A 72,089-nucleotide genomic window follows, 5' to 3' on the forward strand; every position below is an offset into this window, starting at 1 on the left:
AGAATAAAACTACCTATTGACTCAGTTAACTTAGGGACCAAAAGGTAAATACAGTTTACAATAGTAAGGACTTTATTCATGGAGCATCTACTATTGGCCCTAAATAGTGCATCAGATATCGCTAAAATTCATCAAAATTCCTGAATGGCAGCTTTTATTATTCATATTTTACAGATGACAAATCTGAGAATTAGAGACATTGTGCAAGCCAGGAGCCAAGACTTCAACTGAGATCTCTGTGGCCCCAGATCATACACCTTTTCCACAGAGCTAGCTTGCTAGGCTAACCAAACAGCAGTTTATTGACTGTTAACCACTCTCCAGTTCTTGAGTTCAGCTGAGGCCAGTTTCACTTACTCTGTTTTAATTGGTACCACACTTCTGAAGAGAGAGTGCCAGATTCCATATTTCAGGCAGAGATACGTGTTCCTTATTAGCAAATCCTTGGAGAATTTGGCAACCCACTTCAGTATTCTTGCCTGAAGAATCCCATGGACAGAAGAGCATGGTGGGCTACAGTCCATGGGGGTCACAAAGAGTCAGAGACGACTGAGTGACTAACACTTTCACTTTATTAGCAAATTCAAACTTTTCCAGGACGACATTTCAATAGAAAAACTTGCAGAAATACACTATTTACTAGGGTTCAATTGAGGTTTCATTGCATTGTAGTGAGAATCTTGCCTTTTCTGGCAGGTAGTTGTGGCAAAACAAATGTATGTATATCGGTTGAATTTACCAGCCCAGCCTACAGTCTGTGTTCACCTGAGAATTACCGACTCCCATTGGCTCTCAAAGAGAAATAATAATCACTACTGTTTATTAGGCTCCTAGAGGTGCTCAGTATTGTCTTGAATGCGTAAAGTATGTTATTGCTAATAACACCCAGTGAAGTTTATGGAGAAGCACAAAGAGGTTATTTAACTTGCTCAAAGCCAGACAGCTTATAAGTGGAAGAGTTAGTCTTCAAACTTGATCTTACTCTAAAGCCTAAAGTCTTAATCATTTTACTCTGCACAAACCACAAAAGTACTAGTGATTTTGTCAAGACCACTTGAATAGTAGTGTCAAGACCTATGTTTTCTTTTTTTATTAACCATTGTTTAAATTGAAGTATAGTTAATTTAAAATGTTATGTTAGTTTCAGATGTACAGCAAATATATATATATATAATTTTTCAGATTCTTTTCCATTATAGGTTATTACAAGATATTGAGTATAATTCCCTATGCTATGCAGAAGTCTTGTCCCACTCTTCCGACCCCATGGACTGTAGCCTGCCAGTCTCCTCTGTCCTTGGGATTCTCCAGGCAAGAATACTGGAGTAGGTTGCCATTTCCTTCTCCACTATGCTATGCAGTAGGTCCTTATTTATCTGTTTTCTATACACTAGTATGTATATGTTAATCCCAAACTCATAATTTATCCCTCCTCTATACCCCTTTTCCCATTGGTAACCGTAAGTTTGTTTTCTATGTCTTTAAGTCTCTATTTTAGAAATGAGTCCATTTGTATCTTTTTCTTTTTTTGATTTCACATATACATGATATCATATGATATTTGTCTTTCTCTGACTGACTGACTTCACTTAGTATGATAATCTCTATGTCCATTCAAATGACATTATTTCATTCTTTTTTATGGCTGAGTTTTCATTGTGTATATATACCACATCTTTTTTATCCATTCATCTGTTGATGGACATTTAGTTGCTTCCATGTCTTGGCTATTGTAAAGAGTGAACATTGGGGTGCATGTATCTTTTCAAATTATGGTTTTCTCCAGATATATGCCCAGGAGTGGGATTGCAGGATCATATGGTAGTTCTATTTTTAGTTTTTTTAAGGAACCTCCATACTGTTCTCCATAGTGCTGTACCAATTTACATTCCTACCAACAGTGTAGGAGGGTTCCCTTTTCTCCACACCCTCTCCAGCATTTATTGTTTGTAGACTTTTTGATGATGGCCATTCTGACTGGCATGAGATGATACCTCATTGTGGTTTTGATTTGCATTTCTCTAATAATGAGTGATGTTGAGCATCTTTTCATGTGTTTATTAGCCATCTGTATGTCTTCTTTGGAGAAATACAATCTATATTTTCTACATAAGTGTGTCAAGTTCCAAATCTCATGTTCTTTACACTATAAAGTGAACAGATTATACAAAACTTAATAGAACAGCTCAAAATGAAAAATCTGTGGGCTTTTTACTCTGAAATAGAGTAATTGTGGCCTTGTCAATAACACTTAGCTAGAAATTTTTAAACAAGCTTAATTATGTTGACTTTATCCTCCCTATCCCCTAATTCATATTCATCCACAACCTAACAAACCTGTCCATTCTTAGCTTTGGTTTTCTTAGTTCCATGTTTGACTAATTGTCATCACCCACTCCTGGATTTACTCCCCCTTCATATCTCTGAAATTGCTCTTCAACATCTCAACTCCACTGTCAGACTTACTCCAAACCCTTCCTGCCAGTGTCCCTGACTTGCTCTGTCCCTCTGATCACGTCATAAGACAAAATATTCCCCAAAGATTATGTACATTGAGTACTTGATTATCTATAATGCTCTGTTTTGTATAACATGTATGAGTGTTCTGACTTTAAAATTTCAAATTAACCAGAAAATTTTATTTAAAATTTTAAAATAATTTGATTTGCTTCACTTCTTATTTAAAATTCTTTTAGAGTGTCTAGGATGACTTTTTCGTCTTAGTAAAAATAATACAGTGGGTAAAATGGACTATTTTTTTGATGACTGGGGGGTCTTTTTACTGATTTGGTATTGATTGCCAGAGTCTCTGTTTTCTCATCTATAATATTTGAGTCATAAAAATTCCTATTTCAGGGGATTTCCCTGGCAGTCCAGTGGTTAAGATTCTGCACTTCCAAAGCAGGGGGCACAGGTTCAATCCCTGATAAGGGAATTAAGATCCCACATGCGGCATGGCTTGGCAAAAAAACAAAAACAAACCTATTTTGATGGCTGATGTAAGGATTAAATGAGATAATATATATGAATAATAGTTTGCCAATGGGCTTCCCTGGTGGCTCAGATGGCAAAGAATCTGCCTGCAGTGCAGGAGACCCAGGTTTGATCCCTGGATCAGGAAGATCCTCTGGAGAAGGGAATGGCTACCCACTCCAGTATTCTTGCCTGGAGAATCCCATGGACAGAGGAGCCTGGCCGGCTACAGTCCATGGGGGTCACAAAGAGTCAGACACGACTAAGTGACTAACACTTTCACTTTTCACTGTATAGTGATCTGCAAAAATACTTTATTGTTCTCAATAACTTATGAGGGACTGTTAATGAAATGAGAGAAGTAAGTCTTTTGATAATTGGACATACCTAATAGATATTATTGAAATTTTATGTGTTGGCTTCTTTGGTCACTGCCTTTTGCTTAAATTTATTTTTATAAATTTTTATTGGAGTATAGTTGATTTATAATGTTGCATTAGTTTCTTCTATACAGCAAAGTGAATCAGTTATACATATACATATATCTACTCTTTTTTAGATTCTTTTCCCATATAGGCCATTACAGACATTGAGAAGAGTTCCCTGTGCTATACAGTAGGTCTTTATTAGTTATCTATTTTATATATAGTAGTGTGTATATGTCAATCTCAACCTCCCAATTCATCTGCCCCCCCCCCCCCCCCCCCCCCCTTTCTCCTCTGGTAACCATAATTTTGTTTTCTACATCTGTGACTCTTTCTGTTTTGTAAATAAATTCATTTATATCATTTTTTTTTAGATTCCACATGTAAGTGATATCATATGATATTTGTTTTTTACTTACTTCAGCCTTTTGCTTAAATTTAGAATGTGGAACAAGATCTGAATAGTAAGAAATTTGATTAGTTAATTGAGGTTTTATTGTATATAGCTCTGTCCAGCTGCTGCTGATTATAAATGTATCCACTTTTTGTTATTTGTGGTTTGAGTAGTTTTCTAAGTATTTTTTCCTATCTTTGAATCCCTGCTGTATATAACAACCTTGAGGAGTGGGGCTTCCTCTCTGATTTCTTGTTATCTTCCCTTACCATCAGTTGCAATCTCTGCAAAGAGCAGGGGCCCACCCAGCTCCCCACCCCTTGAATCCCCTAGTCCCCCAGTCACATAAACTCTGCATTCATACATACACAGTTAATCAGCATGAAGGAAATGTCCTGACACTGATAAAACTGATCTTTATAGTCCAATTTAACACACTGTGATATTGTGATTTATAATAAGAAATATGTATTTGGTCTTTACCAGCTTTCTAGAACAGAACTTCTAAAACCTTCAGTCTTCTAAGTGTTGAAAGAGATCAAGATGTCTTTTGTTATGTTAATTAGGTAGCTTTTAGAAAGCACCCAAGGACAGGGATTGGTTGTCAGGAGAGCCAACTTTGTGATTAGAGGGTTGTAATTTTCAGTTCCACCCCCAGACCTCTGGGACAACGAGGGCAACAGATCACCAATGGCCAATGATTTAATCAATCATGGTGCTGGTGCCTAGTCACTCAGTCGTGTCCGACTCTTTGTGACCCCATGGACTGTGGCCCACCAGCTCCTCTGTCCATGGGGATTCTCCAGGCAAGAAAACTGGAGTGGGTTGCCATTTCCTTCTCCAGAATGCAATGGTAGTGTAGACCATATAGATTATTACAGATGTCTAAAATACAGCATATTTGGGGGCCAGGTATTTACTCATTTTTAGTTTGGATAAGGGGGGAAAAATCTATGCCCAGGTCATAATCTTCCAGAATCACATGGAAGACAAGTTGTGCCTAACACTGTCTCTAAGAAATTGCTTCACAGACCCAAATCCAGTGACTTCTGGGCATCCCTAAGAATCCTGCAAGGAAAGGATTCCACTACATGTACAAAAAGGTTCTAAAACAGCCCAGAATGAGTGTTTCAGTGAATGGTTTTGGTTCGTCGTGACAGGGAACAGTCCCCACTAACGTCGCCTAAACACCTGATCGCCCCTACCTCCTCCCGCAGCGCGTACTGCTCAATGAGCTTCTTCAGCTTCTCGCCCAGCTCGATGTTCTCCTGGCGTAGCTTGGCGTTGTGTATGTCATGTTGCTCCAGCTGTGCCTGGATTTCATTCAAAGTAATTTGGAAGTGTGTAGTGGCTTCTTTCCATCTTTCTTCCCCCTCTTGGGCCTGCTGCATATTTTCTTCCTTTAAACGTCTTATTTGTGACGCTGAAGTTCCCTGCAGAGACTCAGCTTGCTTCTTGCCAAGATAGCCTTGCTGTGTTCACTCTGCAAATGAACTTTCTCTTTCACGATCTGGGCTTGCTTCTTCTGCAGAATCTTCATTTGCTTCTGAATGTTCCTGCTCTCCTCCAGAGGATCGGCATATTTCTTACAGAGCTGCCAGCTTCTCTTCTGGAGTTGAAAGAGTGTTTAGGGCTTAATCAATCATACCTATGTAATTAAGTCCCTATAAATATCCCAAAAAGATGAGGACTACAGAGCTTTTGGGCTGGTGAACACATGGGTATTTGGGGAGAGTAGTATAGGAGAGGGCATGGATGCTCCATGTCCTCTCCCACATGTCTTGCTCTGTGCCTCTCTTCCATCTGGGATATCACTTATCATATCCTTTAATAAACTGGTAAACATAATTAAAAGATGCTTGTGCCTCAGAAAGAAAGGTATGATAAACCTAGATAGCGTACTGAAAAGCAGTAGCCTCACTTTGCCAACAAAGGTCCGTATAGTCAAAGCTATGGTTTTTTCAGTAGTCATGTACAGATGTGAGAGTTGGATCATAAAAAGAAGACTGAGCACCAAAGAACTGATGCTTTCAAACTGTGGTGCTGGAAAAGACTCTTGAGAGTCCCTTGGACTGCAAGGAGATCCAACCAGTCCATCCTAAAGGAAATCAATCCTGAATATTCATTGGAAGGACTGATGCTGAAGCTGAAACTCCAATACTTTGGCCACCTGATGCAAAGAGCTGACTCATTAGAAAAGACCCTGATGCTGGGAAAGATTGAAGGCGGGAGGAGAAGGGGACGACAGAGGACGAGATGGTTGGATGGCATCACCGACTCAATGGACATGAGTTTGAGCAAGCTCCGGGAGATGGTGAAGGACAGAGAAGCCTGGCGTGCTGCAGTCCATGGGGTCATAAAGAGTCTGACACGACTCAGCAACTAAACAATGACAATAAAACCATAAGTAAGCAATTCACTGAGTTCTGTGAGCCAAGAATCCAAGGAGGGGGTCACTGGATTCTCTGATCTATAGCCAGTTGATCAGAAATACAGGTGACAGCCTGGACTTGAGATTGGCGTCTGAAGTGTGTGTGGGGGCGGGGGTGGTCTTGTAGGACTGAACCCTTAACCTGATGGTATTTTCTAGTAGATCGTGTCAGAACTGAGTTGAATTGTAACATACCCAGTTGGTGTCTGCAACATTGCTTGTTGGTTTGGGAGAACCCTTACCCACCCACCCCATCCCACACACACACACCCTCAAATCAGAATTGGGTGTAGGATTTAAGGACATATCTTCATGTGCTTTAGTTTTCTTTTTCACACCTGAACCCTAAGCTACTTGGGAACTAGAGTAATGCCATTCCCTTTCCTGTAGAATTTCGTACAGTTCCAGGAATACATCAGTTGCTTAATGAATACTGGTCAAGTATTAAATTGGCTTCAAGTTTTATTGTGGTGTAGTAGTTGTTTTTCTCAACTGCAACCTCATTTTCTCCACCTTCCTGTTTGAAATATCTCAGAGGGAGAGTTTAAAACGTGTGTGCTTTAGGGACTTCCCTGGCAGTCCAGTGGTTAAGACTCTGCACTTCCAATGCAGGGGGCACGGGTTCAATCCCTGGTTGGGGAACTAAGATCTCACATGCTGCATGGTGCAGCCAAAAAAAAAAAAATTGCAACAAAACTTGTGTGCTTTATATATAGGCCCATATTTTCATACTTCAGGGACAATAGTCAGAAACTGGCCCAATTCATACCTTTGGGGCCAAATATCTGCAAATCATTCCTGAAAGACACATAGTTCCTCTTTGGTTTATGGACCAATTGTAGCACATGAGCAATCTTGGAGACTGCCACGTGCCAAGTGAGGAAGGGGCAGACTGGTACAGATGAAGAGAGGGGAGTAGAGGATAGGCTGTTTAAGGATAGATTTGACCAGTAACTAACATTCATGAAGACCTGTTGGTGTGTTCATTCCCCCGGCACACAGAAGCCACTAAGCAGGTACTTAAGCTTCATTCTGAGCACTGCACTGGAGTATAAGCTAAGAAAACCAAAAAAGACCACAGATGGCTGGGCTTGTATGTATACCTGCGGCTCATAGGTAAAATGACTTGAAGGTCTGTGTGGTAGTAAGTAACCCTACCGAGGGGCCAAAGCTGAGGCCCAGGAGTCTGCCTGAGGTGTGATGCCAAAGATGCACCAGGCTGTTAGGTTTCCTGCATCTGGCCTTCCATTATTTCTTGCATTTAGAAAACTCTAGCCCAGGGTTTCTTCTTCATGTCTTGCATCAGATTCATCTGGGTGAGAGGGTGAAGTTTTAATTAAAATGCAGATTCTCAGCCCTAGCCCAAATTTCTTGAATCAGAATTATTGCAGTGGGGACCAGCAATCTGGGTTTTGGCAGAGGTTCCAGATTGCTCAAGTTTGAGAACGATCATTAGCCATCTAGAAGACTCTCCAGTGGCTACATTAGTTATTATTCTTTGTTGCTTTCATGCATTTGTGTATTTCCTTGTCTCTGTTTAGAAATTCCTTCTCCTTTTCCATCATTTTTGAAAGACTGGTGGAAATGTCACTGGGCTTTTAGGAGGCAGCACTTTTGGATAACTATGAACAAGAGTGAGATGAAAAATATGCACTGAAATTAGATTTTGTTGTAAAGAATTGCAAATATGTAATGATAATTCATCCCCTTCTAGCACCAAGAAAAATGCTAGAGCTGCTTTACTTCATTGCTGATAATTTTTTTTGTACACGTGCTCTCTCGTTAGAATAGGGGCTCCTTTAGGATAATCCCTAGAACAGTACTAGTTCCATAAAGTACTTAATGTGCTTGTGAAATGAGTGATTTGTTGATAAGCAGCATTAGATAAGAAACGGGCACTTGGACTCTCCAACACAGTATGGTGTGTGAACCTGACTGGGGAAGACAAAACAGCAGAATGGATAAGGGGTTTAGAGTCTGACTGCAGTTAAGTCCAAACTTTATTGCTTATGATCAGTATAACCTTTGACAATTGCTTAATCTGTTTATTTCCTCACCTAAAACATTGAGATAATAATAATACCAATCCCATAAGATTGCTATCAGGATAAAGTGAAATGGTATGCATAAAGCCCATGGTGTAGTACCTATCTACATAATATATGGTCCTTCTCTAGGAGGTGTTATTATGTCTATAATTACTGCTTGGACTTGTAATGTCTCTGACAACCCCAGGGTTCATTAAGCTTGCATGCATGAGTGCTCACTCAGTTGTGTCTGACTCTGTGACCCCATGGGCTGCAGCCTATCAGGTTCCTCTGTCCATGGAATTTTCCAGGCAAGAATACTGGAATGTATTGTCATTCCCTACTCCAGGGGATCTTCCTGACCCAGGGTATCAAACTTCAGTCTCTTGTGTTTTCTGCATTGGCAGGTGGATTCTTTACCACTGCACCACCTGGGAAGCCTCTCCCTCCCCCATTAAGCTTATAAAGCTATCTGACCCTCAGCAAACGGCTCTAGGCTGTGTTTGCATATTGTTCTTTTGTTCAGTAGCTCAGTTGTGTGCAACCCTTTGCGACCCCATGGACTACAGCACACCAGGCTTCCCTGTCCTTCACCATCTCCTGAAGCTTGCTCAAACTCATGTCCATTGAATCGGTGATGCCATCCAACTATCTCATCCCCTGTCGTCCCCTTCTCCTGCTGCCTTCAATCTTTCCAGCATCAAGGTCTTTTCCAGTGAGTCATCTCTTCACATCAGGTGGCCAAAGTATTGGAGCTTCAGCTTCAGCATCAGTCCTTCCAATGAATATTCAGGATTGATTTCCTTTAGGATTGACTGGTTGGATCTCCTTGCAGTCCAAGGGACTCTCAAGAGTCTTCTCCAACACCACAGTTCGAAAGCATCAGTTCTTCGGTGCTCAGCCTTCTTTATGGTCCAACTCTCACATCTGTACATGACTACTAGAAAAACCATAGCTTTGACTATACAGACCTTTGTTGGCAAAGTAATGTCTCTGCTTTTTAATATGCTGTCTAGGTTTGTCACAGCTTTTCTTCCAAGGAGCAAGCGTCTTTTAATTTCATGGCTGTAGTCACCATCTGCAGTGATTTTGGAGCCCAAGAAAATAAAGTCTGTCACTGTTCCCATTGTTTCCCCATCTATTTGCCATGAAGTGATGGAACCAGATGCCATGATCTTAGTTTTTTCAATATTGAGTTTTAAGTGTGCTTAAATAATTTTGCTACCAGTTATTTCTTTTTTATACAAACTATCAGTCTCTGACAACTTTTTCAATCTGTCCCCTTTTAATTTGCTTCTTATAATCTGTTGTGAAATGGAACACTAGATAACCAGTCTTTGAGTTTATGCATTCACTCATTCAGTAAAGATATTTATTCAAGTATTCTGGATAGCACAGAACTGAACAATAGATAGATAAATGCTTAATTTTTTCCTATCCCACATTTTATTTATTACTGTTTTTTAATTGAATGTATCTCCCATTTTAAAAATTGATTTATAAATTTGCTGCAAGATTGTAGCCAGAGGTTTATTGTTTATGCCATTTCCTCCTTCCATATTATTGTATCTTTTTTTTAATAAAATTTTTTCCTCAGGTTTAAATACTACATTCATAGATTTGTTTTTCTCTTGTGAGAGCAATTCTTTTCATCAAAGTACTTATAATCTTCCATAGGACTTGAAGGGTCAACATAATCTGAAATATTTTCTGAGATGTTCTATATTTCTAAGAGAAAAGAATAGTCGAATTGTGTCTTATATAATTGCAAGTGACAAAAACATCTAATAAATTTCATCTTCCCTAGCAACACAGAAATATGGACTTGGTTGGGAGCACCTATATAAATCAAGCAGAAAAATGATTCTTCATAAAATTTTGATGACTGAACTGCACTTTGGCTATGTTGAAAGGGTACTGTGACCCACTTTTTCTATCAACAAATCCACTGAGGTATCTACTATAGTCTACTTTTCTTTGGCATGGTAAATAGAAGCATATCCTTAATAAGGAGGCAGCCCGATTCAAAGACTGTACCTCATTTTTAATCACAGTAGACATTTTATGACCAGTTGTCTGTCCACTCACGCACAGTGAAGACAAAGTATTCCCCTTTCTTATTTTATCATTTTACAAATGATGACTTTGACACTTTAAGAGTCTAAGTATGTTCTTGCCCAGGATCATACATTTATTTTGGTTGAATTTTTTAATGTTTATTTACTATTTATATTTTCCTTTTAATGACTATCTCTTCATGTGCCTTGCCCTGTTTATATTGAATATTTATATTTATATGTCTCTAAATCATTATTTTAGTACCTTTATTTCCAAAACAATAATATTTTTCAGTTATAAAAATCAAGTTGTGAGATATAATCACCTATTTTTTTTCTGGCTTTATTACATATTTGTTGTTTTACAGTTTAGTTTTTAGTCTACCTATTATATAGTTTAGTGCTATGAAATCAGGTTGGGTTTGAACATATTATTTTTCAAATCAGTTGTATCAGGAAAATTAAAGAATTCATCATTTTACTCTTATTTGAAATAACATATTTGCTTTATTCTATATTATTTTATATGAAAATTTTTTCAGGCTTTCTACTATGTTCTATTGATTAGATATTTTATTTTTACAATAATGTTAGAATTTTCACTTTCTTAGATTCATGATGTATATTTGTCTGATAGGAGAAATCTTTCCTTACTACTCTTTTTTCAAATTTTCCACAGATATTCTCACCCTATTAGTCATCTTGGTATCAATTTATCAATCCAAAACAATTGAATTTACTGAATGTACATATAAAACAGAAATACAAAACAGACTCACAGATATAGAAAACAAACTTGTGGTTACCAAAGAGGGAAGGGAATCTGGGGAGGGAAATATTAGTGGTACGGAGTAAATAGATACAAACTACTACATATAAAATAGATAAAAATAACAGCCTATTTATCGGACAGAGAATTATACCCATTATCTTGTAATAAGCTATAATGCAGTATAATCTGCAAAAATACTAAATCACAATGCTGTACACCTATAATTAACATTGTATTGTAAATGAACTATATGTAATAAAAAATAAATCAATTTGGTATTTGATTGGAATTGATCTACATATATTAATTAGTTTGGCAAGAATTAACAAATTTACAATTTTGAGTACATAAAAACGTATGTCTCAGTGTATTTGTCTGCTGTTCTTTTCTGCTTTACAAGTATGTCTTTTTAAAAACTATATGGCCAACTTAACTCTGTGTTCCACTTGAAATATGCTTTCTTGGATTTTTAAGCATATAATCCTATCATTCACAAATAATGACAGTGTTGCATCTTTTTTCCTATATGTCATATCTATTCATAATCTCAATTTCTTCAGCTATAAAATGGAGATAAAATATTACTTATTTTATTGTGAAGATTATTGTGAAAATTAAAGGGAATAAGTTACATAAAATAACACCACTGTCTTACATATGGTAAATCCTCTATAAATGTTTCTATGGCTCTTTTTGCTATTGTTGATGTTACATTTTTTAGCAACTTGAAGAAAAATGTTGAAAACAAAGAATGAAACATGACTGAGCAACTTTAAAAAAACTCTTTTAGGATGTATTTACAATAGATAAATTGCAACATCTTAAGAAAAGGTGCCTCTATACCTAGTTTATTTGGAAATTTCAAAGTCAGTAATAGGCCTTTAATTTTATCAAATACTTAATTTTTCCATCTTTGATGATATTTATCTGGCTTTTCTCATTCAGCTTTTCCATCCAATGGATTATATTAATAGATGTCCTAATGTTGAAAATCTTGGGGATCTATATTTCCCTGGGATTGTCATGGTTATATTTTGCTTTTAATATACCAATAAATTTGTTTTATCATTATCTTAATTAGGACTCATATACATATTATCAGTGACATTTATCTCTAGCTTTCTTCCTCTGAGCTATCATTGTCAGATTTTATGGGTTATATTTTGTTCAAAGATCATGGGGGAAGCTGTTCATATTTTTCTGTGCTTTGAAATAGTTTGTGTACATGGCAAAATATTTGTCTCTGTGTCATGTAAAAGAATTTCAATATATTTCCAAAGAGCAGTTATACTTTTCTTTTGAAAAATACATCAGATTCTATCTCTTCTCAGCTTAAAATTTACTGCTCTTGGAATAGAACCGCAAACCATTGCTACAGGCTATAAGAGCTGAGATGATGTGGCTGCTCCTGCCAGTCTCATTACGATCAAGTCTCAACCATGCTTTCCTATCTCACTCTGAAAGAAGCTATTGAGGCTGTAGCTTGATGCTTCCAATGCACTATGCTCTTTCCCACCACAGGGCTTGTGCAACGGTTATGACTTTTACCCATAGTACGCTCTGCCCCTCTCCCTACTCATCCTTCAGGTGTTTCAGCTTCAGCGAAACATCCTAGGAAAGTTATTTCATGAAAGTAGGTCACCCAGTTATTCTCCATCACAGTATCCTATTTCTTTCCTTTGTAATATTAATAGCGTTTATAATGACTTCTTTTGTTTATTTATGTGCTCAATCATTTCCTTATTAATTGTCCATCGCCCTCCATTAGGGTTTAAGATCTAGAATGTTGGCATGCCATTATGTTTTATTCATCATAGATCTCTTCTAGCACAACTTTTTTACCATTTGCATTCAAGTTTTAGAATCATATTTATATTCTTTGGGGGGCTCCATGTTTATTTAATGTAGTGACCCATGGCCATTCTCTTAAGGGAGGAATCACCTTTGCTTGACTTATCCTTTGAGTTTCATTGCTAGGTGGGCTGGAATACCATGTGGCCAAGAATTTTGTTTGTTTATTTACTTGTTTTAAGAAACACTTTTGGTTGAGGCATTTTTCAGGCTCTTTCATATCTACTATGAATAAATGACGTCTAACTATAAGTTCTTGATGCAGAATGTTTATTCCTTAGAACTCTATATATTTTGCACAATTTTAAAAATATAGTTAACTTTAAAATTTTATTTATTTATTTTTGTTGTTTGGCTGCAACACACAGCATGTGGGACCTTAGTTTCCCAAACAGGGATCAAACCTGCATTCCTTACATTGGAAGCACAGAGTCTTAAACTCTGGCCTACCAGAGAAGTCTCTATTACACAATTATTAACATATGTTTTTGAGTATATCAAGGAAGATTTGTGAAATCTGAAATGGCTGATATTTATCTCTATGTAGCAAAACATGCCCCTACCCATGTATGCCTCAAAATTTGTAGGATATTTTTAATTATTGTTAATAAATTCAAGTCAAATATTTGTGAGAATATGTGTAGCAGTAAATCTTTATTTATAAAAAAATTTTGGTTTTTTTGCTGGTATTCAGGAAACCCTGAGAATTTTGGACTCTAGTATATATTCACTTCAGAAAAGTTTTCAATTATTGTACTTTTTGTTATTATATCTGTTCCATTTATTCTGCTTTTGCTTTGGAATGCCAATTATCTGTGGTTGGATCTCTTTTTAAAAATTTTTACCATTGTTTTTTTCTGTCTTCTCCTTGCCACTACTGTTTCTCAACTTGCCCTCTATTTAGTGGTGTTTCCTTAGTGTTAGTCCTGTTGTTTTGTGCTTGTAGAGTTTTACTCATGGTTTGCTATTTTAGTCTCCTCTGAATCATTTTCCCACACAGCTCCTTTTCAGCTTATCTAGATGATTTTCCATAACATTGTCTTATCTCTTATTCATTTTTCTCTGTTCTTATTTCACGGAGACCATGTCTTGTCAAATTCTATTAAGAATACTAAGAACTTTATTTTTTCTCTCTTTTTCCTGGGACAAATAATTGTCAAAATCTGCTTCTCTGCTGTCTTCAAAAACATCACCTTTCCTGTGTTTGGCAGTATCCTTTCATAGACCCCATACTCATCATGTATTCTGCTTCTCGTTGAACAAGGAGACATCTAGTCTATCCCAGTGTTGTGAGGTGTGAGAGACATGCCTTTTCCCTTCATCTTCTCCAATTACATATAGACAAAATCTTATTCTTAAGTTCAATTGATATTTCTATTTCTTCACACAATTTACAATACTAGCAAGCACTTACCTAATTCAGGGTTCCTCAGCATTGGCACTATTGACTCTTTGGGCCAGATCATTCTTTTGTGTGCTTGTGGGGGGGGTGGTGATGCTATCTTGTATATTATAGGCTGTTTAGCAGCATCCCTGGCCTCTACACACTAGCTACCAGTGTGATCACCAAGATGATGTCCTCCCCTAGTGAACCCATCAAAACAGTGACTAATATCCTTTGGGGACTGAAATTGCCCCTGGGTTGAGAACCATTTATCTAAGCAGACTTTGTTAGAATAACGAGAAAATGAAAAATTCTAAGTGCCAGCAGCATCCACCGGTACCAGTTATGCTTCCATCTCTTCCTCCAACTGCAGCTTTGACTTCCTTGGACTCTTCAGAGCTGCTGAGTATGGTTGTACAGGTTTGGCTCTACACAGGGTCATCTGGTTTAGTGGGAGTTGTAGTCTAACATGTATTTCATTCTACAAAATGTGTGTGTATAAGCCTGGATCCACTAAGGGGGAGCATCCTTTCCTAATTCAAACAAGGCTTGTGAACTTGGGTTGATTCCTTGCAGAATGCAATGTAACTACCAGTTCCTAGTTCATGTTTTCTGCCACATTGTTTTCTTCAGTTCAGTTCAGTTCAGTTCAATAGCTCAGTCATGTCCGACTCTTTGCAACCCCATGAATCGCAGCATGCCAGGCCTCCCTGTCCATCACCAACTCCCGGAGTTTACTCAAACTCATGTCCATCGAGTTGGTGATGCCATCCAGCCATCTCATCCTCTGTCGTCCCCTTCTCCTCCTGCCCCCCAATCCCTCCCAGCATCAGGGTCTTTTCCAATGAGTCAACTCTTCGCATGAGGTGGCCAAAGTACTGGAGTTTCAGCTTCAGCATCAGTCCTTCCAATGAACACCCAGGACTGATCTCCTTTAGGATGGACTGGTTGGATCTCCTTGCAGTCCAAGGGACTCTTGAGAGTCTTTTCCAACACCACGGTTCAAAAGCATCAATTTTTTCAGTGCTCAGCTTTCTTCACAGAGTTATAGGCACTGAATGAATTAGAAAGGTAAGAGCTAACGAGAGAATTTAATGGTAACCTGGTCACCTAAAAAAAAAAAAAAATTACCTGCCTTGTATTGGTTGGGCTGCCTGTTTTTCTGAATGGTACCTACCCTGGGGGCCAGGCAGTGTGTTGGGGGATGGTGATGCCTCTTCCCAGTGCTATCAGGATAACAGGTGTTTTTCATTTCTACTTGCAAAGCACATGCCAGCTTCCACTTGTGATGGCCAACTTCATTCTGGATGTCCTATAATTTGATGAAAACTGTTCCAGGTTCTGGCAATTACTTGCATGGCAATCATTTCTTTTTTTATCTCTTTTCCTCTCTTCATACGTATTATTATTGTTGGAAAATGGGTGCGTGTAAAATAGACACTGCTAGCCCACCTCATTTTAAACCTGAAGTTCTGAATCAGTTTCATCTTGGAAGACAAACTTTCCATCAAACACATAACTTTTATAGTATCTGCTCTGTGGTGAGAGAGATAAAAAGATGAGGACATGATCCTTGCCCTTGAAGGTTTATCATCTCATAAGGGCAAGCTGACTATATAAGAAAAAGGAAAAAGGCAAGGAAAGATAAATATCATAAAAGAATTACAGGCAGAATACTCTGGGGGATTAAAGGACGAGCTATCTTTCCCATCTCGATCAGGAAATGTCTCCTAGAAACTATGATATTTGACCCAGTTTTTAAAAGATGAGGTGTGGCACCTCAGCAGGAAATTATGCATTGCAGTCAGGGCTAACAGGACAGAAATAAGCAGAACGTGTCAGCCGCTGCTTCTCCCATCGCTGTTTAGCTGTAGGCACTGAATGCTTTCAGCCTCCAAGTTTAGAACCATGCATTTAAAAAAAGAACAAAGAAACGTGACAAGTCAGTCAGGTGTTTATGATCATATTCATTATCCAGGTGTCTAGTATTGGGTATGAATCACTAGGACATCAAGGCGCCAAAGCTGCAGCCTTCTCCCAATACTATCATATTTGTCAAATCTGTAACACTTGATGTCTGTCTTGATTTCCTAATTTGTACACCAAGCTTTCTGGAACTCCTAGACTAATTAAGAGGGTCCTAGAGTCCCTGGAGAATCCCAGGGACAGCAGAACCTGGTGGGCTGCCGTCTATGGGGTCGCACGGAGTCGGACACGACTGAAGCGACTTAGCAGCAGCAGCAGAGTCCCTGATGGGCTTCCCCAGGGGCGGGGAAGAGCTCGATGGTAAAGAATCCACCTGCCAATGCAGGAGACCTAGGTTCAATCCCTCGGTCAAGAAGAGTCCCTGGAGAAGGAAATGGCAGCCAACTCCAGTATTCTTGCCTGGAGAATCCCTTAGGCAGAGGAGCCTGGTGGGCTACAGTAAATGGGATCATGAAGAGTCCCACACGACTGAAGTGACTGAGCATGCACACAGGTGCATGTGTGTTAGTTGCTCAGTTGTGTCTGACTCTTTGTGACCCATGGACTGTAGCCCATTAGGTTCCTCTGTCCATGGGATTCTCCAGGCAAGAATACTGGAGTGGGTTGCCATGTCCTCCTCCAGGGGATCTTCCTGACCCAGGGATCGAACCCACGTCTCTTACATCTCCTGCATTGGCAGGTGGGTTCTTTACCACTAGCACCACCTGGGAAGCCCAACACATTGTCCTTTAAATGAAATTTGGGCTTTTTCTATTTTTATTTTATTATTTCTATTAGTATCAAGACTACCATAAAGATTCCTCCAAGTATCATTTGCTACATATACACATACATGTTAAAAATTTCATACAGTTTCATACCTAGGAGTGAGATTACTGGGTTATAGGATATGTCAACTTTCTACTTTATAACTTTATTTACAAAAATTTTTCTAATGAATTGTTATAAATTTATATATTAGAGTTTTACTCAAGTTCTCCTATCTCCAAATTCTTACTTACATTTGGTGCTGTCAGGTTTTAAAATTTTCTAACAAACTTGTTGGGTTGGTTTCTAATGGTTTGTTACTGGCATTTTACTTTAATTTTCATTTCCCAGTTTAAAAGTAAGATCGAACAGATCATCCTTTTATGTGTATTAGCCTTTTATTTTATATTTCATCATCTCAGAAATGTCTATTCAAGGATTTTGTTCATTGATCTAATAAGATGTTAGCCATCTTTTACTTACTAGTCTAGAGTATTGGAGAAGGAAATGGCAACCCACTCCGGTATTCTGTACCCTTTATTCTTGTAGAAGAGGCTGGATCTTGATGTCCTTCTTACCTGACCCGTGATTGTTCTCCTATTGGATAAAACTGGAAGATGAAGCTTCCAATCTGATTCTAAGCATCATTTCAGTTTATGAAGGCAGCTGCTAGGATAAACAGGTCTTCCCTGTGGTTTGTTAGACCAACCTTTACCAAGCCCAGTTTTACTCACCTTTTTTACACCAGGCTTTATACAACAGACCATTTCAATTACTTTTTTTTTCGCTTGAATCTAGTTCATTAGTACAGTGAGTCCTTATAGCTTCATCATGACCTCTTTTAAACTTGCTGACAGAAATTATCCTGATGGAATATAAGAAGAGGACACTGAAGGATTTTTTTCAACCTTTCCCCTAGGTGTGGACTGAGGAAGAAAAATCAGCTATTGTTTTCCCTAAAGCCTTTGGTATGTAGAATTGATCTGTCTGCCATTCACTCTTATTAATGAGATTTAGCCAGGAGACACTAAAATGGTTACAATGGAAGGTTTGATAAGGAAATACTAAACGCAATTCTTCGGGCTTCCCTTATGGCTCAGCTGGTAAAGAATCCACCTGCAGTGCGGGAGACCTGGGTTCAATCCCTGGGTTGGGAAGATCCCCTGGAGAAGGGAAAGGCTACCCACTCCAGTATTCTGGCCTAGAGAATTCCATGGACTGTATAGTCCATGGGGTTGCAAAGAGTTGGACATGACTGAGTGACTTTCACTTACTTCCTTACTTAAACCCAATTTTACTTAGTTAGTGATAAACTTCAGACTGAAGCTTTGTATTTTATTACTAAAATTTTTCAACCTGTATGGAAATGAATAGTATAACAAAAAAAAAGTAAAAAGTTGGATGAATAGTATAACAAACCCTCATATACCCATCATTTAGCTTCTGTAATTCTCAGTTCATAACTGATTTTGTTCATTTACACCCCAGCCACAGACTTAGGGCTATTTTAAAGCAAATTTTAGACATATTATTTTATTTAAATGTATCTTTAAAGTTAAGGGCCCTTTCAAAATTATTCCTAAAAATAAATGACAGTGATTCTTTAATATCTTCAAATAACCACTCCTCAGTAGTTATCTTTTAATAGTTTGTTTGAATAGGAATCCAAATAAGGTTTATATAACATACATTAATTGTTTGATTGAAACACAAAGAGTAAAGAAAAGATTCTAAAAGATTCCAGAGAAGAAAAAGACAGGTAACCAAAAAAATAAAATTAGTCCAACATCAGATTTTTTTTCATTGACAAAACTAAATGCTGCTGCTGCTAAGTCGCTTCAGTCGTGTCCGACTCTGTGCGACCCCATAGACGGCAGCCCACCAGGCTCTTCTGTCCCTGGGATTCTCCAGGCAAGAATACTGGAGTGGGTTGCCATTTCCTTCTCCCATCAAGGATTCTATTGCCAGCTAAATAATTTGGCAGGTTAAGCATAAAAGTAGAAAAAAGACATTCTGGTTTAAAAGCAAATATAAGGGTCATATATTATGATACACGGCTCTATCTCTTCAATCTTTTTCAATATCTAGGCTCTCAGATAATTGGTTTTACTTTGTAAGTTTGTTTTTTTTTTTGCTGTGCTGCTGGGATAAGATCTTTGTTCCCCAACCAGGGATTGAGTCCCGGGCCCTTAGCAGTGAAAACATAGAGTCCTAAACACTGGATCGCCAGGGAATTCCTCTTTGTAATTTTTTTTTTTTTTTTTGAGAAAATGACTTTTTTGTCTGTGAAAGTTCTCACAGTTTTGTTTTGCTACCTGTGTTCCAATAATAGTGGTGTCATTATCATGTTTCTCTGTCCTTTGTATTTCTTGTAAATTGGTCATTAGATATATAGGCTTGATTAGATATTCATTCAGCTTGGGGGAGGGGCAAGGCTACCTCATGCAGTGTGCTTCCCTCAGAAGTGCCTGATACCTGGTTCTCTTTTTTTGTGATGTTGTCAGTCATTGATGATAATTGCCCAGGATCATCTCTTCAATAGGGATTACCTAATGCTGACATTCTCAATTATATTTTCTTCATTCATTAGCTTACTTACACAAAGAGAAACTTTTCCTAAACTACTCTTCAGTAGCCATGAGGTATAGGTCATATAGGAAAAGTAAGACAAATGATTATTTCTCCTCATTTACCAGTTTTCAAAATAATGGATTTCTTTCCTGGTGTCCTCCAAAAGTGAGCCATGATTCTTGTTAGTATCATTATAAGGTTATGGATATCAGCATATTTAAAGTATGGAAGTGTGTTTAAATTTATTGTAGTTCATATCCTTACTGATGCTCATATGATCCCATCTTAAGCCATTCCAAGTTTATTCAGGTGTGTTCTTGAGTCCTTTTGACATGACTCCGGAAGTTGTTGATGGTTATCTTGCTTTATGGTATTAACACATTCCAGGCTTATTTTGTACATTCCCTGCACCATTGTTGAAATCAGCAATTTACCCAAAGAGCTGTGGTTCCTACTTAAAAGGAAAAATTCATTTTAGTACTATCTACCCTTATTCAACTTAACCTTATTGATTTTACCCCTGTGTTGCCTTTAAAATTTATGGCCGCACAGCATGCAGGATGTTAGTTCCCTGACCAGGGATTGAACCCTCACCCCCTGCAATGGAAGCATGGAGTCCTAACCACTGGACCACCAGGAATATCCCCCCATGTATCTCCTTTTAACCATGCTTCTCAGTGACCTCTCTATGAATGCCCACTTGATTTAGCCTCAGAATAACAATGCCAATATTACTAATATGATATGACTACTGAAAATAATTGTAAGATACTTCTCTTCACTCATTTTATCCATAGGGCACATCCCAGTAAATCAATACCACCAAATTACTCTGATTTAAAAGTTGCTAAGAATTGTTCCTCTTTTTGTGATTATGTCATCAATTGGATACTTGGTTAGGTTCATTTGTTTACTTTTTTTTATTGTTTTATTTTATAATTGCTTTTCTATACCCTCTTAGCCACCAGGGAAGCCCCAGGATTGCTTTTCTAAATGAAATTTTGTTTTATAATTATATAAAATATTTCCATAGGTTTTAAGAAAGTCAAACTACAAATTAAGGTATATTCAAACTCAAGGTATATTCTACTAAGCAAATCAACAAACCAAGAAACCTAGCTTCTATCACTGTTCATTTCTTTCTACTCCTCTTCTCATATTAGTAACCATTATTTTGTGATTTATCCTTTCACTTTTCATTTTAATACAGCAAATACATTTTAGATAAATAGTAGATAAATGCTAGAATATTTGCAACCTTTTTTCTACCTTGCTATTTTTCATTTAAAATATATATCCTGATAATTATTTGGCAATAGGATGTACAGATACTTAACATCTCCATTTGAAACCGGATGCTTCATTTTGTAGATGTACTGTAATCTATTCATCAAGGCTTCTCTTGGTGAAGATTTAGGTGATTTTCCAGTCTTTTACTGTTACAAATAGTGCTGCAGTAAATAGTACTAGGCTCACATCTTTCCATATTTTTTCCAGCATATCACTGAGATCGATTCCTACAAGTGAGATTCCAGGGTCAAAAGCTAAATAAATACGTAATTTTCTCAGATAGTGCCAAATTCCCCTCCATTGAAATTATATTTCCCTGAATTGTCAGCAGTAATGATTTTGATGGCTCTTTCCCCATGGCCTCACCAAAAAAAGGTATATTGTCAGATTTGGAGATTGTTTTCAATTAAGTATATGTCTTAGTGCAGTTTTAATAATTGAGTGTTGAGGCTAATATTTTAAATCCAACTTTATTTTATCTAAAGTGAAACCTTGATGTCTGCCTATTTTGTGCTAGGTGTACATTAAAGATTCAGAGATGAACAAGACTCAGCTCTTGCTCTCAAGAAGTCCACAATCCAAAGGCAAAACATGAGAAATCAATTCTTTGTACAGCATGATGAATAAAATAAATAAAATAAAATAAAAATATGCACAGAGTATTATGGGTATCTAAAAACAGAAAACAAAGAGATAGGGGAAAGCAAGCAAGATGAGTGAGGAGAAGTGTTTAGGAAACTATAAGGTTGAAGAGATGTCCAAACTTACATAGATCTATGAAACAGCAAAAGTTGGAAGCCTAGACAGGAATATTCTAGGAACTCTGAGTTCTGGTGGTGGTGGTATAGTCACTCAGTCATGTCTGACTCTTACGACCCCATGGACTGTAGCCTTCCAGGCTCTTCTGTCCATGGGATTTTCCAGGCAAGAATACTAGAGTGGGTTGCCATTTCCTTCTCCAAATCTGAGTTCTAGTGACCACATTTCTCATGATTATTAATTGTGACTTTTGATAAATAATCTCTTTTTTGTGACATTTAGTTTTCATATATGTAAAATAAGGGTGGTATAGTGAGTGGTGGTTTAGTCTCTAAATTATGTCTGATTCTGTAACCCCATGGACTGGAGCCCATCAGGCTCCTCTGTCCTTGGAATTTTCTAGGCAAGAATACTGGAGTGGGTTGCCATTTCCTTTTTTCCAGGGGGTCTTCCCAACCCAGGGATCGAACTCATGTCTCCTACTTGGCAGGTAGATTCTTTACCACTGAGCCATTCTTTTTTTTAACTGAAATATATTTTGTTTACAATGTTCTGATGACAAGGTGATTTAGTCATGTGTGTATTTTTCAGATTCTTTTCCATTATAGATTATTGCAAGATATTGAATATAGTTCCCTGTGCTATATAGTAGGTCCTTGTTGTTTGTCTATTTTATATGTAATAGTGTCTGTTAATTCCAAACTCCTACTATTTTATATATGATAGTATGTACCTGTTAATCCCAAACTCCTAATTTATCCCTCCTCCTCCCCTTTTCCCTTTGATAACCATAGTTTGTTTTCTATGTCTATGAGTCTATTTGTTTTATAAAATTAGCTCATTTGTGTCATACTTTAATATTTTAGATTCTACATATAAGTGATATCATATGATATTTGTCTTTCTCTTTCTGACTTACTTCACTTAGTATGATAATCTCTAGGTCCATCCATGTTATTGCAAATGGCATTATTTCATTCTTTTAAATGGCTATGTAATATTCCATTTTGTGTGTGCGTGTGCTAAGTTGCTTCAGTCATGTCCCACTCTTTGTGACCCTATGGACTGTAGCCCTCCAGGCTCCTCTGTCTGTGGGATTCTCCAGGCAAAAATACTGGAGTGGGTTGCCATGCCCTTCTCCAGGGGATCTTTCCGACCCAGGGGTTGAACCCACGTCTCTTACATCTCCTGCATTGGAGAGGCAGGTTCTTCACCACTAGCACCACCTGAGATGCCTATTTGTGTGTGTGTGTGTGTGTGTGTGTGTGTGTAGCACATCTTTATCCATTCATCTGTTGATGAACATTTAGGTTGCTTCCATGTCTTGGGTTATTGTAAATAGTGCTGCAATAAACACTGGGCACTAATTCTAATTCTTTGAATTAGAGCTTTCTCTGGATACACGCCAAGGAATGGGGTTGCAGGGTTACATGGTAATTCCACTTTTAGTTTTTTAAGGGACCTCCATACTGTTCTCCATTACATTCCCACCAACGAAGTAGGATGCTTCTCTTTTCTTTACACCCTCTCCAGCAATTATTATTTGTAGACCTTTTTTTAAGAACACTTTTGACATTTCTTTTCTTTTAAATTTTATTATTTTTTGGCTGTGCTAGGTCTTCATTGCTGCATACAGGCTTTCTCTAGTTGCAGCTAGTGGAGACTACTATCTTGTTGTGGTACATGGGCTTCTCGGGCTCTAGGGCATGTAGGCTCAGTAGTTGTGGCACACGGGCTTAGTTGCCCCATGGCATGTGGAATTTTCCCGGACCAGGTATTGAGCCTGTGTCCTCTGCACTGGGAGAACTCTTAATCACTGGACCACCAGTGAAATCCTATTTGCAGATGTTTTATTACCTCTATTCTGACTATAAACAAGGTATTTCTAAAGCCCCTTTCATCCTTTCTGATTTATGAGTACTTCTGCTTCCTTCTCTCTGTGTATTGGCTTCACCCTCCACACCCACCAAGTTGAGGGACAAATTAAAGTAAGCCATTAACACAGTGTAGTTAATCTACATGTAATGATTTCAGTTGTCAGGAAAGGAGTGTCGAGGTGAAACTTGGGTCAAGTGAAAAAAATGTTAGCGATGTAGAGGGAAGGTCGCCAATTTAAAAGTGGCCAAAATGGGTTGGCATATGACAGAGAGTCATAAGGATGTGGTTGGATACAAAGTCAGTAAAAATTTGAGTCAAAATTGAAATTCTTTTTACTTGGGAAATTGAAGAGTTAGCACACATTCCTATGGGTCAGTTATCTAAGTTGCAAAATAAGAGCTTGTTACAGGCAGATCGCTTGCAATGAAAACTTTCAGTAGTGGTAAAATTCTGGAACACAAATGGCACTTGCAAAAGGTTTCTCATAGTTAGGGGGTCATCACACCTTTTTTAAGGAGACATGCTTCTAAGGACAATGAAATCTACTAAATGCCCTTCATCTTCAGAGAAAGACATTTGAACTTATCCCTTAGTGAAACAGCCTTGGTTCATCAAACTGAACTTTATTCCAATAATGAAAGGATGTAATTAGTGAGATGGTATTTTCATTTTCCAGCCGGGATAGCTTTCTATAGTCTGGGTAAATGTAAAGCTTCTTTGAAATGTGTTCCTTGCAAATGAAATTACCCCAAAGCCTTTTAGGGACCCTCATTTATAGAGATACCAAACAATCTATTTAAAATAGATGACCTTTTTTTTTTTCCCAGGCAATGTTCATAAGCAAACACACAATACTTGACTAAAGTTGAGTGGGCAAAGTTTTGTTTGATTCTGCACAGGAGACCAGGGCAGACATTAGCCTAAATATTCACAAAGAAATATCAGCTCGTAGATCAGGTGCACCCTGGGAATTATGTGGAAGTAAAATGAGTATACATCTTTTATGGAGATGGGGAGAGATGCACAGTTCTGCCTAGAAAATTCTCACTAATATTTGTGTCATAACAAGATGCATATGCTTTCTGTAATGGAAAAATAAATGAAGAATGATGGTTATTTTGAGATCTGGTTTTTGTTGTCATGTAACTTGGGAGATGATTGCTGCTCTTTTTTCCTCCCAGTTAAAAGCTGGAATGGAAATTATCATGGAGTATACTCAACAGATAAAGCTTCTTTGTGTTGCACGGGTATCTGATTTGTACATGAAAGTAAATCAACTTGGAATAACCGCTTTTATTTTGGACATTTATTCAAGACAAACAGAACAAGTGTCAGTAAACACAGTCCATTGGGAAAGTGCGTGGGCAATTCTGCTTCATTGCCACGCTTCTGTTTGACCTGCTTTGTGGAGCTGCATCTATTGACAGCCTTTACCTTCCAGGTTCAGGCTTAACACAATGCCTGTGGAGTTGATCAAGGCAGCAAGAAATTTAAAAGCTTCTGCAGTGGGATGGGGTGAGGAGAACTCAGTTTTGAGCAGAGCTTGAAATTATCATGTCTCATGATCTGACATTTAGTGGTTTGAAATAATCACTGTTCTACTTCTGTTTCTTCCACTTCCCTGAGTCTCTGTCATTGCCAGCAAGATCCAGCACTGAAAGTTGCCATCTATAAGACCTTGGGCCAGTCACTTAATGGTTTTTTTTAAAATGTGTAGGTAATAATGATTTTTTTTAAAATGTAACAGCTCTATTAGGATGGAATTCATATGCCACACCATTCACCTATTTCAAGCATACTATTCAATGTCTTTTGGTATATATGCTGAGTTGCAATTACCTAATTTCAACCTCAGTGCCCTCCTCTGCCCATGGGGTTAATACAACCTGAACCTCCTATGTCATAGGCTTCTAGGGAGAAAAGAATGAAATGAGGCAAGTAAAGGAGCACTGGAAGGTTAAAACAGCTCTGGAAATATGGGTTGGCATTGTCATTATTAATGAGATGCTAGATGTGAGTAGAGCCTTGAAGAGGACCTCGAATCGATTGAAGGGAGCTTGGCAGCAATAATAGTCCCTTTCATTTATATAGCAATTTAAGAGTTTCAAGGTGCTTTCATATCCGAGCTCTCATTTGAGACATTATTGGTGATCATCTTGAAGTGTCACATAGCCAGCCCCATTCCCCAGGATGGGAAGAAGGGCTCATTTACCTTAAAGCTCTGTGAGAATCTTTTGTAAGTGAGGAAAAATATCTGACTTACAAGGCTTTTGTAGTCCCCAAATTTGTCTGACATTAAATACTTTAAAAAAAAAATGGACTCACCTCTGTGCAATTCCTGTTATAACCCCTATTCTCTGGGACCTTATAGAGGGCTTTGTAAGTGGTTGTGTTAAAGGACCATGTGAAGGCAGTGTTCTCCCAGCCAGCTGGATAATGTTGCTCAGCACTCAGAATTCTTAATGTTAATCACCATACTCTATGAAATGGATGCTGTTAAAGGTAAATAGGATGCTTATAAAGTATTCTATTGAACATTGCTGACATTAAAGCATATTCTACTTTGGCTTATGAAGGCTTAATGATCATTTTTATCTAAGAGTTAACAAATGTTTAGTAAAGAAAACAATCAAATCTAGCAATATGAGTATTGCCAGAAACTTCTTAATATGACAGCTGGCTTTGTTCTTGTATTAGTTCCCTATTGCTGCTGTAAAGAAAACAATCACCACAAACTTGCTGGCTTAAAAACAACACAAATTTATTCATCTTACAGTTCTATAAGTTAGAAATCTCACCTGGGTCTCACTGGGCTAAATATCAAAATGTCACCATTTGGCCGTGCTCCTTCTGAAGGTTCTAGAAGGCTTTTACAAGCCATCTACATTTTTTGCCTCATGGCCCTCTTCCTCCATTTCAAAAAGCAACAGTGTTGCATCTCTCTGATCTTGCTTCCCTCATATCTCTCTCTCAACACAGTTGGTAAGCATTCTCTGCTGTTATTTTTTTGCTGCCTAGATTTTCATTTTACTTATATTTATTTTACAAAACTTCAATGTGTTTGTGCTGATTTTTTAAATTTATTTTTAATTGGAAGATAATTGCTTTACAATGTTGTATTGGTTTCTGCTGTACAACAATATGAATCAGCCATAAGTATACATATATCCCTTCCTTCTTGAACCCTCCTCCCATTCCCTGGTTCTCTGCTTTTAAGATTTGTGTAGATAGAATTGGCCACCCTCCAGTAATCTAGGATATAACATTAATCACATCTGCACTATCCCTTTTACCATGTGAAGTGATAGTTTATAGTCTCAGGTTTTGGGGATTAGGGCATGGATATCTTTGGGGGCCATTATTCAGTCTATGGGGCTTCTCTGGTGACATGGTGGTAAAGAATCCGCCTGCCAATTCAGGAGACACAGGTTCAATTCCTGGGTTGGGAAGATCTCCTGGAGGAGGGCATGGCAACCACTCCAGTATTCTTGCCTGGAGAATCCCATGGACAGAGGAACCTCGTGGGCTGTAGTCCATGGGGTTGTAAAAGAGTCAAACGTGACTTAGTGACAAAACAACATTCAGCCTACCAGAGCTCTACATAGTATTTGCTTCACACTGATGTTTTATTGAAAAGTAAAATGTATGCAAAGTTTTGACTGGCGATTTGTAGGTTACATATAAGAATACTTTCTGGCATGGTTTTCATGCTTCATTGTCATGAATACCAGCTACTTCTGATTTAATTCACTGGCGGGAGGGGTGGAAAATGTCGGTGCAAGATGGATGTATCCATTCATTTTAGTGAGCATCTACTATGTGCCAAGCATTGTGCTTGACATTGTGCAGATTGAAATGAATGAGTGTCCTCAGTACTCAGAGTCTAGTAGAGGAGATGGACAAAAGGACTATAATACAGTTATATAGTGTATGCAATTACACATAAGAATATAGTCAACTCATAACAAATTTATGATTACCAAAAGGGAAGGGGAGAGTGATAAATTAGGAGTTTGAGATTAACATTAACATGCTGCTAAATATAAAACAGATAAGCAATAAGGTCCTAGTGTATAGCACAGAGAACTATATTCAATATTTTGTAATAACTTATAAAAGAAAAAATATATATCACTGAATCACTTTGTTGTACACTTGATACTAACACAATGTTGTAAATCAACAATGTGTGTGTGTTAGTCACTCAGTTGTGTCCGACTCTTTGTGACCCTATGGACTGTAGCCTGCCAGACTCCTCTGTCCATGGGATTCTCCAGGCAAGAATACTGGAGTGGGTTGCCATTCCCTTTACTTGGATTAAAAAATAAAATTAATGCATACAATGAAAAAAATAGTCAACCAATTCCTTTTAATTTCAATTGTTGATAGTGGCAAACAGGCTTCAGGAAGAAATGTCTTTCAAACAGGACTTAACCTGAAAGATGTCCTTTTCCCTCCCCACAGTCAGTGAAATTTCTCTCACTGCCGCTCCAGAAGCTATTGTGCAGAAGCATTAGCAGAGTCCACTGTGGTTTTGAGGTCATAGCACTTTCTGCATTTCCACACTGACCATGTTGAACAGGAGTAAATAGGAAAGGAAATAGTTAGAACAACAGATACACAGCAGATTTTCTTTAGAGTACAAGGTTTTAAATTTTAAAAGCTGAACGCTAAGCAAAATCAAATCCAGAGATTAGCATTAACTATTATATCATGTGTATTGACTGATAAGAGAAGTGGCAGGTGGGATGTGAACTCATAGGATACGAACATAAAAATACCAGTAAGGTTGGTGGAAGAAGATAATCTAGTTGAGAACTGGAGCAGACACCACCATAGCCACAACAGATCAAGTGTTTCTGCTAATATCCTGTAGAGGAGATTTGGCAGCCAGAAAGGGAGCTAGATTGGCCAACAATGGCCCACATTTGACTTACAGATGTTGGGTGATTTAGAAGTTGGGAAAACTCTAATACAAATCCAGATTACCAACTTCTTTTGGAAACTAAGAAGATCTGGCTCATCCATCTTAGTATTCCCATGTGACAACAACCTGTATTAGATGAGCATCAGTTGCCCTATTTAGAGTAAGCATGTATTCCCTGAATGAAGCAAAAGTTGGAATCAAGATTGCTGGGAGAAATATCAATAACCTCAGATACGCAGATGACACCACCCTTATGGCAGAAAGTGAAGAACTAAAGAGCCTCTTGATGAAAGCAAAAGAGGACAATGAAAAAGTTGGTGTGAAACTCAACATTAAAAAAACTAAGATTATGGCATCTGGTCCCATCATTTCATGGCAAATAGATGGGGAAACAGTGGAAACAGTGAGAGACTTTATTTTTGGGGGCTCCAAAATCACTGCAGATGGTGACTGCAGCCATGAAATTAAAAGATGCTTGCTCCTTGGAAGAAAAGCTATGACAAACCTAGATAGCATATTAAAAAGCAGAGACATTACTTTGCCAACAAAGGTCCGTCTAGTCAAAGCTGTGGTTTTTCCAGTAGTCATGTATGGATGTGAGAGTTGGACTATAAAGAAAGCTGAGCATTGAAGAATTGATGCTTTTGAACTGTGGTGTTGGAGAAGACTCTTAAGAGTCCCTTGGACTGCAAGGAGATCCAACCAGTCAATCCTAAAGGAAATCAGTCCTGAATATTCATTGGAAGGACTGATGCTGAAGCTGAAGCTCCAATATTTTGGCCACCTGATGCAAAGAGCTGACTCATTGGAAAAGACCCTGATGCTGGGAAAGATTGAGGGCAGGAGGAGAAAGGGATGACAGAGGATGAGATGGTTGGATGGCATCACTGACTCAATAGATATGAGTCTGAGTAAACTCCGGGAGTTGGTGATGGACAGGGAGGCCTGGTGTGCTGCAGTCCATGGGGTCGTAAAGAGTCAGACACAACTGAGCGACTGAAGTGAACTGAACTGAACCACTCTGTTGGCTTATAGCTGGCCCATTTACTTGTGTTAAGCTTTTCAGGCGATCTATGCTTTTAAAAGTTCTATCAATATAATACTCAGAATTCACTCTTATGAGAACACAGGCATATGCTTATGAAACTGTTTAACATCCAATATATACTTTATTCCACAAGGTGGGTTCAGTTTTATCTTTATGATGTCTTGAGTTTCAGCCCCCAATATAATATCCTAGATAGGCAAGAAAAAGGATAAGCAGTGCTTTCCAAACATTGTTTTTTATTACAGAATTCTTTTCTTGAGGAGAATTGTTGATAGTATATCCTAGTACTAAATCTGAGAAATGCCCATTCACGTCAAGTTACCTTATTTTTTGTGTTAATTTTCTGTTTGCCCTTTGTTAGCCTTTATTAGTAGGTGATCCTGAGATTCTATTTCATTACAAAATCCAGTAAGGACAGCTTTGCCATTTTTTCAAGAATCAGTAGGATGAAAAGCCCCAATTATTATTCTTTCAAGGAAAACAGATATGATTCAAAATCAGAAGCACTGGATTAATTTAAATTGTTGCATTTCTGAGGGCAAGACTTTTGCCATCAGCTTCTAAATTGATTCTTATCTCCATTTTAAAGTACATAATACTATGTTCATAGATTAAGGACACAAAAGCTATAGAAAGCAGTAACAATTTGGTTTTAGACAACTGATGTAAGATTTTACTAAATCATTTTTTGCAATCCACTTTTTTAAAAAAACACTACATTATATATTCACAAAGTTGTGCAACCATCATCATTAATTTCAGAACTTTTGATTACTCTAAGAAGAAACTCTGTACCCATTAGCAGTCACTCCTTGTTCCCCTCTCCTCTGAACCCTCTAGAATCACTAATCTACTTTCTGACTTTATGGACTTGTCTATTCTAGAAATTGCCAAAAATATGGATTCATACAATATTTGATGTTTTACTGTCTGGCTTATTTCACTTAGTATTTTTTAAGTTTCATCCATGATGTAACATATATCAGTACTTCATTCGTTTATAGGAATGAAAATATCCCATTTTATGGCTGTATCATCATTTGTGTATTAATTTATAGATGGATATTTGGGTTGTCTCCACTTCTTTACTACTATGAAAATTCAGTCTTATAAACATTTCTGTATAAGGTTTATTGTGGACATAGGCTTTCAGTTCTCTTCTGTATATGCATAAGAGTGGAATTTCTTCTAGAAGAGAGTGAAAAAGCTGGCTTGGGAAAAGGAGTATTTCAAGGCTGTATATTGTCACTCTGCTTATTTAACTTCTATGCAGAGTGCATGATGCAAAATGCCAGTCTGGATGAAGCACAGCTGGAATCAAGATTGCCAGGAGAAATATTAATAACCTCAGATATGCAGATGACACCACCCTTATGGCAGAAAGTGAAGAGGAACTAAAGAGCCTCTTGATGAAGGTGAAAGAGAAGAATGAAAAGGCATCCAGTCCCATCACTTCATGGCAAATAGATGGGGAAACAATGGAAACAGTGACAGAGTGCAGGTGGATTCTTTACCACTGGGAAGTCCTTAGTTACCAATAGTGAAAGTAAAAGTGAAGCCGCTCAGTTGTGTCCGAGTCTTTGTGACCCCGTGGACTGTAGCCTACCAAAGGCCCCTCTGTCCATGGGATTCTCCAGGCAAGAGTACTGGAGTGGGTTGCCATTTCCTTCTCCAGGGGATCTTCCTGACCCAGAGATCGAACCCGGGTCTCCCACATTGCAGGCAGACGCTTTAACCTCTGAGCCACCAGGGAAGTCCAGATTTGAAATTTGCTAAGAGGGTAGGTCTTAAGTGTTCTTGACAAAGTAAAAATTATAATTATGTGAACTAACATATATATTTACTTTTAGCTCTCAATTCTATTCTCTTGACCTATATGTCTCTCTAGTACCAAACTATCTTGATTACAGTAGTTTGTAATAAGTTTTGAAATTGGGAAGTAATATTACGATCTGAATGTTTGTGTTGTAAACCTAATGCCCAAGGTGATGGTCTTAGGAGGTGAGGCATTTGGAAGGTGAGAACATTATGAAGGCAGAACCATCATGAATTAGATTAATACCCTTAAAAACGAGGCCCCAGAGACACACTTAGCCCCTTTCGCCATGTGAGGACACAGCAAAAAGTTGGCAGTCTCCAATTTGGAAAAGGGCATTTACCAGATAGCAAATCCCATGCCATGATCTTGAACTTCCTAGCTTTAAGAACTCAGAGAAATAAATGTTTGAGGTTTATAAGCCACAAAATGTCTATGGCATTTCGTTATATCTGCCAGAATGGACTGAAACAGGGAGTGTGAATCCTCCAACTTTGTTCTTTTTCAAAATTGTTTTGGCTTACATTTCCATATGACTTCTAGGATTAGTTTGTCAATATATGCAAAAAGACTGACTCAATTTCTTTACTTGTTACAGGTTATACTTACCATTGTTTTCTTGAGTCAGTTTAGGTAGTTTGTTCTTTCTAGGAACTTGTACATCTCCTCTAGGTTATCTAATGCTTTGGCATATAGTTGGTCATAATATTCCTTTATAATCTTTTTTATTCTATAACATAAGGAATAGGGTCCACTTTTTCATTCATGCTTTTAATAACTTGATTTTTTTTTCTTTTTTTGCTTGAAAACTTAATTACAGTTTTGTCCTTTTTACTGATCATTTTAAAGAATCTTTTGGTTTTGTTAATGTTCTCTATTGCCTAGTTAATTTATTTCCACTCTAATCTTTATTTCCTTCCTTATGCTTACATTGAAATCAATTTGTTCTTGTTTTTCCAGGGTCTGAAGGTGAAAGATTAGGTAATTTCTTTAAGATCTTTGTTCCCTTTTTACAATAGGCATTTACGACTGTAAGTTTCCCTGTAATCATTGCTTTTTACAATAGGCATTTATGACTGTAAGTTTCCCTGTAATCATTGCTTTAGCTGCATCCTATAAAATTTGGTATGCTCAGTTTTCATTTTCATTCATTCCAAAAATTTTATATTTTCACTTATTTCTTCTTTGACTCATTGTTAAATTTCCACATATTTGTTACCCATTCTCTCTTTTGAAAAATGCTCAGAGTAACCAGTACTATAAAATTTGTAGTAGTAATGCTTCAGTGATGCCTTATTACATTTTTAGACTTAATATTTTAAAAGCAGTTTTAGGTTTACAATAAAAATTGAGAGGGTGATAAAGAGATTTCCTATATACTCACTGCCCCTACATATTCCTAGCTTCCTCTATGATCCACATCACTCACCAGAATGGTACTTTTACCAAGGATGAACCTATATCAAAATCATAATCACCCAAAATCCATAGTTTATTTTAGGATTCACTCTTTGTGTTGCACATCCTATGGGTTTGTATAATGTATTAAGCCATATATCCATCTTTGTATCATAAAGTGTTTTCACTGCTGCAAAAACACTCGGTGCTCTGTCTATCCATCTCTTTCCTTCCTTCTCTGACAACCACTGATCTTTCTACCATCACCAAAGTTTTCCCTTTTCCATGTCACAAAGTTGGAACCATACAGTATGTAGCCTTTTCAGATGTGCTTCTTTCACTTAGTAATATGCATTTAAGTTTCCTCTATGCCAAGGCAATGGCACCCCACTCCAGGTACTCTTGCCTGGAAAATCCCATGGATGGAGAAGCCTGGTAGGCTGCAGTCCATGGGGTCGCTAAGAGTCAGACACGACTGAGTGACTTCACTTTCACTTTTCACTTTCATGCACTGGAGAAGGAAATGGCAACCCACTCCAGTGTTCCTGCCTGGAGAATCCCAGGGACGGGGGAGCCTGGTGGGCTGCCGTCTATGGGGTCGCACAGAGTCAGACATGACTGAAGCGACTTGGCAGCAGCAGCAGCAGCATACCTTCCCATGGCTTGATAACTCATTTCTTTTAGTGTTGAATAATATTCTATTGGTTGCATGTACCACAGTTTATATATTTGCCTCCTGAACAATATCCTGGTTGCTTCCAAGTTTTGGCAATTATAAACAAAGTTGCAATAAACATTCATTTGCAGGTTTGTGTGGACCTGTTTTCAACTCTTTTGGGTCAATAACAAGGATTGCAATTTCTTGATTCTATAATAAGAGTATGTTTAGTTTTGTAAGAAACTGTCCTCCAGTGTGGCTGTATCACTTTTCATTCCCACCAGCAATTAATGAGAGAGTCCCTGTTGCTCCACGTCCTCATCAGCATTTGGTAGTATCGGTGGTCCAAATGTTGGCCATTCCTATAGGCATGTAGTGGCATCTCATTGTTGTTTTGATAGGCATTTCCCTGGTGACACATGATGTGGAAAACCTCTTGTTGCAAAGACAGCATAAAGTACAACTTACTGACCAAGATAAATAAATGTCCACAAATACTCCATTATTTTCAGCTCCACCTTGTAACTGGTGACTGAGAAAGGAAAAGAAAATATATAAAGCAATACAAATGGGATGGAAAAGCAGGGAGAAAAGTCTTTAACTTCAGCTATTTGTCTATAATGCAGTTTGGTCACCAAAACTGCATCTCTTCTGTTTGGTTCACTCATTTTATTTGATTTCTCCAAGGAGCCTAGAAGTTACAAAACATGTGCTCAGGTAAGGTAGTAATTGAAAACAAACAGAATGTCATATTAACAGTGATAATGTAGATATAATCTTGAGTCCATGGAACTCAGATATATTAGATGTGAAATTCCAAGCCACCATCACCAACACACACACACACACCACTTTAGAAATGAAACTGAATCAAGGAAAGAGAAAAGTAATTAACGCTGATGAAGAGTTGTTCTGTGATAGGCATCATATTTTAGGTTTCCCATTTAATTCTCACAGCAAGCATAATAGCAGAAGTAATGTTATTCTAATTTTATAGGTGGCAGTCCTGGGGCTCAATAACTTGCCTGAGATTCTACAGTTAACTATTGCAAGAACTGAGCTTGTAAACAAGGATCTGGCCATAAACTCTATGCTCTGGCTACTATAGAACTCTATCTAAATGCAGCATTGAAAGATATTACAGGACTATATTTTCACCTCTTCCCATTGTTCATTTTTACCAAATCACTTGTTTTCCAAGGGAAACACTATGCATCAAGTACCTGCATGGTTCTTGATCCATATTAGGTGCCTAAGAGTTGGTATTTTCATTCCTCCCTCCAGTCAGTCTTTCTGAGGGCAACTTTTTGATCTACACATTTTGAGTGGCTTGCCACATAAATACTTGTACTTTTACTATCTTTAGATTTTAAAAAATGTACAAAAATACAATGGGTTCAGCAAACCTTTGAATTGAATTCATGTTATACTAACACACATAATACACATACGCATTCATATGGACAAATTATATGCCTGCTGTGCTCATAGTATATGCATTATTCTAACACTCACTTTATTTTTTAAAGATTTATTTATTTATGGCTGTATTGGGTACTTGTTGGAGCTTGGTTTCTTTGTTTCTGTGTGAGGGCTTTCTCTAGTTGCAGCGAGCAGGGGCTACTCTCTAGTTGTGGTGCATGGGCTTCTCATTGCAATGGCTTCTCTTGTTGCAGAGCATGGGCTCCAGGGCATGTGGGCTTCAGTAATTGTGGCACGTGGGCTCAGTAGTTGAGGTTCACAGGTTCTAGAGTGCAGGCTCAGTAGCTGTGGTGCACAGACTTAGCTGCCCTGCAGCATGTGGAATTTTAGTTCTTGGACCAGGGATTGAACCCATGTTCCCTTCATTGGCAGGCAGATTCCTAACCACTGGACTACCAGTGAAGTCCTTCCAACATTTGCTTTAAAAAAACAGATTTATTGAAGTAAAATTCACATACCATGCAAATCACCTATTTATATCCTTCATGATGGTTTTTAGTCTATTCATAGATATGTGCCATGAGCACCATAGTAAATTTTAGAACATTTTCATCACCCCCCAAAGAAACTCAGAACTCTAGCTTTCATCTACCAATCCTCCCATCCTTGCCCACCACATCCCAGTCTTAAGCAACTGCTAAAATACTTTCTATTTCCATAGATTTGTGTCTTCTAAACATTTAATGTCCATGTAATTATATAATATGTTGCCTTTTATATCTGGCTTCTTTCACCTAAGTGAATGATCCATGTGGTAGCATCAATCAGTACTTCATTCCTTTTAGTGATTGAATAATATTCCATCACATGGATATACTATATTTTGTATATCTAGTTATTGGGTGGTGAACACTTGAGTTGATTCTAATTTGGGGCTATAATAAATAATACTGCTATGAATATTCACATACAAGTTTTTTTTGAACATTTGTTTTCATTTCTCTTGAGTGACATTTCATTTCTTTGGGAATGGAAGTGCTGGGTCATATGGTAACTGTATATTTAACAATTTAATGAACTGCCAGACTGTTTGATAAAGCAGCTGCATCATTTTACATTCCTACCAGCAATGTGTGAGGGTTCTAATTTCTCTGTATACTCTCTAAATTTGTTGTTTGTTTGTCTTTTTGATTATAGACATCTTAGTGGGATTGCAGATATAACTTCCCTAATGACTAATAATCTTGAGCATCTTTTGTGCATAAATTTGATGACATTTAACTTTTATTAAGAACCTATAATATACAAAGTGTAGTGGTACAGTGGGGGATGTAGATGGAGTAGGAACAGAAACAGACCGCAAGAAAGTTAAAGTTAGAGGGATTTTTAAAATAACCCAATTTTAATTCTGAATCAGCCATCTACAGACTGTGTGATCACAGACAGATTACTTAATCCATTTGTGCCTCATATTCCTCAGTTGTAAAATGAATTGAATAATACATGTCTTCCAGAGAATTTATAGGAATTGAATGTAATAATTCAATCAAATGTTTGTCACATCCCTTGCACGTGCCTTGCGCTCTGTGTGTATATACTTATTTGTATAAGTGTTAGTCACTCAGTCATGTCTGACTCTTTGCAACCCCATGGACTGTAGCCCACCAGGCTCCTCTGTCCGTGGAATTCTCCAGGCAAGAATACTGGAGTGGGTTGCCATTTCCTTCTCCAGGGGATCTTCCCAACCCAGGGATCGAACTCGGGTCTCCTGCATTGCAGGCAGACTCTTTATCCACTGAGCCACCAGGGAAGCCCTTTATCTGTATAAACAGGTTTTATAAAAGTGTCTAGCCCCAAACCTGGCTCCACTCTACACCAACAGTGCTGGTAACAAGGAAGAGACAAGTATGACAATGTTGCCAGTGCAATCAATTAAGGTGTTATTGGATATATTATCCCATGTTATTGTGATGAAAAATCACTTTAATTTAGTGGGAGGTGTTGTAAGTAAACTAAAAGCTGAACTTGAATAGAAAGTTGGCTTCAGTGCAGTACAGATAGACTTGCCTCCTAAAAACAGATCATTGGCTCTTTCTGCCTGTTTGGTGCTGTGGGTCCGTGTGCACATGTTCACCCCCACCACATTGGTACTATTTGGCATCCTGGTAGGCAGTTTCAGCCAGGAGATCAAAGACTGACAGGTGGAGAGGGCTGTGCCTTTGGTGAGGGCAGAGGTACCTGGGTAGAAGGCAGAGTGGAGCTCAGCCACCACTGCTCTGTCTGCTGTTTGGAGAAACAAGATAAACATTGTAGACACCAGCTTGACACCTTTGCAAAATCATAACTATCCTTATGAGAAAGAAATTAGAAAACCAACCTGGGTACTGGCCCTCAGTCCTGAGACAGTTTCTCCTGAAGGCTTTTAAGAGCATTGTAGGAGGAAAAAAAAAAAAAGAGCACTTTAGGCTCTGTAGGCTTTGCATTCGTTTAAATGTAAAAGAAAGAAGGGGAAAAAGGCAAACTCCCCATATAAGGGTTTTGACTAGTGAAACAGTCCACTGTAGTTAAGAACTAAAACACGGTAGCTAACTGAGAATAACCTAGAAATTATCCAATGATGTGATCAACAACTCTGGGGATAATATTTTTCAAATGATTTCAGATGACTAGAAACATTTTGGGGTTCATGTGGCTGGATGAATTTTTAAATCAACGACTTGAAAGACTGATTTGTATTTTAATGGCTTGGACAAGCATCTGTAATAGCGAAAGCAGTCGAGGTGAATAACTATAAGTGACCTTTACTCCTGGGAAAATTAACATGTGAAAAAATTAACATGTGAAAATACAACCTTACAAGATATTTATTTGTAGTACTAATACTACACATACATATTTTATAATGCTTATTATAAAATGAATAAGATGTAAAAATTGAAAGATGAAGTGATAATTATTATAATTCACTTTATAATATTATATTGGGTTTTATACACAAATTTTTCCTGAGATCTCTTCAAATATGTTTTCCAGTTCATTTTCAGTATGATTGGATTTGTTGAAAAGTTGTATCATATGCAAAAATTGTTTAGGATTTTAAAACATAAAGTATACATTACTACATTATATTCAAATTGTATGTGCATAGATATACACAAATTGTAGGTCGATGTATTTTCTAGGAAAACATTTGTATTTTCTCATAACCAAGTCAATTAATGGTCATTGAGTAAAACCTGAAAACTATTAAACAAAATATGTTTTAAGAATGCCAATTTTCTCAAATTCTTATTGACAGTAGGTATTATCATGTAAAACATAAGCAATCTAGTAGGGAAATCTTCACTTTTTAACATTCTTTTTAAAATAGTCCTTCTTATTTTTGTATTTATTTTTGGCTATGCTGTGTCTTTGCTGCTGAGCACGGGCTTTCTCTAGCTGCAGTGAGTGGAGACCACTCTGTTGGGGTGCGCAGCCTTCTCACTGTGGAGGCCTCTCTTGTGGAGCACAGGCTCTAGGGCACATGGGCTTCAGTGGTTGTGGCTCCTGGGCTTCAGAGCATGGGCTTAGTAGTTGGAGTGCATGAGCTTAGTTGCCCCTTGGAATGTGGGATCTTCCCAGATCAAGGATTGAACCGTGTCCCCCTGCATTGGCAGGCAGATTCTTAACCATTGAACCACCAGGGAAGTCCTCCTTCCTATTTTTAAATCATTTTATTTGTCATTCTCATTTGTGTTTCTTTACAAATTACATGTGCCAGGTTCTTTTTTTTTTTTTTTCTGAAACATTCAAATTTGTAAAAATATTTTAATCTGTCTTATATTAAATATTTTAACCCTTCTTCTATGATATCTGTGGCAAATATTTGTAGTTATGAATTTCTAACTTTGTATAATGCTTAAATTGGCCTTCCAAACCTAGAAATCAGATAACCACCTGCCAATTATTTTATTGTCTAGTTTTATTCATTTGTCCTTGTTTAATGATTGAGGAACAATACTGATGACATCAATATGACATTTTATGTTTTCATATTCAAGTAATAGTCTAAATAAATTCTTACTAGAGTTTTCTGCTAGGCGAGCACCTTTATTATCCTATATCCAATTCCTCAGAACAATCATTCATTAAGCAGTGAAGCACAGCTATATCCTAACTCTATATTTTATGCGTTCCTTTCATTCATATGACTTTTATTGATTTGGGGTCTTCATAAAGCCCTCAGATCACCTAAAGATATTGTTAGTATCTGTCAGATATTCCACCATTAAAAAAATAGTAGTTAGGAAGGCTTGACTTAGTAACACTAAAGAACAAAATAATCTGGCATAGAATTGTTTCTAAAATGATGTTAAGAGTACTACATGTTTATTTTATAAAATCTAGGGAATTATCAAAATCCAGATAGTGGAAAATTTCAAAGTATTCCCCCATAATCTCTCCACTCAAAGACAAAGCTCTGATAGCATTTCGGTATGCAATCTTTCCATTTTTTTTCCTTATTTCTCTCTTTGTATATTTACATATGCATTTTTGATAGTACCCTATATGGGGTATTATTACCAAACTGAACTTGGGTATCCACTCACCTGCCATGCACCAAAGCCAATTTACTGACACTGGGTTGTAGTGAGGGAAAGTACAGTGTTTATTTTAGGCACCAAGCAAAGAGTATGGTTGGCTCATGCTTAAACACCCCAAACTCCCTGATGGCTTTCAGGGAAGCTTTTTTAAAAGCAATATTTGGGGTTGAGGACTGAAGGATGCACGACTTCCTTCTGATTGGTTGGTGGTGAGATAACAGGGTGGTGTTTCAGGAAACTTGATCATCAGCCTTCTGGTCCCACCCAGTATGGGGGTCTAGGTACTTGTGCTCAGCATATAGTTACTACCCTCCACCTGGGCAGGGCAGGTATTAGTTCCTGATGAGAAACTCAAAAATATGTGTCAGTGTTATATATATCCCTTGAGGAGGCACTATGATTCTGTTTTATCACTGAACTATTATTTTCTTGTTTAACTGGCTTTTTCTTGGTTTCTGCATTCCTTCATTTCCCTAGTTAGTAACTACTTGTGTCTGCTGTTTGGAACTCAGGGAAGGTTTAGAACTAAAGCCTTTTGATACAAATAACAAATGGGAGACAGAGGGTGTTCTGTACCCCAGAGGTCCCTGCAGAATCCTGCTCAGTTTTAATCTTCCTTTTTCTTTGATACTTCTCATCTTGAGGGGAACAGGTCCTGGATAAGAAAGGAATTAAAGTTTTGGATGAAGAGGTTAATCATAACATCAGCAGAGGAACTCAGTTTTAGGGGAACTCCGTTTAAATATTGCATCTTGATTATTCCACTTAAAACATTATAAAAATGTCCCTATAAAGTTAAATATTACTGGTTTATATGATTTAATAGCTACATAATATAACCAATATTCTATTGGTCAACAGTTTTCTGTTTTATCAACCACAGTAAAAATGGTTTACTGAATATCCTAGTGTTATTATATGTTATGAAGTACAGTTTGTGGGTCAAAGGTCATTCACCGTTAAGGTTATGTGACGCAAATTTTCCACATGCCTTCATAAAAGAATGTTTACTTGCCCTTGACCCCTATTAGACTGTAATCTTCAAATATGTAGATCCAACCTAACCTACATATTTGAAGATCACAGTCTAATAGAGGTCAAGGGCAAGTAAACATACTTTTGAGAAGGCATGTGGAAAATTTGCGTCACATAACCTTAATGGTGAATGGCCTTTGACCCACAAACTGTACTTCATAACATATAATAACACTAGGATATTCAGTAAACCATTTTTACTATGGTTGAAAAAATAGAAAACTTAAATGTTGACCAATAGAATATTGGTTATATTATGTAGCTATTAAATCATATAAGCCAGTAATATTTAACTAAATTGGAAGTGTTCAAACAAGAGATGTCAAGGGTAAACATTGACATTTTGCTGCTGCTGCTAAGTCGCTTCAGTCGTGTCCGACTCTGTGTGATCCCATAGACGGCAGCCCACCAGACTCTGCCGTCCCTGGGATTCTCCAGGCAAGAACACTGGAGTGGGTTGCCATTTCCTTCTCCAATGCGTGAAAGTGAAAAGTGAAAGTGAAGTTGCTCAGTCGTGTCCAACTCTTAGCGACCCCATGGACTGCAGCCTACCAGGCTCCTCCGTCCATGGGATTTTCCAGGCAAAAGAGTACTGGAGTGGGGTGCCATTGCCTTCTCCAATTGACATTTTAGGAATCAGTGAACTAAAATGGATGGGAATGGGCAAATTTAATTCAGATGACCATTATATCTACTAGCCTGTGGGCAAGAATCCCTTAGAAGAAATGGAGTAGCCCTCATAGTCAACAAAAGAGTCCAAAATGCAGTACTTGGGTGCAGTCTCAAAAATGACAGAATGATCTCTGTTTGTTTCCAAGGCAAACCATTCAATATCACAGGAATCCAAGTCTATGCCTCAACCACTAATGCCAGAAGAAGTTGAAGTTGAATGGTTCTATGAAGACCTACAAGACCTTCTAGAACTAACACCAAAAAAGATGTCCTTTTCATCATAGGGGATTGGAATGCAAAAGAAGTAAAGAGATACCTGGAGTAACAAGCAAGTTTGGCCTTGGAGTACAAAAGGAAGCAGGGCAAAGGCTAACAGTGTTTTGTCAAGAGAACGCATTCCTCATTGCAAACACCCTCTTCCAACAACATAAGAGAAAACTCTATACATCGACATCATCAGATGGTCAATATCAAAATCAAATTGATTATATTCCTTACAGCCGATGATGGAGAAGCTCTATATGGTCAGCAAAAACAAGACTGGGAGCTGACTGTGATAAGATCATGAACTCCTTATTGCAAAATTCAGACCAGTAGGCCATTCAGGTATGACCTAAATCAAATCCTTTATGATTAATACAGTGGAAGGGACAAATAAATTCAAGGGATTAGATCTGATAGAGTGCCTGAAGAACTATGGATGGAGGTTCATAACATTGTACAGGAGGTGGTGACCAAAACCATCCCCAAGAAAAAGAAATGCAAAAAGGCAAAATGGTTGTCTGAGGAGGCCTTACAAATAGCTGAGAAAAGAAGAGAAGTGAAAGGCAAAGAAGAAAAGGAAAGATATACCCATCTGAATGCAGAGTTCCAAAGAATAGCAAGGAGAGATAAGAAAGCCTTCCTAAGTGAACAATGCAAAGAAATAGAGGAAAACAATAGAATGGGAAAGACTAGAGATCTCTTCAAGAAAATTAGAGATACCAAGGGAGCATTTCATGCAAAGATGGGCACAATAAAAGACAGAAGACAATATGGACCTAACAGAAGCAGAAGATATTAAGAAGAGGTGGCAAGATACACAGAAGAACTATAAAAAAAGATCTTCAATGACCCAGATAACCATGATGGTGTGATCACTCACCTAGAGCCAGACATCCTGAAGTGTGAAGTCAAGTGGACCTTAGGAAGCATTACTATGAACAAAGCTAGTGGAGGTGATGGAATTCCAGCTGAGCTATTTCAAATCCTAAAAGATGATGCTGTGAAAGTGCTGCACTCAATATGTCAGCAAATTTGGAAAACTCAGCAGTGGCCACAGGACTGGAAAAAGTCAGTTTTCATTCCAATCCCAAAGAAGGGCAATGCCAAAGAATGTTCAAACTACTGCACAATTGTGCTCATTTCACATGCTAGCAAGGTAATGCTCAAAATCCTTCAAGCTAGGCTTCAACAGTACATGAACCGAGAACTTCCAGATGTACAAGCTGGATTTAGAAAAGTCAGAGGAACCAGAGATCAAATTGCCAACATCTGTTGGATCATAGAAAAAGCAAGGGAATTCCAGAAAAACATCTACTTCTGCTTCATTGACTGCACTAAAGCCTTTGACTGTGTGGATCACAACAAACTCTGGAAAATTCTTAAAGAGATGGGAATAGCAGACCACCTTACCTGCCTCCTGAGAAACCTGTATGCAGGTCAAGAAGCAACAGTTAGAACCAGACATGGAACAATGGACTGGCTCAAAATTGGGAAAGGAGTATGTCAAGGCTGTATATTGTCACCCTGCTTATTTAACTTATATGCAAAGTACATCATGCAAAATGCCAGGCTGGATGAAGCTCAAGCTGGAATCAAGATTGCTGGGAGAAATATCAATAATCTCAGATATGCAGATGACACCACCCTTATGGCAGAAAGCGAAGAGGAACTAAAGAGCCTCTTGATGAAAGTGAAAGAGGAGAATGAAAAAGCTGGCTTAAACTCAACATTCAAAAAACTAATATCATGGCATCTGGTCCCATCACTTCATGGCAAATAGATGGGGAAACAATGGAAACAGTGAAAGACTTTATTTTCCTGGGCTTCAAAGTAATTGTGGATAATGATTGCAGCCATGAAGATGTCTCCTGCTTGGAAGAAAAGCTATGAAAACCTAGACAGTGTATTAAAAATAGCAGAGACATCACTTTGCCAATAAAGATCTTTCTAGACAAAGTTATGGCTTTTCCAGTAGTTGTCTATGGATACAAGAACCTCTGGACCATAAAAAGGTTGAGTGCAGAAGAATTGATACTTTTGAATTGTGGTGCTGGAGAAGACTCTTTAGAGTCCCTTGGACAGTAAGGAGATCAAACCAGTCAATCCTAAAGGAAATCAACCCTGAGTCTTCATCCGAAGAACTGATCCTAAAGCTCCAATACTTTGGCCACCTCATGCAAAGAACTGACTCATTGGAAGAGATCCTGATGCTGGGAAAGATTGAAGGTAAGAGGAGAAGGGGGCCCTGCCCATCTCATTCAGGATGAGATGGTTGGATGGTATCATTGGCTCAATGGACAGGAGTTTGAGTGCACCCGAGGAGATAGTGAAGGACAGGGAAGTCTGGCATGCTGCAGTCCATGGGGTTGCAAAGAAGTTGGACATGACTGAGTGACTGAACAAACCTAACCTAATACCCATTACACTATAGATGCTTAATAACTATCTGTTGAAAGATCAGATGGACAGAAGAGAGAAAAAGAAGAGTGAGAGAGGGAAGGATTCATGCCTGCCCTTGGACTGTGCTGTGTTGAGTGTTGGCCCCCAGACTACCTCAATGGCATCTCTTTTTTCAGTTTTAATATTTTTTGTTGAAGTAAAGTTAATTTATAGTGCTGTATTAATTTCTGTTGTACAGCACAATGATTCCATTATACATACATTTTTAATATTCTTATGGCATCTTTACATATTGATGTATGAAAAATTATCATGTTTCATTTAGTAGATTATTTTTGGCAGAAGGTGGAAATAAACATGAAACTTCTTTCTCTAGGTCTGATTTCCTCTTAGCATCTACCCTTGTCTTATTCTTCCCTGTGGGTGCCACTCAAACCACCAGATTCCTCTTCCATTTTAACTCTCAAGTTTCATCCTCGACTAGACCTACTTTTCATAAAGAAAAAGACCTGATAATGAGCATTTTCAAAAAAGAGTCATTTACCTCAGGACTGTATCTTTAGCAGCTCAAAGAACCAACAGAAATTTGAAATGATAATTTCTCTTTAACCAGAACTAGATAATCATTTCCAGTGTGGTAGGACATGGCAACCCACTCCAGTATTCTTACCTGGAGAATTGCATGAACCAAAGAGCCTGGAAGCCTGTAGTCCATGGCGTCGCACAGAATCAGACATGATGGAGACAACTTAGCATGCATTCTAACCCAAGGCTAGGGCAAACATTAGGCATGTCATTTTCTTTTCCTTTCAGTGACATGCAAAAACACCCAATGCTTTATTACACATGCAAAGCAGAGCAAGGTACATTTATCTTTGCAAACCATGTCAAAAATTCTCAGCAGTTTCTATTTGGGAAGATTCTCTGGAGAAAGGAATGGCAACCCACTCCTGTGTTCTTGCCTGGAGAATCCCCATGAACAGAGGAGCCTGGCGGGCTACAGTCCATGGGATCGCAAAGAGTTGGTCATGACTGAGCGACTAACACTACTACTACTAGAAGAAGTAAATAGGAATAATTGTGTGTTCAGCATCCATAGCCTCCTCTTCTTGCATCCTTTTCTCTGCTCTTTTCTCCCTCCCTCCCTATTTGGACCAAGGAATATTTCAGGGGTGGTACTGACCCTGGATGGTTTGAATGGTTGATTCCCATTTTACCTCTTTGACTGCCTCAATCAGGCATTCACATTTTAAGTCATTGAGCTCCATTTGTGCCCTGTCAGGTTTTTCCATGTTAAAGGAATGTCAGGCCTCAGCAAGCAGGTGAGGAGATACATTTTTGCTAATTGGGGCCCAGCAGTTGCATGAGGCCCATCTCTTAGGCTGGCTCTGTCATGAGTCCTCTTAGAGAACTCGTGTAGCGGGAAGAATTCAGAAAGGATCACCTAGGATCTCTCTCAATATGCCACTCCCAGGAGGGAATGAGCCCCTTGTCAGCACAGCCTAGAATCCCCTTCCTGTTCGGCACTGGCATCAGAGAAGCTTGCAGCCTTTTCTCCTTGGCTGTCAGACCAGTAGCCAGCCTGCGTCTATTTCTATCTGGTAGCATCTGGATGGAAGCCAATTATCCCTTCCTGTTCTCTTCTCTAAGACTCCCAGACACATATTTCATGTTTTCTGGCATTTTGATATTTAGTACGTATTTAATAGATTTATACCAAAACATCCTTACCTGATATCCTTAAAGGAAACCTCATTTCCCATGTTATAGACACATCTGAGAATGCAATTGCTGACCTACGGAGCTCTAATCTTTCTACTTAGACTGGTGGCCATAGTTTTGCTCTTTAAATGGTGGGATGAGTATATGTAGCTCTCATGGCTTCTGGGGGTAGATGGGCTCTGAGAAATAGTAAAAAACCAGGGCTTAGGCCTGGGTTGTGGACTCCAGGGGAAAAAAGTTTTATTCTTCCTTGAACGGTACCAAGTTGTGGATGAAAACTGCTGCTTTCTGTTTGAAAGGATCATTGTGTGTGATCTTTGCTTCCCTGGTGGCTCAGATGGTAAAGAATTTTTTTTTTTCTTTTTTTTTTTTTCCCATTTATTTTTATTAGTTGGAGGCTAATTACTTTACATCATTACAGTAGTTTTTGTCATACATTGAAATGAATTAGCCATGGATTTACATGTATTCCCCATCCCAGTCCCCCCTCCCACCTCCCTCTCCACCCGATCCCTCTGGGTCTTCCCAGTGCACCAGGCCCGAGCACTTGTCTCATGTACCCAACCTGGGCTGGTTATCTGTTTCACCCTAGATAATATACATGTTTCAATGCTGTTCTCTTGAAACATCCCACCCTCGGTGGAAGATGGTAAAGAATTTGCCTGCAATGCGGGAGACCTGAGTTCGATCCCTGGGTTGGGAAGATTCCCTGGAGAAGGGAACAGCTACCCACTCCAGTATTCTGGCCTGGAGAATTCCATGAACTATAGTCTATGGGGTCAAAAAGAGTTGGACACAACTGAGCGACTTTCACTTTCACTTTTTTTTTGAAACTTACTCTGCAGCTTTCTGCCAAGGTGGGAGAGGTGACCAGAGGATCTAGTCACCCATGGGACTTCTCTGAAACAAAAATTTCCTGAGGATGCCTTTGAAATGTTTCCTGTGCTGCTTAGTATTCTTTTCTTCACACTAGATTATCATAAAGGAATAGATGGGAGTGTTTTATAATCTTGCTGGTACACACTTTTTTTTTAACTTGTAGCAATAAAGATACAATCTAAACTGTTTGGTTGTTTTTTGTATGCTTCCTGTCTGAGTACTAGAACTAGGGTGTGTGAAGATAGATAAGACAGTAACACTTCAACCACGTGTGTTCCACAGAAATGTTTTTCAGTGTCCTCTGAAATTCTTGGAAAGCCACTGAACTAAAAGACAGCTTACTAGGGATAAAATTATGCTCCTCATGACAATGGTATTAAAATCAACCATGTTGATCGGGATTTCCTAGGAGACACTAGTGGTGAACAATCCACCTCCTAATACAAGAGACATGGATTTGATCCCTGGGTTGGGAAGATCCGCTGGAGGAGGAAATGGCAACCCACTCCAGTATTCTTTCCTGGAGAATCCCATGGACAGAGGAGCCTGGCAGGCTACAGTCCATAGAGTCACAAAGAGTTGGACATGACTTAGTCACTCTACAACCAAAACAACATATTGATTAGGAGATTAGGATTGACATATACATGCTGCTGCTGCTGCTGCTGCTGCTGCTGCTGCATTGCTTCAGTCATGTCCAACTCTGTACAACCCCATAGACAGCAGCCCACCAGGCTCCGCCGTCCCTGGGATTCTCCAGGCAAGAACACTGGAGTGGGTTGCCATTTCCTTCTCCACATATACACACTACTGTATATAAAATAGATAACTAATAAGAACCTACTGTATAGCACAGGGGATTCTCTCAATACTCTGTAATGACCTATATGGGAAAACAATGAAAAAAAAAAAGAGTGGATAGATGTATACGTATAACTGATTCACTTTGTTGTACACCTGAAACGAACACTTAAAAAAAAATCTACAAAGTTGACCGCATATCTTAGTGGAATCCTCGAGCAACATAGCAATTACTGTCTTTGTTCATTCATTCAGCAGATGAATTGAACACCCACTATGTGCCAGGCACTGTGTTTGGGATTCAAAGTGAGAGGAGGACAGTGCCCTTATTCACTTTCGATGGCTGCTGTAACAAATTATTACAAGCCTAGTGACTTGCAACAACATGGATTTATTATCTTACAGTCCTAGAGTTCAAAAGTCCTAAAAAGATCAAGATTTTGGCAAGGCTGTGACCCTTCTACAGACTCTAGGGGAGCATCTGTTTTCTTGCCTTTCCCAGCTTCTAGAGATTGCCTATGTTCTTCAGCTCATGGTACCTTCCTCCATCTTCAGAGCTAGCAGCATCACACCTTCTCTCCTACCTGACCTCTGCTTCTATCCTTACATCTTCTTTCTATCTATACCTGGCCCTCCTGTCTCCTTCTTGTAAGGATGCTTGGTCCCACTTGGACAATACAGGACAATCTCCCCATCTCAAGGCTCATAACCTTAAATGTATCTACAAAGTCCCTTTTGCCATAAGGTAACATATTCAAAGGTTCTGGGACATCTTTGTTGGGAGTGGGCTTTATTCATCCTACAATACTCTTGCCCTTGAGTTAGCTCATAATATAACATAAGATGATAGACACTAAACAGATTTTTGTAATTAAATGTGATAAATTGTAAGATAATCTCTGCACAAGTTACTATGGGAACACAGAAGAGAAAACGTCAGACTGCCCCGAGGAAGTGCCTTACACAGGAGGAGATGTTTATATTGAGTCTAAAAAGATGAGGCGTTCAGTAAATGAAGGAGGAAAGGCCATGGGAGATGGATGGAGGACAAAGCTTGAAAGAGCATGACTTTCTCCAGCAGCAAAGACCAATTCAGTGTGACTGAGGTGTAGGTGGCAATGACAAAAGATGGGGCTGGAAAGGAAAGAGCTGGGGCTAGCTGAGGGTGAAATTTATACCCAACTTCTATAATAACAGGCTTGTATATTATTTTCCTTTTGACAGCAGGGAGCCTTGGAAATAATAAGTATTTCAGAAAGACCACACCGAATGTTGTGTGGACAGTGCTTGGCTGAGGGAGAGGATCGCTAAAGGAAGGGAGATCACTGTTCATTGCAGTAAGATGTCTGTGAACAAATGGACTATAGCGTCAGTGTCAGTCAGTCAGTGTTAGTCGCTCAGTTGTATCTGACTCTTTGCAGCCCTATGGACTGTAGCCTGCCAGTCTCTTCTGTCCATGGAATTCTCCAGGCAAGAATACTGGAATGGGTTGCCATGTCCTCCTCCAGGGGATTTTCCTGACCCAGGGATCGAACCTGGATCTCCTGCATTGCAGGCAGATTCTTTACCATCTGAGCCACCGGGGAAGCCCATAGTATCAGTATAAACATGATTAAGTCAACAAGTTGCCTTATTTGACTATTTTTCTATCTGTGGTAGGTTAAATAATGGCCCCCAAAGTTAATAGAACCTATAAATGCCACCTGATTTGGAAAAAGGGTCCCTGCAAATGTGATTGAATTAAGGATCTTGAGATGGAGAGGTTTTCCTTGACTATCTGGGTGGGCCCTAAATGAGATCACATGTACCATTATAAGAGGGAAGTAGAGGAAGATGACAGAAGAGAAGAAGGCAATGTGACCATGGAGGCAGAGATTGGAGTTGAAGAGGAAACAAAATTTTTACATAACCTCCTGCTCTTTCTGCCTCTGTAACTCAGCTTGCTCCTTGCAAAGTCTGGATCACATAGGTCTCAGAAAGTGGGGACTCACAATACTAGGAACTGGAGCTTATCTCACTCACCCTTGTCCTGCTCTTTGCAATCACCCTAGCCCCTGCAAACCCGCAAACCCACTTAATCATGCCTGTCCATGTATAAAAACTCTGTAACCCCTTTGTTCAGGGCTCAGAGCTTGGAGTGTTAACTCCTCTGGGCCCGCCAGCATAATAAACCTGAGTTCTCCAACTCTCTGAGTGTGGTGCTTGGTTTCTTGAGTACTGGTTTCTGCAACAGAGTGATGTGGCCATTAAGTCAAGGAATGCCAGCACCCACCAGAAGTTGGAGGACATAAGGAACAGATTCTACCCTACATACTCCAGAGAGAGCATGACCCTCCTGACACCTTGATTTTGGCTCAGTGAAACTGATTTTGGACTACTGGTCTTCAGAATTGTTAGGAAATTCTTTTTAGCTACCAAATTTGTGGTAATTTGTTCCAGCAGCCACAGGAAAAGAATACCCTACTTTACTTTGAATGGACATGTCTTTTGATGACCTAAATAATCTTAGGGAACTATCACATGCAGATGTTTATCTCAACCTTAGTTTAAATGATGTAGCTCTCCCAAACAGCTACCCTTTTATTCATCATAGCCAAGAGGTTAATGGGGGATTTATGTTTCTATTTTACACAAATGGAGAAGTGATTTTTCAACTCTTAGTACAAGCCTTGTGATGCTCTATTTAAATACGGTTTTTTAGAGTTTCATCTCAAGAAGTTGAGATGATGTGTGAAGCAAAAACAAACAAACAAACAAACAAACAAAAGTGTTGGCTGGGGTTGATGGATCAGCATGCTTTCCCTGAAGGGTAGCACCATTCTGAGCTGACACTTTATTAGGAGAATATTTGAAAACGAACTTTAGATTTCATGGTCCTTTGAAGAAGTTACCATTCCCACAGGGGCAGCCATAGTGCCATTCAGAAGAGAATCTTTCATGTGTGTTTGTAAAGTTTTCAAGTATGCAAATCAGATTCCTGCCTACTTTATTTAATAGGTTGTAATTTTTTTTCATATAAAATAGCACTGAATGGAGTTTACCTGTGAATGAACGTCAAGGAGTTAGATTATAAGGATTAAGAGCCTGTAAATCAAACAGAAGTTTTTCCAAACTTCAGGGCTACTATTAACAAGTTGAGAACCTCAATTTACTTGTTTTTGAAATGGGATTAATAACAGTATCAGCTTCACTAGCTTGTTGTAACAATTAGATGAAATAAAACATGCACAGCACCTGGCATAGCTTCTGACACATACACAAGACACTCAATGAATATTTGAGGTTATTAAAATTAGAGTCATAATGATGGTGATAGCATTACTTTTGTCATCTGGTACTGCTAAATGGTGAGATGTTCATTATGAGCAGCATCTTGTAGAAAATTCTGGAAAAGTACAGATACTAAGTAACTCAGTTTTGAATGTGGTGCTAAGCTCTGTGCTGATAGATAGCCCTTGTGACTTCTTTGGTTCCAGGCAGATACAGAACATTCAATAAGAACACCCTGCCCCTGATAAGAAGAAACACATTAGAAGTAGGCCTGGCCTTTAATGATTAAGTTAACTTTACCTTGGAGTTGATAAAAGCCAGCCAGCAAGGACTTGGTATGTTCACAATCAGTATAATGAGTGTAACTATGAACAATAGAAGACAATGGTTCATGAAGTGCTAAATGCATATTAAAGGCTATGATTGATCAGAGAAGGCCTGGAGTAGTCAAAGGAAACCTAAAGAAGTAAAAAAATAAGCTGGTTATTTAAGGGAGGGGAGGAATGAAGTAGAGTAGGGGAGTTTAGAAGGAAGGGGAACACTTGAGTCAGGGGCCATGACATGAGTAAAAGTAAAGCATCACGATGGTCCTAATACCACTAGCTTGTACAGGTACTCCATGAACCCCACCCCCATTCCAGTTCCTTTCTAGAGAAAATAAAGTCTCTGTATTCACCCTTAGCTTTCCTGCCTGTATATGTTTTCCAACATTGCTCTGAAATTCTGTCTCTTAAAGTTTCTCATCAGTACTGGCTTGCTTTGTGAAGCTTTTCCTTATCACAAGATGATATGTTCTTACTATCCTTACTATAACGTCCCTATAGTATCTTGGGTGGTCTTCTCTAATGCTACTAATAACACTTGGCTTCAAATTAGAATTCCTTGTATAACTGTTTATAAATTCCTTGAGGACAGAGACTGTAATTTATTCATCTTCATATACTGTGTAGCAATGTGCAGAGAGCTTGGGCATATTCATGCTCTCAAATTTTTAATATTGAACTGAAGGATATTGATCTCTGTGTTCCTTGTGTGTGTGTGTGTGTGTGTGTGTGTGTGTGCTCAGTTGCTCAGTTGTATCTGACTCTTTGCAATCCCATGGACTGTAGCCCACCAGACTTCTCTGTCCATGGGATTCTCCAGGCAAGAATACTGGAGTGCATTGCCATTTCCTCTTCCAGATCTTCCTGACCCAGGGATCAAACCTGCATCTCCTACATTGGCAGGTGGATTCTTTACCACTGAGCCACCTGGGAATCCCCTATGTTCCTTGACAATCCCCCAAATTGGGGTAGAAATGATTTTCACTACATATATCCATATAATGTTGGAACTGGAGAGCCCTATAATTTATCCAAATATTTTATGTCTTCTATCCTACTTCCTGGTTTGCTTGTTTATCATAAAGTGTAGCTAGTTGCTGGTTGTATAGTAGGTGCTTTAATAATATAATGAGAACTAAAGAGACCATAGCAAAAATCAACAAAGCTAAAAGCTGGTTTTTTGAAAAAATAGACAAAATTGACAAACCATTAGCAAGACTCATTAAGAAACAAAGGGAGAAGAACCAAATTAACAAAATTAGAAATGAAAATGGAGAGATCACAACAGACAACACTGAAATACAAAGGATCATAAGAGACTACTACCAGCAGCTATATGCCAATAAAATGGACAACTTGGAAGAAATGGACAAATTCTTAGAAAAGTATAACTTTCCAAAACTGAACCAGGAAGAAACAGAAGATCTTAACAGAGCCATCACAAGCAAGGAAATCGAAACTGTAATCAGAAATCTTCCAGCAAACAAAAGCCCAGGACCAGATGGCTTCACAGCTGAATTCTACCAAAAATTTAGAGAAGAGCTAACACCTATCTTACTCAAACTATTCCAGAAAATTGCAGAAGAAGGTAAACTTCCAAACTCATTCTATGAGGCCACCATCACCCTAATTCCAAAACCAGACAAAGATGCCACAAAAAAAGAAAACTACAGGCCAATATCACTGATGAACACAAATGCAAAAACCCTTAACAAAATTCTAGCAAACAGAATCCAACAACATATTAAAAAAATCATACACCATGACCAAGTGGGCTTTATCCCAGGAATGCAAGGATTCTTTAATATCTGAAAATCAATCAATGTAATACACCACATTAATAAAGTGAAAGATAAAAACCATATGATTATCTCAATAGATGCAGAGAAAGCCTTTGACAAAATTCAACATCCATTTATGATTAAAACTCTCCAGAAAGCAGGAACAGAAGGAACATACCTCAACATAATAAAAGCTATATATGACAAACCCACAGCAAGCATCACCCTCAATGGTGAAAAATTGAAAGCATTTCCCCTAAAATCAGGAACAAGACAAGGGTGCCCACTCTCACCACTACTATTCAACATAGTGTTGGAAGTTTTGGCCACAGCAATCAGAGCAGAAAAAGAAGTAAAAGGAATCCAGATAGGAAAAGAAGAAGTGAAACTCTCTCTGTTTGCAGATGACATGATCCTCTACATAGAAAACCCTATTAAGACTTTACCAGAAAATTCGTAGAGCTAATCAATGAATATAGTAAAGTTGCAGGATATAAAATTAACACACAGAAATCCCTTGCATTCCTATACACTAACAATGAAAAAACAGAAAGAGAAATTAAGGACACAATACTATTCACCATTGCAACAAAAAGAATAAAATACTTAGGAGTATATCTACCTAAAGAAACAAAAGACCTATACATAGAAAACTATAAAACACTGATGAAAGAAATCAAAGAGGACACAAACAGATGGAGAAACATACCGTGTTCATGGATTGGAAGAATCAATATTGTCAAAATGGCTATACTACCCAAAGCAATCTATAGATTCAATGCAATCCCTATCAAGCTACCAATGGTATTTTTCACAGAACTAGAACAAATAATTTCACAATTTGTATGGAAATACAAAAAACCTCGAATAGCCAAAGTAATCTTGAGAAAGAAGAATGGAACTGGAGGAATCAATCTGCCTGACTTCAGACTATACTACAAAGCCACAGTCATCAAGACAGTATGGTACTGGCACAAAGACAGAAATATAGATCAATGGAACAGAATAGAAAGCCCAGAGATAAGTCCACGAACCTATGGACACCTTATCTTCGACAAAGGAGGCAAGGATATACAATGGAAAAAAGACAACATCTTTAACAAGTGGTGCTGGGAAAACTGGTCAACCACCTGTAAAAGAATGAAACTAGAACACTTTCTAACACCATACACAAAAACAAACTCAAAATGGATTAAAGATCTAAATGTAAGACCAAAAACTATAAAACTCTTAGAGGAGAACATAGGCAAAACACTCTCTGACATAAATCACAGCAGGATCCTCTATGACCCACCTCCCAGAATATTGGAAATAAAAGCAAAAATAAACAAATGGGACCCAATGAAACTTAAAAGCTTTTGCACAACAAAGGAAACTATAAGTAAGGTGAAAAGACAGACCTCAGATTGGGAGAAAATAATAGCAAATGAAGCAACAGACAAAGGATTAATCTCAAAAATATACAAGCACTCCTGCAGCTCAATTCCAGAAAAATAAATGACCCAATCAAAAAATGGGCCAAAGAACTAAACAGACATTTCTCCAAGGAAGACATACAGATGGCTAACAAACACATGAAAAGATGCTAAACATCATTCATTATCAGAGAAATGTAAATCAAAACCACATTGAGGTACCATTACACGCCAGTCAGGATGACTGCTATCCAAAAGTCTACAAGCAATAAATGCTGGAGAGGGTGTGGAGAAAAGGGAACCCTCTTATACTGTTGGTGTGAATGCAAACTAGTACAGCCACTATGTAAAATAGTGTGGAGATTTCTTTAAAAACTGGAAATAGAACTGCCATATGACCCAGCAATACCACTTCTGGGCATAAACGCTGAGGAAACCAGATCTGAAAGAGATGCATGCACCCCAATGTTCATCGCAGCACTGTTTATAATTGCCAGGACATGGATGCAACCTAGATGCCCATCAGCAGACGAATGGATAAGGAAGCTGTGGTACATATACACCATGGAATATTACTCTGCTGTTAAAAAGAATTCATTTGAATCAGTTCTAATGAGATGGTTGAAACTGGAGCCCATTATACAGAGTGAAGTAAGCCAGAAAGATAAAGACCATTACAGCATACTAACACATATATATGGAATTTAGAAAGATGGTAATGAAAACCCTATATGCAAAACAGAAAAAGAGACACAGATGTACAGAACAGACTTTTGGACTCTGTGGGAGAAGGCGAGGGTGGGATGTTTCAAAAGAACAGCATGTATATTATCTAGGGTGAAACAGATCACCAGCCCAGGTTGGATGCATGAGACAAGTGCTTGGGCCTGGTGCACTGGGAAGACCCAGAGGAATTGGGTGGAGAGGGAGGTGGGAGGGGGGATCGGGATGGGGAATACATGTAACTCCATGGCTGATTCATGTCAATGTATAACAAAACCCAATAAAATGTTGTGAAGTAATTAGCCTCGAACTAATAAAAATAAATGGAAAATAATAATAATAATAATAATAATAATAATAATATAATGAGAAAAAGGTAATTCTCAAATGACCTATTTAGAAATTGCTACCAAATATGACTTGTACAGGCACAGATAAAAATTCTTTATTCAATGACTCAAATTATGATAGCAATTAGAATCTTGTAGTAAAAAGAAATCAGTTTTTGTATTAAGCTCTAAATCACCCTTTATTTCCAGTTAAGCAGGTGCTGAATAGAAATTTACAGATCTTCTTTAGAACCAGGCTAGTTTCTCCATATGGGCAGTAATATATACACTTATATATTTCTGACATGACTGCTTTTCTTTCTCATTGATTATAAAAAGCCATCAGGGCAAAGAATCCATCCTCTACTTTTTAATAACCATATATACTCAGGTGTATAGTAATCTATTTGCTCATTCTCAGCACTCAATAAATACTAACTTACTAAAAGACAATGACCTTAAAAGGGTTATGGTGACAAATATTTGGTGAGAATTATTGGCCAATATAGCCTGATTCTTTTAAAGAGAGAAAGTAAGGAGCAAAGACAATTTTAGAGGACTGATTCTGAAGCCTAGTTTTCTGTGTTGTAGATAAACTGGCAATTTTCTTTTAATCTCATTAAATTCTATCAAATAAAAACATATTTTTCACAGTTCTTTGTGTTTGTTAATGATAGTTAAGTAGAGGATCCATTCCCTCTTCACTCATTTCTGCTGTTTTCAGGCTACATAAATCCTGCATTGATTACTTATCTATGGCTTGGTCCCCAATTGTGGAATCTTTTATCTTGCATAATAACTCTAGAAAAGGACCTTAGTTTTCTTTATGCATTGGATTCTAAATGCCAAAGCATATTATCCCCCAGCAGTAGTTATTTCACATACTTGAATACATTATTTTTTCAAGGATCCTTTGTGTTTTGCCACTCAGCAGAATACATAATCCCTGCCACCCAATAAGAAAACTTAATGAGTAAAGAATAAATTCCATTTTATCATTGGTGTCTTCTTACACTGAATATATGAAACTTAAGAGAAAGGTCAGTAAGAAAATATCTATCTCAAAAAAAATAAGACAATTGCTATGTTTGTATAGAAAAGCATCATATGAACCTATTTCACTACAAAGTGAGTTATTTAAATAAGCCAGAAGATTTATCCTCAGTAAAGAAAACACACACACTCACAGCTCTTTGTTGTCATCAATTCTTAAACTGGAGTATCATTTGTGACTTTCCATGTTTTATGGATTAGTTAGATATTAAAAAAAATCCTGCTCATCTCTTTCCAAGTATTTCTTTTTAATCATATCCCTGACTATAGTTAAACTAAATGAAAATAATACATTTGAAATCAGAAAGATTTTATTAATTGATTTTTAATAAAGGCAAATTCTGGATGATACCAAATGGCTTCCCTGGTGGTTCAGACAGTAAAGATTCTGCCTGCAATGCAGGAGACCTGGGTTCCATCCCTGGGTTGGAAAGATCCCCTGGAGAAGAGAATGGCTACCCACTCCAGTATTCTTGCCTGAGAAATCCCATGGACAGAGGAGCCTGACGGGCTACAGTCCATGGGGTTGCAAAGAGTCAGACACGACTGAATGACTGACACACACACACCAAATGGGTAGGCCTAAATATCATCTCATCTCGTCTCTCTCTGACTTTGTCTCTCTCTCACACACACATACACACACACAGCCTAAGTCTATATATTTTGTCTAACTAAGACTAACCACCAGATTTTCTCACTTGATATTTTTTTCAGATGACAACTGAAATCTGAATTGTGTAGAACCAGCATTTACCAGTTAACTATATTCATTTTTACTTTGCAACTGACAGACCCCTGGAGTGAGGTTTGATGCATATTTAGAAGAGTGTACTAATCTCTACTCCACTTTCTGCTGCTTGGCATTTTTTACTATAGGTTTTAAGGGTTCCAAGTGTTCAACATAGCCAAAGAAGGCCAGAATCTACCTAGGGATAATGCAACAGGACCCTGATTCCAATTTTTTAGGACTCAGGGATTGAAGCTGTGATTGAAAGGATCAGCACTCTTAGACCATGCTTCTAGAGTTTCTTGAGTGACTAGAGAACTTCCTACTCTTACCAAACAGAAATTGCCCTTGCTCTTTAATGGGACTCTTGAGCTCCTGAATTGTAACCCTGGTCATCTTCTTTGGAAGGTAACATACCAGACTTATCGGGAAATAATCATATCAGTCTGGTAGCAGAAGAAGCTGTCATTACTCACTATGCTAATAAAAATTATGATGACACCAAGACAGACTTCCTGCAAAACCTAATTATACAACAGCACTATAGCAGAAAGCAATTTGAAGGATAATGTTTATTATCAAGCATCAGGCTATAAACAGTTTCAGCAGGTGATTGAATGCTCCCAACATTTGATCACCATAAAGGCACCTTATTGTAAATATCCTCAACCCTGAATGGTATTACATCCCAGGACACAAAAAAGAGCACACAACAAACTACATTTAAACCTTTTCTTCAATACATTCATGATCCAAGATTGAGTTCAATTTTCTCAACCCTAGCTCACTAGTCACTTACTACCTATAAAAACTTGGGCAAATTGGTTTGAGTCTCAATTTCATTATCTATAAAATGAGGATAATAACAACTGTTCTTGCCTAGCTGGCAGTTTTATTTTTAGTATCAAATAAAAGAATTGATGAAAGGTACTTTGTAATAATACCATGATGAAATTACTTTATTTCCAGGTAAGCCTCATATCTTTGACTATGAACCCTCTTCTATAGAGGAGGTGAGAGAAAGGAAGCTTATTCCCACTCTTCACTGATATCCTCATTTTCAAGTTCATTACTGCCTGTGCAAATGAATATAAGGAGAATAATAATAATAATCAACAAATCAGGAAACACTGGCTCAGCACAAAATCTGAGATAGCTCTATGGAAACAAAGAACAATAAGAAGACAAGGTCTCTATTCTTAAGAAGTTTGTAGTATCTGGGGGAGGGCAGAAGGAATACATGCTAAACTAGTGGTTCTCAAAGTGAGGTCTGTGAACTCCTGGGGACCCCCAAGAACCTTTTAGGAGAATCTAAAAGATCAATACAATTTTCATTATAATACTAAGTCATTATTTGCTTTTGACACTCTTGATCTTTCATGAGTGTACAGTGGAGTTTTCCAGAGGTTACGTGATGTATAATACAAATTGCATGCAGAAACATATATAAGAATCCAGCTGTGTTTTATTAAGCCAGATGTCAGAGGTTTTTTCCTTGCCTGGAGAATTCAATGGACAGAGGAGCCTGGCAAGCTCCTTTGTCCATGGGGTCACAAAGAATCGGACACGACTGAGCACTAACACACACACACAGAGGGTTTTTTTAATGTGAAACAATGACACTCTTCTCACTAACTTTATTTTGGAAAATGTTTTCATAAAAATATGCTATTTGTGTTAACATGTAATGGGTTTGTCGTTATTTGAAATGAAATAGACATCTTTAAAAATTCCAGTCTTATGGAGGAATCAACCTTTCTGACTTCAGACTATACTACAAAGCTACAGTCATCAAGACAGTATGGTACTGACACAAAAACAGAAATATAGATCAATGGAACAAAAGAGAAAATCCAGAGATAAATCCACACACCTATGGACACCTTATCTTTGACAAAGGAGGCAAAAATATACAATGGAGAAAAGACAGTCTCTTCAACAAGTGGTGCTGGGAAAACTGGTCAACTACATGTAAAAGAATGAAACTAGAACACTTCCTAACACCATATACAAAAATAAACTCAAAATGGATTAAAAACCTAAATGTAAGACCAGAAACTATAAAGCTCTTAGAGGAAAACACAGGCAAAACACTCTCTGACATAAATCACAGAAAGATCCTCTATGACCCACCTCCCACAGTAATGGAAATAAAAACAAAAACTAAAAAATAGGACCTAATTAACTTTTAAAACTTTTGCACAACAAAGGAAACTATAAGCAAGGTGAAAAGACAGCCTTCAGAATGGGAGAAAATAACAGCAAACAAAACAACTGACAAAGAATTAATCTCCAAAATATACAAGCAGCTCATGCAGCTCAATACCAGAAAAATGAACAACCCAATCAAAAAGTGGGCAGAAGACCTAAACAGACATTTCTCCAAAGAAGACATATGGATGGCTAATAAACACATGAAAAGATGCTCAACATCACTCATCAGAGAAATACAAATCAAAACCACAATGAGGTATCATCTCACACCAGTCAGAATGGCCATCAAAAAGTCTACAAACAATAAATGCTGGAGAGGGTGTGGAGAAAAGGGAACCCTCTTACACTGTTGGTGGGAATGCAAACTGGTACAGCCACTATGGAGAACAGTGTGGAGATTCCTTAAAAACTGGGAATAGAACTGCCATATGATCCAGCAATCCCACTGCTGAGCATGTGGGCTGAGGAAACCAGAACTGAGAGAGACACATGTACCCCAGTGTTCATTGCAACACTATTTACAATAGCTAGGACATGGAAGTTAGGACACGGCAAATATCCATTGCAGATGAATGGATAAGGAAGTTGTGGTACATATACACAATGAAATATTACTCAGCTATTAAAAAAGAATGCATTTGAGTCAGTTCTAATGAGGTGGATGAACCTAGAGCCTATTATACACAGTGAGTAAGTCAGAGAAAGAAAGATATTGTATATTAATGCATATATATGGAATTTAGAAAGATGGGACTAATGATCCTACATGAAGGGCAGCAAGGAGACACAGACATACAAGGACAGACTTTTGGACTCAGTGAGAGAAGGTGAGGGTGGGATAATTTGAGAGAATAGCATTAAAACATGTACATTACCATATGTAAAACAGATGACCAGTGCAAGTTCAATGCATGAAGCAGGGCACCCAAAGCCAGTGCTCTGGGACAACCCAGAAGGATATGGTGGGGAGGGAGGTGGGAGCGGGGTTCAGGATGGGGGTACACATGTATACCTGTGACTGATTCATGTTGATGTATGGCAAAACCCATCACAATATTGTAAAGTAATCATCCTCCAATTAAAATAAATAAATTTTTAAAATCCAGTTTTAATTCTAAATATGGTAAATATTAAAAGATTTAACCCACAGAAACAAATCTTTTTATCACATTTTAAATTAATTTTTATTAGAGTATAGTTGATTTACAGTGTTGTCAGTTTCTGCTTCACAGCAAAGTGAATCAGTTATACATATACATATATCCACTCTCTTTTAGATTCTTTTCCCATATAGGCCATTACAGAATATTGAGTAGAGTTCCCTGTGCTATACAGTAGGTTTTTATTAGTTATCTATTTTATATATAGTAATGTGTATATGTCAATCCCAGTCTCCCAATTTATCCCTCCCCTCACCTGTTTCCCTGCTGGTGAACATAATTTTGTTTTCTACATCTGTGACTAATTCTTTTCTGTAAATAGGTTCATTTATAGCAGGTGTTAACATTACACATACAAGTGATATCATATGATTTTGTCTTGCTCTGAGTTCACTCAATATGACACTCCCTAGGCCCATCCATGTCATTGTAAATGGCATTATTTTGTTCTTTTTTGTGGGTGAATAAAATTCTGAAAGAGATGGGAATACCAGACCACCTGACCTGCCTCTTGAGAAACCTATATGCAGGTCAGGAAGCAACAGTTAGAACTGGACATGGAACAACAGACTGGTTCCAAATAGGAAAAGGAGTATGTCAAAGCTGTATATTGTCACCCTGCTTATTTAACTTATATGCAGAGTACATCATGAGAAACACTGGGCTGGATGAAGCACAAGCTGGAATCAAGATTGCCGGGAGAAATATCAATAATCTCAGATATGCAGATGACACCACCCTTATGGCAGAGAGTGAAGAGGAACTAAAAAGCCTCTTGATGAAAGTGAAAGGGCTTCCCTTGTGGCTTAGCTAGTAAAGGCTCTGCCTGCAATATGAGAGACCTGGGTTCAATCCCTGGGTTGGGAAGATCCCCTGGAGAAGGGAAAGGTTACCCACTCCAGTATTCTGACCTAGAGAATTCCATGGACCCCTATGGGGTTGCAAAGAGTTGGATACAACTGAAAGTGAAAGAGGAGAGTAAAAAAGTTGGCTTAAAGCTCAACATTCAGAAAACTAAGATCATGGCATCTGGTCCCATCACTTTATGGGAAATAGATGGGGAAATAGTGGAAACAGTGGCAGACTTTATTTTTGGGGGCTCCAAAATCACTGCAGATGGTGATTGCAGCCATGAAATTAAAAGACACTTACTCCTTGGAAGGAAAGTTATAACCAACCTAGATAGCATATTAAAAAGCAGAGACATTACTTTGCCAACAAAGGTCTGTCTAGTCAAGGCTATGGTTTTTCCAGTGGTCATGTATGGATGTGAGAGTTGGACTGTGAAGAAAGCTGAGCACTGAAAAATTGATGCTTTTGAACTGTGGTGTTGGAGAAGACTCTTGAGAGTCCCTTGGACTGCAAGGAGATCCAACCAGTCCATCCTAAAGGAGGTCAGTCCTGGGTGTTCATTGGAAGGACTGATGCTGAAGCTGAAACTCCAGTACTTTGGCCACCTCATGTGAAGAGTTGACTCATGGGAAAGACCCTGATGCTTGGAGGGATTGGGGGCAGGAGGAGAAGGGGACGACAGAGGATGAGATGGCTGGATGGCATCACCGACTCGATGGGCATGAGTTTGAGTAAACTCCGGGAGTTTGTGATGGACAGGGAGGCCTGGTGTGCTGAGATTCATGGGGTCGCAAAGAGTCGGACACAACTGAGCAACTGAACTGAACTGAACTGAATATTCCATTATATATGCATCACATCAGCAACACTTTTTTTGGGTGGAGGGGGCACTCTATAATGTTAAGATTTCTGAGGGGTCCTGAGAGTAAAATATTTGACCACTACTGCATTTAATAGTTAAATTTAAGCACTAATCTCTGTGCTGCTAATAGCAGAGTCCCTTTGCTATTTATGGCCCCTGGACCACAGCCTTGGCCTCACCCAGAAGCTTATTATAATAAGAATTTCAAGTTATCTGTCATTTAACAAGAGTCACCATCCTCCCAATGATTCATATGCACATTTAAAGTCTGAGGAGTATTGGGCTACATGACACAGGGAAAGTTTCAAAGAAGTGATTTTGCATAAACACAGGCAGAGGATTCAAGCTTTGCCCACTAGCCAATATTCTAGACCACTGGTCTCAAATTCTAATGATCAGAACTCCTAGTGGGATTTTATAAAAATCTACAAGTTCTTAATGAGAATTGGCATTTTTTTGTGTGTGGAAGGTCTTTGGCAATATTCATTCAAATAAAAATTCACATATCTTTTGATCAGAAAATTCTATTTCTAGGGATTTATACTATGTAGACACTTGTGTGTGTATGTGAAGTCACTTCAGGCATGTGCAACTCTTTGCAACCCTATGGACTGTAGCCCACCAGGCTCCTCTGTCCATGGGGATTCTTCAGGCAAGAATACTGGAGTGGGTTGCCATGCCCTCCTCCAGGGGATCTTCCTGACCCAGGGATTGAACCCATGTCTCTTATGTCTCCTGCATTGGCAGGTGGGTTCTTTACCACTAGCACCACCTGGAAAGCCCATGTAGACACTTGTACATGTGCAAATATCATAAGTATGAGAATATTTACTGTAGCATTGTTGTGTAATATCAAAAAATGTGGGAAAGAAAATCTAAAACCAACAGTAGTAGTAAAGAACCTGCCTGCCAATGTAGGAGACATAAGAGATCCCCTGGACAAGCTCACAGCAACCCATTCCAGTATCCCTGCCTGGAGAATCTCATGGACAGAAGGGCCTAGCAAGCTACAGTCCATACTGTTGCAAAGAGTCAGACATAACTGAAGTGACTAAACAAACACAGGAGAATTTTTAAATGTATTGTTGCTTATGCAAATAGTGGACTGCTGTGAAACTGTGGGGAAAAAATTATATTCCTTTGTGTAATACCATCGAAAAATTTCAAAACCTTATGGCAAGTGGATAAAGCAAGGTGCCAAGTGGTTTGTATAGTTTGTTACTCTATAAAAATGATATTTATATACATATTTGCTTGAATATACAGAAGTTATTTTCATAAAATACTCAAGAAACTGGTACCACTATACTCATTAAACTAGTAACAGTGGTTTCTTCAGGATAGGGGGACTAGAGAAGAGGAGTGAACAAGATTACTTTTTATTAGATGCCTACAATTGTATCTTCTGCATCTAGAACCATATTTATGCATTGCCTGTTATAAATAAATTAACAAATCCCTAGGTAATTTAATCTTCTCATTTAGTAGGTCAAGGTGGGGCTCATAAATGTGTATTTGGAGAATAAAATATAAGCTCCCTGAGTGATGCTGAGCTGCAGTTGAGTTTGGGAAGTCTTGAATTTCTTGACAGTCACTCTTAACTCTCTTCCCCATGAGCACATCACCGTGGGGAATAAAAGGCACTGTGCATGCTCTTCCCTCCTCTCCCTATGGATGGTACTGCCCATCTCTCCAAGAAAATAAGATTTTATTTTATCCGCTTTGAAAACAGGGACCAGTGGAGATTAGAAAATAATCACCAGATGTGTTCTATTTGAATTTATACAAGATTTTATGGTCATTTTTTGGCCCCTGTCTTCACGTATACAACAAGATATGTGCTCTGGGTGCTAAGTCACTCAGTTCTGTCTGACTCTTTGCAGCCCCATGGACCATAGCCCGCCAGGCTCCTCTGTCCATGGGATTCTCCAGGCAAGAATACTGGAGTGGGTTGCCATTTCCTTCTCCAGGGGAATCTTCCTGACCCAGGAATCGAATCCTCCTCTCTTGCATCTCCTGCATTGGCAGGCAGATCCTTTACCACTGAGCCACCTGGGAAGTCCAAAACAAAGCATACTATTTTTAAAAGTTGTTTTCTAATAAGAAATCTATTATCTTTAGAGATGTAAAGATTTTAGAGGAAAGAGCGTACTTTTTCTATACATTGTCAATGTAGGAAATCCTTTTCAGATGTTTTTCCCGTGTGTATACACATACACATGTCACAGTTGACAACTTTCAACTCAGAGATTGTTGTTGTTGTTCAGTCACTAAGTCATGTCCAACTCTTTGCAACCCCATGGACTGCAGCATGCCAGGCTTCCCTGTCCTTCACTATCTCCCAGAGTTTGCTCAAACTCATGTCCATTGAGTTGGTGATGCCATCCAACCATCTCATCCTCTGTCATCCCCTTCTCCTGCCCTCAATCTTTCCCAGCATCAGGGTCTTTTCTAATGAGTTGGCTCTTCACATCAGGTAGCCAAAGTATTGGAGTTTCAGCTTCAGCATCAGTCCTTCCAATGAATATTCAGGGCTGATTTCCTTTAAGACTGACTGGTTTGATTTCCTTGCTGTCCAAGGACTCTCAAGAGTCTTCTCCAACACCACAGTTCAAAAGCATCAGTTCTTCAGCACTCAGCCTTCTTTATGGTCCAACTCTCACATCCATACATGACTACTGGAAAAACCATAGCTTTGACTATACAGACCTTTGTCGGCAAAGTGATGTCTCTGCTTTTTAATATGCTGTCTAGGTTTGTCATAGCTTTTCTTCCAAGGAGCAAGCATCTTTTAATTTTGTGGCTGCAGTCACCATCCACAGTGATTTTGGAGCCCAAGAAAATAAAATCTGCCACTTTTCCCCCATCTATTTGCCATGAAGTGATGGGACCAGATGCCATGATCTTAATTTTTTTAATGTTGAGTTTTAAGCCAGCTTTTTCACTCTCCTCTTTCACCCTCATCAAGAGGCTCTTTAGTTCCTCTTCATTTTCTGCCAGATGATACCATATCTGCATATCTGAGGTTGTTAAATTGAGTGGTTTTTTTTTTTTTTTTTTTTTCATTTATTTTTATTAGTTGGAGGCTAATTACTTCACAACATTTCAGTGGGTTTTGTCATACATTGACATGAATCAGCCATGGAGTTACACGTATTCCCCATCCCGATCCCCCCTCCCACCTCCCTCTCCACCCGATCCCTCTGGGTCTTCCCAGTGCACCAGGCCCGAGCACTTGTCTCATGCATCCAACCTGGGCTGGTGATCTGTTTCACTATAGATAATATACATGCTGTTCTTTTGAAACATCCCACCCTCGCCTTCTCCCACAGAGTCCAAAAGTCTGTTCTGTACATCTGTGTCTCTTTTTCTGTTTTGCATATAGAGTTATCATCACCATCTTTCTAAATTCCATATATATGTGTTAGTATGCTGTAATGTTCTTTATCTTTCTGGCTTACTTCACTCTGTATAATGGGCTCCAGTTTCATCCATCTCATTAGAACTGATTCAAATGAATTCTTTTTAATGGCTGAGTAATATTCCATGGTGTATATGTACCACAGCTTCCTTATCCATTCATCTGCTGATGGGCATCTAGGTTGCTTCCATGTCCTGGCTATTATAAACAGTGCTGCAATGAACATTGGGGTGCATGTGTCTCTTTCAGATCTGGTTTCCTCAGTGTGTATGCCCAGAAGTGGTATTTCTGGGTCATATGGCAGTTCTATTTCCAGCTTTTTAAGAAATCTCCACACTATTTTCCATAGTGGCTGTACTAGTTTGCATTCCCACCAACAGTGTAAGAGGGTTCCCTTTTCTCCACACCCTCTCCAGCATTTATTGCTTGTAGACTTTTGGATAGCAGCCATCCTGACTGGCGTGTAATGGTACCTCAATGTGGTTTTGATTTGCATTTCTCTGATAATGAGTGATGTTGAGCATCTTTTCATGTGTTTGTTAGCCATCTGTATGTCTTCCTTGGAGAAATGTCTGTTTAGTTCTTTGGCCCATTTTTGGATTGGGTCATTTATTTTTCTGGAGTTGAGCTGGAGGAGTTGCTTGTATATTTTTGAGATTAATCCTTTTTAACCTCTTTGGTTGTTATAGTGATAGAAACGTGCTGCCCTGGAAAGGAGTTATGTAATTTTACCATGGGAACATGAAGATTTCTCTAATATAAGACTTTTGAAAATTATTTTTTATTTTTTTTAAGTTAGTTGATTTACAGTATTTCAGATATACAGCAAAGTGATTCAGTTGTATATATATTCTTTTTCAGATTCTTTTCCATAATAATTTATTACAGGAGTATAGTTCCCTGTGCTATAAGTAGGTCTTTATTTTATATATAGTGGTGAGCATCTGTTAATCCCAAATTCTATCTCACCCTTTCCATTTTGGTGAGTCTGTTTCTGTTTTGTATCATTTTTAAGATTCCACATGTAAGTGATATCATATGATATTTGTCTTTCTATGACTTAGTATGATAATCTCTAGGTCCATTCATGTTGCTACAAATGGCATTATTTCATTCTTTTTTTTATTAATCCATTTTAACATATAGGCCTTGGACCTAAGCAGGAGAGGTCCTGTCTCACTTCTATGGCAAGGCAGGAAAAATATCAATTTAAAATCTTCTCTGAATTAAAAAAATGATAATAAAGAGGGTGGAAAGAAACTTTGGGAGGTGATGGGTATGTTTAAAGCCTTGATGGTGGTGATAGCTTCACAGGTATATACCTATCCCCAAACTCAATGAGATGTAGATATTAACTGTGTATAGCTTTATATGTATATATATATACACACGTATATATATACATATATATACACACACGTATATATATACATATACATATAGCTCTTCTGATCCTGCCAGCCAAACTGATGTCTGGCTTCACAGAGTTGTTGTAGAGCCAGTAAGGGCTGCAGAATATGCCGCTCTGTACTGGTCATAGATAACACCATGTGGCTGACTCAGTTGCAGGTTTTCTTATTTTAAAACCCCCCTACTTTATTATGTGATAAGCATTAGTGACAATGTGTATTTAGGAAGGTTATAAAATCCTAGTGTTTTATAGTTTTACAAAATAGGAAAGTAAAAGACATTTTACTTGATTTTTAGCCTATTATTTTTTACTGTATAGGTAATACACACCTAATTATTTATTTTTGTTTGAGAGTTAAAAGTTTATTGAGGAAAGCAATTGAGGAAACATGTTACTCCAAGTTACTGTATTTTTCACAAACTTGTTTACTGTTGGACCAGCTTTACCTTAAATAGTAGCTTTATGAAACCACAAATGTGACTCCATATGCCATTTGGATAGTAGGAGAAAGTTATTAATATATTTATGTAAATTTTACTTATGATTTGTCAAGATAAATAACATTTTATTACCTGAAATGTATTCTGGCAGTTCTTAGCTTTGTTGGCCACTGGGAAATGCACGCTAACCTGCTTTAACATTCTGCCAGGAAAGAATGCAGCTCTGATACTTTCTCATTCTATGTTGTTCAGTCGCTAAGTCATGTCCAACTCTTTTTGACTCCATGAACTGCAGGATGCCAGGCTTCCCTGTCCTTCACTGTCTCTCGGAGTCTGCTCAAACTCATGTCTATTGAGTCGGTGATGCCATCCAACCGTCTCATCCTTTGTCGCCCCCTTGTCCTCCTGCCCTCAATCTTTCCCAGGATCAGAAAAACTTTGTATCAATCTATACCAATATAATCACATTCCAGTTCTAAGTTTTGAGCTGTGTCTGTATCAAAGCCCAAAACATCATTATGACCATGAGAAGGTGTGCCAGTTGTGCAAATTATTGGAGGCAACAATAAGTATACTTTTCACCCCAGTGCCACATATGAAGGCCAAAGGTCCCACAAGCACTTATTTAATATGCTGTAAAAAGTCTCTGGATCTCACTTTACAGAGTGTGCGCTATGTTGATGTCTGGATAAATCCCAGGAGCAAGCAATTTACAATATAAATGGTTTTGATCAATAAAAGAGAGAGGCTTTGAGAATTTGGAGCTGTGAATTCCCCAAGCCCTAATAAGGGATGTGATGAGGTATTAGAAGTTAATTGCAACACTGTGTTAAACCTGATATTTTCACATTGCAGATTAAGGCATGGAACAGAAGGCCTCATGATAAATTGGATTGTTTAAAAGAGGAAGAATGGTAATGGTGAACAGGATCAGAGAACCCATGTCATGGGAAAACCACTTGAAGGCTTTCGACAGGTTCAGCATACAAAAATGAAGTCCTGGAATAGAGGTATGGGTCGGAGAAGGTGAAGGTGAGAGGATAGTTTTTTTTCCCATGTTTGGAGGTTTTACACAAAGAAGAGAGACTTGATTTGTCCTTTGTAATCATGAGAATTCAAAATGGGAGCAGTGGGAGAACCCAGTTGAGGAAGTAGTGAATTCTCAACTACTTCTGCATATTTTAGGGAGATAAGCAAGCTTAAGAAAGGTAGTTGGACTAGATGATTCATTTTGACCCCCTTTGTTCACTAATATTTTCTAAAATCACAACTAGAATTAAGGTAAGAAATTGAAAGTATGCTTGCTTAGAGTCAACTGAAGTTACATTTAAGGTTGAAAAATCACCAGCAAACTGAAAAAAAAAAAATAGAATACATAATAGCTCAGAGCTAAACTCTTTACTAAATAAAAGCTTCCTTAATTTAATATACAACAAAAAAAGGAAAGATAGGTAAAGAATATGAAAAATGCATGTGTTAGACTGTATGACCCTATGGACTGTAGCCTGCCAGGCTCCTCTGTCCATGGGATTCTCCAGGCAAGAATACTGGAGTGGGTTGCCATGCCCTCCTCCAGAGGATCTTCCCAACCCAGGGATTGAACCCATGTTTCTTTTGTCTCCTGTATTGGCAGGCAGGGTTTTACACTAGCACCACCTGGGAAGTCCATGGAAGATAAATTTATACTAAAAACAATATCAATAATAGATAATATTTATATAGCACTTACACTAGGCATTAAGTGATAAATTCACCTAATTCTCAAAATATTTCAAGTATTATTATTTTCTCTTATTATACAGATGAATAAAAATTGAGGCACAGAGAATTAAATATACTGTCCAAATCAAATAAATAGCAGATGGTGGAGCAGGTATGTGAATTCAGGAAGTCTTGGCCCTGAAATCTGTCCTCTTAATCACTACTCTCTACCACAGGTTCAAAAAACTTTTTCTGTGAGGACAAGATAGTAAATATTTTAGGTTTTTCTGGCCACAAAGTGCCTGTCAAAACTATTCAGTTTTGCTGTCATAGTGAGAAAGCAGCCAGAGATATTATGTAAAAGAATGGATGTGGCTGTGTTCCAATAAAACTTTATTTATGGACAAAGAAATTTGAATTTCATGGAATTTTCATGTGTCATGAAATATTATTCATCTTTGGATATTTTTACCAATGATGCAAAAATGTAAAAACATTCTTATTTGCAGAACATACAACAGCGAGAGGCTACTAGGCTAAGTTTGGCACATTGGCTGATTCTGGCCCATAGCCTATAATTGGCTGACCCCATTTCTCTTCTGCCACTCAGTAGCATGCACATAAATGATCAGTAAAAACATGGAAATATGACCAGTTCACTAGATATAGAAAGAGTGTCAACAAAAAACAAGACATAATAAAATACTCATCAAATTGAAATAGATTAAGGCAGGGGCAGAAAAAGTTGGCTTAAAACTCAACATTCAGAAAACTAAGATCATGGCATCTGGTCCCATCACTTCATGGGAAAATAGATGGGGAAACAGTGGAAACAGTGGCAGACTTTATTTTGGGGGGCTCCAAAATCACTGCAGATGGTGATTGCAGCCATGAAATTAAAAGACGCTTATTCCTTGGAAGGAAAGTTATGACCAACCTAGATAGCATATTAAAAAGCAGAGACATTACTTTGCCAACAAAGGTCTGTCTAGTCAAGGCTATGGTTTTCCCAGTAGTCATGTACGGATGTGAGAGTTGGACAGTGAAGAAAGCTGAGTGCTGAAAGAATTGATGCTTTTGAACTGTGGTGTTGGAGAAGACTCTTGAGAGTCCCTTGGACTGCAAGAAGATCCAACCAGTCCATCCTAAAGGAGATCAGTCCTGGGTGTTCATTGGAAGGACTGATGCTGAAGCTGAAACTCCAGTACTTTGGCCACCTCATGCGAAGAGTTGACTCATTGGAAAAGACCCTAATGCTGGGAAGGATTGGGGGCAGGAGGAGAAGGGATGATAGCAGATGGTTGGATGGCATCACCGACTCGATGGACATGGGTTTGGGTAGACTCCGGGAGTTGGTGATGGACAGGGAGGCCTGGCGTGCTGCGATTCATGGGGTCGCAAAGAGTCGGACATGACTGAGCAACTGAACTGAACTGAACTGAACTGAGGGGCAGTAACTAGTGTAAGCTTTCTGATTGGGGCAAGGAGCACTTTGACAGTATAATGAAAATTGTGAATGTGTATACACTTTGACCTAACAGTTTCACCTCTAAACATTTTCCCAAGAAGGAATTAGTCAGGTGTATAAAGATGTGTATAAAAATATGTTTTGTGGATCTTTGTTTATAATAGAGAAAAACCAAGAAGAGGACACATCCTAAATGGCTTGAGGACAATCATCTCTTCCCCAACAGATATATTTGTAGCAATGCAATGCCATCCTGCTCACTAGTAACTAAACTGATTTTCTCATTTGCCTGGATTCATGGAAAGAGACATTATAGAATCCAAGAGCCAGAAGGGATTTCAGGAGTCACTTAGTAAAATTTATAATCCCAGGCAATAATTGCATTTAAGACATCCTCTAAAAGCACGTTTAATTGAATAATTTTAGTGATTGGAAGTCCCCTTCTTCCAAAAAAATAAATCCTTACAGCCCACCTTTATTCTGTAGATAAGGGCAAATTAATTTTTTTACCATTACCTGTAAATACCATTTTAATTCATTAATATAACGTAGAAACAAACAACATAAAAAATTAGATGGACAGGATACAATTAAAAAATTCCCATCTCAAACCTTCCTTATGGGCAAAGAACATAATAAATTTATTTTTCGTTAGATTATATAAAAACTAAAAAAACTCAAATCTGGTGTCCTGAGTTCAAATAACGAAAAATTTCCAGTGTACATTGTTACATGTAAATGGATTTAAAATGCATCAATGTCTCTTGCTAGTTTCATCTTGCATTGCACCTGAGCATCTCCCAGGCCCCAAACATTGTATAGGGAGCTTTTTTTTAATTAAGCTTTTTCATGAAGATATATTCCCTTATTATCTTATAAAAGTTTTATAGTTTGGACTTTAGCACTTATTTTTTCTATTTTTTAAATTTAAATATATTTTTAAAAATTCTTACAGTGTTGTGTTGATTTCTGTCATACAGCAACATGAATCAACTGTAAGTATACATATATCCCCTCCCTCTTGAATCTCCCTCCCACCCCCCCACCCACCCTGACTCCCACCCACACTCCAGAGAGCTATTTTTAAGTGGTCTACTGTGCATTAGATAAACAATGGGTTTGGAGGACAGTCTGATTTTCACCACGAAATTTGAAAGATAGGAAACTGAAAGCGTAGTCATTTGAAATGTTATCTGGAATCTCTTAACACTTGAGCAAGGTAACCACTCCAAGAGCAAACAAAAACCCACTTTAACTAATCCTAATTTTTAAAAAAAGTATTTATTTTTGGCAGATACAGAAAGCACTATATTAAGTTTCACAAGGATTTTTTACAATGACTCAATTATGTAATTATATGTTATAGCTGATTACATGCACTTACACTAATTATGTAATAAAGCATAATTACACTAATTACATAAACAGATGATCAACTAAAAATCAATTTTACCCTAGACCCCAAGGATATGCTCAGATAACAAAGGTAAGAGACTATTTTTGTGGAACTACCAATTCAGAATAGTCTTTAATATTCTGTGTTCATCAACATCATAGGGGCTTAGTGTATAACTTTTTCTGGCCTTTCCAAACCTATTGATCCTATTCCAACTTTTGAAATTCTGGGCCTTTGGTAACAGCCAAGAAGGTGCTCTGTATTCAGATATGTGTTCAAAGTAAAATGAGCAGAGAATTTGCATGAAATCTTGCTGTGGAAAATGGGCCTAAGTCAGGAAAGGAACCTCAGATGTACTCAGCTTTATGAA

The 72,089-nt window shown here is 38.2% G+C and overlaps 1 pseudogene; it reads right to left on the minus strand.

The window, feature by feature from the left end:
• Positions 1-4,551: 4,551 nt before the first annotated feature.
• LOC139033279 (gamma-taxilin pseudogene) lies at positions 4,552-45,060 on the minus strand (annotated as a pseudogene).
• Between the last annotated feature and the right edge of the window lie 27,029 nt (positions 45,061-72,089).

This window comes from Odocoileus virginianus, unplaced genomic scaffold (genome assembly GCF_023699985.2).
Source record: "Odocoileus virginianus isolate 20LAN1187 ecotype Illinois unplaced genomic scaffold, Ovbor_1.2 Unplaced_Scaffold_1, whole genome shotgun sequence".
Lineage (NCBI taxonomy): Eukaryota > Metazoa > Chordata > Mammalia > Artiodactyla > Cervidae > Odocoileus > Odocoileus virginianus.